Source organism: Elgaria multicarinata, chromosome 1, assembly GCF_023053635.1.
Source record: "Elgaria multicarinata webbii isolate HBS135686 ecotype San Diego chromosome 1, rElgMul1.1.pri, whole genome shotgun sequence".
NCBI classification, from domain to species: Eukaryota; Metazoa; Chordata; class Lepidosauria; order Squamata; family Anguidae; genus Elgaria; species Elgaria multicarinata.
The window spans coordinates 159801573-159873661 of NC_086171.1; the positions used below are offsets into that span (position 1 = coordinate 159801573).

The 72089-nt window shown below is 41.8% G+C and overlaps 2 protein-coding genes across 3 annotated transcripts; both read left to right on the forward strand.

Annotated features, from left to right (window-relative positions):
- Positions 1–514: 514 nt before the first annotated feature.
- On the forward strand, positions 515–32908 carry MAPK14 (mitogen-activated protein kinase 14). Of its 2 annotated transcripts, none has more exons than XM_063141028.1 (12): positions 515–845; positions 7547–7676; positions 11989–12047; positions 15320–15431; positions 17330–17359; positions 17759–17806; positions 18544–18658; positions 18995–19066; positions 23666–23745; positions 28468–28546; positions 29229–29402; positions 30880–32908. In XM_063141028.1, the coding sequence occupies exons 1-12, from the start codon at positions 730–732 to the stop codon at positions 30945–30947; spliced, it is 1083 nt and encodes a 360-aa protein (XP_062997098.1). In that variant the 5' UTR covers positions 515–729; the 3' UTR covers positions 30948–32908. The 2 variants fall into 2 exon arrangements, with proteins under 2 accessions (XP_062997098.1, XP_062997106.1); XM_063141036.1 differs by lacking the exon at positions 23666–23745 and adding an exon at positions 27233–27312 and having other exon boundaries at positions 667–845.
- Positions 32909–38250: 5342 nt separating this feature from the next.
- Positions 38251–70174, forward strand: MAPK13 (mitogen-activated protein kinase 13). Its single transcript, XM_063118889.1, has 12 exons — positions 38251–38542; positions 43581–43710; positions 45250–45308; positions 49841–49949; positions 51526–51555; positions 56903–56950; positions 58509–58623; positions 60178–60249; positions 60941–61020; positions 63981–64059; positions 66181–66357; positions 69873–70174. Exons 1-12 carry the CDS (start codon positions 38418–38420, stop codon positions 69950–69952), a joined length of 1104 nt encoding a protein of 367 aa, XP_062974959.1. The 5' UTR covers positions 38251–38417; the 3' UTR covers positions 69953–70174.
- The last annotated feature ends 1915 nt before the right edge of the window (positions 70175–72089 follow it).

Below are 72089 nucleotides of genomic sequence, written 5' to 3' on the forward strand. Positions count from 1 at the left end.
AAAAAACGGGGAGGTAGATCCACGCTTGAAGGTTGCACTGAACTAAGTAAGCCTTCGGATTTACTTCCGAATAGATGCGTGTGGACTCGCGCTGCAGAGTTGCCACACCAAGGCGGCAACCCTGACCAGCTTCAAACTCCACCTTCCTTCCCCACTTTCTTCTCGCCTCCTTTCCGTTCTCGCGAGACATCCCTATTGCTGGCTAAGCTCCTCATAGGGCGCTAGAGCGAGGTTCCATATTGGGGCATTGCCTCTAGCTTTTCCGTAACCGCTGGTCTCGCGAGACCTCAGCGATCGACTGGTCGGGAATCTAGGAAGAGGTCGGGAGAAGTCAGACGGTGGCGAGTCCTCGTCATTGGCTTGGCTATTAGTACACGTTCCGGCCTCCTCAGAGACCCCCTGCATCCCACCTGTTAGTCCGTCCTGCGAGAGACTGTGCAGGCGGCCGAGTGAGCGCTTGCGGGAAACGCGGCGGCGGCGGCCAGCAGCCCCCCCCCTCCTCCTTTGCCTTGGCTTCCTCTCCTTTCCGGTGAACGGGCAGCGGCACCAGGCGCTTGGGCCAGGCGCGGCCAGTTACTGACTGAGGTGGCCGCTGGGCGCGAACGACCTCTCCATCCTCCGCCCTCTGGGCTGGAAACCCCCTTTCTTTGCAGGGGGGGAGGAGCCAACGGCTTTGCTCGAGGGTCTCCCCCTCCCGGCCGCGCTGGGTGGGGCGGGCTCGGGGTCGAGATGACCCAGGAGCGGCCCACGTTCTATCGGCAAGAGCTGAACAAGACCATCTGGGAGGTACCCGAGCGTTACCAGAACCTCTCGCCGGTGGGCTCCGGAGCTTACGGCTCCGTCTGGTGAGTTGCTGCCGTTCGAGGCCGGCAGGGGGGCAGGCGTGGGGACGAGGGGTGAGAGAGGCTCGGGGAAACTCCGTTGCTCTGCTTTGTCCGCTTTGCATGCAAGCATTTCTCCTTCCCCTCCCCTGGTCCACACTTCTGCAAGCGTCTAGGGAGGGCAAGCTCCGCGTTCCTCCCAAGGCCTGTCACTCTGAATGGTGCTTTATTCCCCGCGGCTGGCGGGCATTCCTAAAACCAGCCTCAGAAGGCGGTGCTTTCCGTCAGCCCCCAAATGAAACCTGTTAGATTTTGGCATACCAAGACATTGCATCCTGATTGTAAGGACTGAAGGGCTTTGCCTATCCAGTTCTCTTGGTACTGGCTTCTTGTATTTAAGCACATAATGCACGACCACAGTGTCAGCTGCAGTGCCCCGACCTCTTCATCTCCTCCTGTTATACGCGTTGTCCTTTATTCGCTTCTGTCTTGTACATGCACAACCCCATATCTTGCTTTCGGGTTCCTAACTGACAGGCCCTGGCAGAAAAGAGTTGCTTGAATCTTGTTCCAGTTTCATTTGGGAACTCCAGGGCAGAGTAAGCTTGGTTGCTTTCTCTTATTGCGTGATCTGACTGATACTGATAAAACAAATATCATCTCTGCCCAATGGAAGGGATTGCAGTTAGCATTATTTGTTAAACTTTTATCCCACCCTAACTCAAAGAAGCTCAGGGGACTGTACATTGTTTCTGTTCCCTCCTTTCCCTTTATCCTCACAACAACTCTGTGAAGTAGGTTATGCTGAGAATGACTGGTGCAAGGTCACTCCATGAGCATCATAAACCTGAATCTTTAAGACCAACATTTTACCTATTACTAGCACAGTGATCTTGCTGGGAATGGGGACAGGACAGCCTTTTCCTTAAAACTGAGTAAGGTGTGTACTGAAGAGCACGAGTGTGCAGTTGCTAAAGAAGGAATAACAGCTAGTGAGGGGTAGCATAGATTAGTAGGAGAGGAACATGTGATGCTCCTCCTAGTGATGTCATGGGGATCATTGATAGGTGTTTGATATTATTACCACCTGCATAGCAAAAGGTATGTTACAGTTGCTCTTTCTGGAGAAAAAAAATAGAAGATTCAAGAACAACAAATTAAATAACCGTTACTGTGGCTACAGACTACTTTCTGCGCAGAAATACTATAAAATACTGTTTATATGATATAGCAATGATGTGATGCTAGATAGAAAGTAAATAAAGCAATGATTATGTAAGGAACGATAGTACCCCAGACAAATCTTCAAACAAGAGCATACTAGTATTACTCAATAGGTGCAGTATGACCGCATGTAAAGTGCTGCTGTCACACACAAGGTGGAGTCAGAAGATATTGTTGTGGGCTATCACTATAATCTTGGGGCCATTTTAGAGGCTGTGGCTCTCCTGTGAAAAACTGCAGCAGCCACCCAGGTGACATCACTTTGGCAAGTGCTTCCATTCTGTGGGGAATCAAACATTCAAACAGTATCCCAAATTGCTGGTAAATTGATTCCATAGTACTTCCCACATTGGTCATGGGGGAGAAGACATCAGAAAACAGCGTATTGCAATTTAAATAGGATTCAGGATAAATGTATGTGCACATTGATAGTGCTGTATAAAATTTGACTAAATCAATTATCTTTTCTGTTCAGTTTACTGTAACACATTGTTCTAAATGTTCAGACAAGTAGCTCTAAAGGTTACTCATTATTTGTAGGTATATTCTCATTACAAGTTCATCGTGGTCAAAATTCTTTGGCAACAAATATGTTCAATATAGGTTTATAAGTTTGTCCTAGCTTTCTGTGGATTCTTAATGTTTTGTCAGAAGCCTGTGTAAAAGTTCTGCAAGACATACATATACTTATTGCCAGTTTTATATTTAAAATAATCAGATTCTGTGCTTCCATATGTTCTTCTGTAGCCCCATAATTCAGTTCTTTGAAATTTCAATATTACCCCAATTTACTATTTTAAACAAGACTGTCAGAGTTCTTGTTCTGCAGTTATTGTCTAGAAAAACATCTAGACTATGTTGTCTCATTTTTACTTTCTGCAATTTATGAGCAAGTATTTTACTTGTTTTATAGCAACGATCCCTGTACTATACAGGTTTCAGAAAGAAAGAAACATCCCTTTGCACTTCAGATATTTCCCTTAAAAATAGTACTAATGTTATTTTTGCAATTAAATAGCTCCTTTGTACAGTTAATGTAACCTATTAAATAGTACATTTATTTCTTACATTTTTACTATTGTAGAAAATGGAATATGATACTCTACTCGTTTAATAGATCTTACATTGCTTTGAGAGAGTAACTGGAAGTTAAACCCACGCACATAATCCCATGGGTAAAACAAATCAATGGGCTGTTGGGCATAAGTGGGAGAGAGCAGCCACTTCTGCTTCTAATCAACAAGCTACGATCGGCTCATTCATAGGTTGTTGAGTGTGATGTGCAAGCCCAGACTGATGAGTGTTAACCAACTAACAGTTAACCCAAAAACAGTTGTTCTGGGTTCAAACTTCAGGTTCAAGAATCTACAAATGAGCTGATTATAGGTTGTTGAGTAAAAGTGGAAGCGTGCGGGAGACAGCTCTCTCTCCCACTTGTGCACGATAACCCAAGAGTTTTTGTTATGTTTGAACCAGGTCAATACAAAACAATGTAGTTAGTTTCTTTTCAAAACATTGGAGTTCTAGTTTTTTTTTTTTCTTTGACCAAGAACACTGAACAAGATCATTACTTGGGGATCAAATAGTCAAACTCTTCTAGAAGAAATAGCTGGTAGTTTACTGAGCAGATGAGTTTGGTGATATGGGGAGTAAATTTGATTGCTAGGAAAACAAATTGACAAGCGAATGAATTGCAGACACAAACAGAGGACATAAAATAGCATGAGATCACCCAGAACGTGGAAAATCTTGTGCAATACAGAATGGTATCTTATTAAGGAGTCAGGTGCTTGATCTCAATTCCTATGATAATTTGCCGGTTCCTGGCACCTAGTTTCAAGCCCTTAATAATAAGTACAATACATTATCTATTGTGCCACATTTATTCTTGACATCAAAAGGCAGATCTCAATTTTAAATAAGAAAATGATGCCTGACTCAAGATATTTGATATGAGATTTGGTATTTGATAGTTGGTTAGGGCTTCAGTGTTTTGACATATGTTAAGCAAAGCTTACCCTTACAGTGCAATCATAGACATGCCTACTGAGACATAAGCCCCATTGAGTTCTGTTAAACACTTACATGCAGTGTTAAATTCAGAATGGAATTTAAATCAGGCTGTTCCTTAAAAAAGGAGTGCTTATTATAGCTGAAATGGAAATTTAAAAATCTTATTCTTGGAAAAAACCAATTTCATCCACCCTGTTTACTAGTACTCATCTCTCTTTTTCTCTCTCCCCAATTTCTGAGATCTCACTAGGTGTTACCTATGTGTTTCTAAGCCTATATGCACAGTGATAATAACTAGAATTTTCTTTTCTTTTTCTAAAGGAGTTTTTAAATTTGCAGGATGCAATTATTGCAGTTACACATCTTATTTATTTATTTACAGCATTTTTACCTTCCTTTTCATCTGAAAAAAGCTGCCAGAGTGGCTTAGTAATAAACCAGTCTCTTCCCTCGGGCTTAAAAATCTGAAAGAGACAACACAAAAGGAAAAGGGAATGGGAGGAAGGAGGGGAAAAGCATCAAGAGTAAGAGCAAACTGAGCTGCCTTGCAGCTGTTCATCCTTTGGTCCATGTATGGGGCTAGGTTAGTCTTCTCCTTGCCATGATTTTCTTCCTAGGAGGCAGGAGTGCAGCCTCCCACTGGTCCTTGGTTCACTGGCCAATGGATGAGGCCAGCGTCTGAAGTCCCAAGCCAACATCATTATAATACACAGATCCCCTAGAATAGTTTTGGAGATGATGATGATGATGATGATGATGATGATGATGATTTGCTTCTAAGGCACTTCCCACTGGACTGAGTCTGAAGTCTTTAGGGAGGGACCTTAGCTCAGTGGTAGAGTACATGCTTTGTCTGCAGAAAATTCCAGGTTGGGCTTGAAAGGAATACTGCCTGAAATCCAGTCATTCAGTGGGCCTGTTCAGACAACACACTAAGCCATGGTTAGGCCACTAACGTTTTTGCAGCAGATGGTTAGTGAGCATGTTTAAACTGAAGTTATGTAGCCAACATGGTTAGGAATGGTTCACACAACATGCTAAGTCATGGTTCACATGACATGCTAAGCCATAATGTTTAGCTCAAAATGCTTAACCACCATGTCTTAGTGTGTCGATTGAACAGGGTAATTGTCAATAATATTGAGCTAGATGGTCAGCGTAGCTTTGTACATTCCTAGATTGAACTGAAATATTAGCTATTTTAGTATGCTGAGCTGCCAGTACTGTGCTTGAACAAATCACATGCATATGTTAGCTTTGACAGTTATGAGGTGTCTGACTTGCATTGTTGTGACTGGTATAAAGCACTAGTGGCTTTACACATGGCTCAACCTGCATCAGGGTTTAAGTCTTTCCAGACTTTGTGTGCTGCATTACAGCCTCTGGGTTTGCTTTTTAAGTTGAGCAGTTAAGAATAATTGAAACTATATATACAGGCGGAAAATGATCCAGGTTACCACGCAGATGATTGATAATAATGTTCTCGAATGGATTGCACTGAAAGGCTTAATTGAAGAAGGAACTAAAGAGTAGATCTATTGCTTTATATCACTATCGATTGATCACTGTAAAGGGCATGCTCTGGTTTTGATCATCAGTCCTTTTAAAGCTTTAAGAGATATTTGGAGCTCTAGTTGCTACTTCTAGTCCATTTTCTGCACCTTTGTTATCCTTTAGCTTTGAAGAAATACGTTAATATCATTTGAGAAACCAGGGCTATGGAATATATATGTAGTGGCTATATTTGTACTTTGCAGAGACAATTTGGATTTTGTACTGGAGAAATCAACAGTGTAGATTCTTCTTTCCATGTTTGGAAGTAGTTAAGAACAACATACATAGCACGCATAAGGGAGGGTGGAGTAAAGTTTAGCTTGGATATTGCAGAATTTGGGGGAAAGTGGAAAGTTTTTTGTTAAAACAGTATATGGTTGGAAAGTTACTGTTGGGTAAAGCCAAATTAGTTGCTATTCTTTGTAAACAGTTCTAAACAGAATTCCTTTTAGTAGCAATCAAATAGAAGCCCTATATGTGCCCATATAGTATAGCTCAGTTCAAATGAAAGTAGTTTTTTTTCTGCATCACAGTTTAATTCAAATGCAAACATTTCCATTCAAACGTAGTTCAAATTATTTTCTAACTGTTAGGGGTATATCAAACGTATCTGTACTCCAGATCTGAGGAATGTTGGTTTGTATTTTTTGTAACTTAGTAATTATAGCCAAAAAAATGGTCTGTGTTGTTAAAAATTGTGTGGTGCTTGTTTTGAAGTATGCAAGAAAAATGAATCTCTCTCTACTGTTTCCATCATGCCTTAGTCTTTTTTCTTACCCATATTCTTATGCTAATTTTTTAAAAAAGAGTTTTCTGGTTACGTTTTTGTCAGGCAGAACCTGATTCAGATGCAAAAAAGAAGGGTTAAAGCAGAAATAGAATTTGGTTTGCAGCTAAACATTTTTCTGATTCTTGCAACACAGAGGACTGGGTGCCATGCAGTGGCATGTTTATTGGCCAAAATAAAAATGGATCACATTCCTTAAAACAATGCTTTCAGGAAAATATATATGTATACAAGCATGTTTGGGTACCTTATACAACCTAAAAAAGCAAAGCAAATCCATAGTCTGCAGATATTCTTCAGCGAAGTGAGTACAACTTCCCCCTTCCTGCTAGTGTGACACTAGCCCTGATCTAAATAAAGTGGGAAATTTAATAACTGTTCTGATGTAACAAGAGAGCTTCACTGAGGGATATGTTGTTTTTATCATTTCTAATTGTAGCTGCTTCCACTAATTTCACACAAGTCAAAACATGTGAACATAAGTAAAATGTGATGTGCTATAAAAACATGCCAAACCAATTAAATTAAGTCAGAGACTATGACAGGGCATAGAAAATGGATATGTGTACCATGGACAATGACAGTTCTACTGTATCACCTCTGTCTCTGAAAAGCAATGATGTAGATATCTTCTTACATGTCACTCTATCCTAGAGATTCTGGGAGAATTTGGGGCCTTATTTTCACAAATGGCTTGCTGTGAGGTATGCTTCATTTGTGAGCACATGCTTTGATCTGGATACAGTGTGAGCTTGCTTCTGAAATGTCGCAATACATGAATGTTGGGATTGAAATATTCAAGGAAGTTACAGGGAGCCATTGTTGTATGTCTTGTGCGTCATGAAGAGTTGCAAAATTTGTCATTCTTCCTTTGTAAATCCAGCCCTAATTCCCAAACTCATCAATATAATTAGAACTGTTCTAATGATTCTGTTTAATCTCATTTCTGAACACTGGCATTAGCTCTGTCAGTCATGTTTTCTAACCCTGTCTGACACAAACCATGTAAATTATTTTTTCTTGGGCACAAATTCAGTGTTATAGTCTCCCAATGGAACAAAATACTTGTTAGGCATTTTCACAGAGAAATCATATTTCAGTCTTGATATGGATTCTTAATATTGGTTTTTTAAAACTATTTTAATAGCTCTGCCGTTGATGTTAAAACTGGGCTGCGAGTGGCTGTGAAGAAATTGTCAAGACCATTTCAGTCTATCATTCATGCCAAAAGGACCTACCGTGAACTACGTCTGCTTAAACATATGAAACATGAAAATGTAAGTTTGAGGAGAAATCTAGAAATATGCATTTTGTTTTCTTTGAAATTCTAGGTTAGGAGTGATCCCTAGTTTGTTAACCATGGTTTATTTGATGCAGACAGATTGCCAAGCCCCGATGAAGGGGTGTTTGTGGTTGTACTGAGGAGAAGATTTACTAGAGAGGGAGTGAATAATTCAGAAATTAATTTCCAATTCTTTAATAATTCTTAAATGTTGGGGAAATGTAACATCTGCACCAGCCCCAACAGTAATATTCTAAACAGTTGCCTATAAACTGTCACAGGATTTTCTGATTATTGTGCTTATTGAGTCCTGTACAATTCAAATTATGTATGCTTTCCTCACCAGTTAAAACTAGAGAATTGGCTTAATGTAGGCTATGAGTATTTCCCCATTGCTGTTTTGGGGGATGTCTTGCATGTGTTCTGATTTCTGGATTTTCTCATAGACTATATTGACTGGAGGCAAATTCAAACCTTGGGGAAATAATGGGTCTCTTAATAGCACAGTTCTCAACTGTAGGAACTGTTGCAAAATACTTCAGAGCCTCAGAGTGCTTCTGTAGCACTACAACAAGGATATTGCAAAAGCATTTCTTCCTGCTATGTTTTAGACTGTTTTCTGTTGCCCTGTTTTTAATCTGTTGTTTTGTAACATTTTAATTTTCTGTTTTATTCTTTTTTGAACTCTTTACTATTATCTGCTTTGGAGGTTCCCATTGGTGGACAGAAAAAGGGGGTGGAATTTTTAAATATTTGGGAAAGTCTTTTAGCAAATGCTAATACTTTTTTAATGCTACCTCACACTCCAATGACGAGAAGCTTTCCTGGTGAAAACCTTTAGATCACTCGCATTTAGGTGCATATTTATGGTGGCATTTACTATTCTTCATCTCTGTTTAAACTGTACTTTGTAATGTTGCATTCTTGCAATCCATACAGGAAGCAAGTCTTGCAGCAGTTTCACAATGTAATGACATGGTCAGGTCTGGATGTACATTACTCACAATCTTTTTGGTCTGTTTGCCCCAGTTGCTTCATTGCACTTTTTGAGCATGGGAAGATCTTGAATTAAGGATAATATTGGTAAGGACTGTGGTAAGAGAGGACAAAGAAAGATAGGAATAGAGGATAGATTTGCTAGTAGCACAACATAGGTTAGGCACTATGCTGTGGAGAATGGCACAAAACCATGCATCAGAGAAGCCTTGCCTGTAGCCATGACCACAAGACACATGCACAAGGTCCCTTTAGTTTTTGAGCCTTCTGTGGATTTTGCCTATACACTTCTCTGCAACCATGAGGATTAGCTTTAGTTGCAGATGATAAATATTTTAATGAAATGAATTTGTATATTTATTTTAAAAAGGAAAGTGAGATTTACAGGAATCCAAATTCTTCAGTAACGTATATGAACAGGAAATGATATGCCTCCTGACAAATTCCAAGACATGATGTAATTCTTGGGATGACTGCATAGAATGGATTTGCAAGAGCTAATATAATGTTTTGGCTCCACTTGTTTTCCATGTTTTGTGCAAAAATGGCTGCTCTGTTGGTACTCACAGAACTCATCTATTGAACTATGCTTTTGGTTATATGTATGTATACAGTAGTGGTAGGGAGAGATTTCTGCAGTTCAATTACACATCACAGGAGCATTTTCACTTGGGCTGCAGGTGTATACATACTTATATAATGGCACTTGTATCAAAATATGAAGATTATCCTGTACCATACCTCTACATATATTAGGCTTTTGAAAGGGGAAATGTGATTAGAACTAACCAAGACATGTGAATCATGAACTGGACTTTACTATATTTGTGTATTTGGGGGAATATTAACCTAATTTGGAACATGGCACATGATATTCTCCAGATCATATTTCTCCTTTCATTAGTTTGTATGTAAGGGAGCAAACCATTCTTATCAGTTAAAATATGCTGGAGAGGTTGAAACTAGCAGCAGTACTAGCACGCGAATGTTAAAAAGAAAAGCAAACTTTGCCTTCTGCTCCAAGTTCTTATTTTAATGTGTCCCATGTAAAGTCCATAAAACAGATGGATGTACTGGATGAAGATCAAAACCAAAGTTCATTGTTTCTGTTGCCAGATAAACACGTATCTTGGCATACTGGCAACCCTTTTTTGACTGGGAAGGCTGTTTTAGGAGGGGGCAACTTGGATCAAAGAAGTGGAAGGGGGATGCTTTAACCATTTCCTGATCCAAACCACTCTTTCCTCTCATCTTCCTTTCTCCTCCTCCCCTGGCAGGATTCAACATGCATTTGCAAGGGCAGAAGGTATTTTATTTATGTTTACTATAGAAATGTTGATACTGCCCTTCAGTAAAAATTCTCAGGACAGTTACATGAATAGAAAATATATATAAAAAAGTAAAATAAAGATAATACAAATTAGAACTATCATGCAAAAAGAGAGAGAGAGAGTAGAAATATAATCAGTGTAGACTGATAATTAGCCAGGTTTTAATGATCAGTGGGAAAAGAAGGCACTTTGGCTTCTTTTCGCTGCATGCCACTCATGTGCCTGCCATTTCCCTGGATACCCTCGGCGCAGGTTGTGATGTCATCCGAACCCCGTGAGTTGCACAGTGGGGTTGCTTCCAAACTACCCTGCAATGCAAGGCTTGTTGTAGGGGTTATGGGTGGTTTGGAAGCCACCCTCATTGTGTACCATAGATGACATGGTAACCCATGCTGTGGTGCGGGTAATTAGGGAAATGGCAGGCATACTAATGGCAAGGGGTAAGGAAAAGAAGCCATGGTAGTTTCTTTTCCTTCACTGATTATCCAAACCCAGCCATTTTATGTAATTCACTATACCAACCTCATCATAATTTGTTTCTAAAATCCATGCTGTGTTATATGATGTCTAGTTACAGAGGCTTTGACATTCTGAATTAAACAAAGGTTTAAATTGTTCTGCTGTTTTTACAGGAGAGTCTGGTATAACTGCAGAATAATGAGCAGTAGTTTGAAGGTGTATATTACTTTTCTTTCCCCAATATTGTATATTTCATGGACACATTAAAATATAGGCATTTCTTGATGTGCTTAGTTTGAATTATACATGTTTGATTCTGAAGCATAACCAAGCCCAAATACACAGGGTCTGAGTCTGGAAGTACTGTTAGGCATAACCATGGAAAGTAATGAAGTCATATATTTTCATCTGTCAGAGCATATGCTATGCTATTTTCTGTACATATGGTTAACCTTTATGACTAGAGTGGTTTAAAGCCACCTTGAGTGCCATTTTGGTGGCTATACATTTATAAATTATTTAAATTATAAAATATATTAATATAAATATAAAGGATATTCATTTAATAAAGAAAGGCTGGGGTGTCTAATTTTTTCTCATCGAATTGAAAATCCTTTCTATTTGGGCTGTTGTAATGGCAAATGTACTCAACCAAATACAATAGCTGTGTTGTATTTTGTGCATTATTAATAATGGTTGTGTTCAAGCATTACACTAAACCTATAGCTTAGTGTGATAAGAATAAGTCACAGCAAGCCTCAGGCTTGCAAACTTCCCTTCTCTGACATGATTGTTAGCAGAAAGTTAGAAACTCTCTGTTCTTTTCTATATTCACTACAGTTTTCTATGTTGTCCAAACCCAACAAACTCTCTCTAATCTGGGTGTTTAGACCTGGCTTTTATTGTGCAATAGCCCTGCTTTATTCATGGAATTTTATGGGGAACATCAGATGAGTTTGCCTTCCATTTGTATCCCTCCCTTGTTTCTCACTGCTTCTTACAGCTTTTTCTTACTACAGAACATCCATTATGTAGGGGAAACAAGGAATAACTGCATAGTTCCTTTTGATTGGTAGCCTAGGAGCCAACCACTAGAAAGCATCCTATGTTTAGTTGCAACAAGCCAACTTTAAACCAAGATTTATGAAATTGGTTTGTTTCCACTAACCACAGTTAAGATTAACTAATTTAGGATTCAGACAAACACTATACTGCAACTAATCTTAAATGGAACTGGAAGCTTCTGATCTCATCATAGCCATGGTGGAGGAGGAGGAGGAAAAAGAGCTAGGAGCATGCAAGCCTGAGGTTTGCACAGGTTTATCATCATGCATATTCAGGGGTGGGGAACCTCTGGCCCTCTGGTGTTGCTGTACCGCAACTTCCATCATCCCTGACTATTGGCCATCCTGGCTGGCACTGGGTTGCCTACATATGGTGTACATGTTTGAGTTGGAAAGGGCAGTTTCATGTATAAAATGTGCATTTCCTTATGCATCTTTCCTTTCTCCCCCTTTACAGGTTATTGGTCTTCTAGATGTGTTCACACCTGCAAAGTCGCTAGAAGAATTCAATGATGTGTAGGTAACACTTTTAAACTGAATTGTAAATACTCCGGCTATTTTCAAAGTAATGCGAAATTCATAGCTCGATATTGGAACATTTGCAGACTCAGTGAAAATCTCTTACCAATAAGGAGAGTAAATGTGACAGTTGCAGTTGTGATAGAACACAAAGCTTCAGTTTAGAGAGGGCTTTAGACTGCCAGTGGCCAGTAGGACTGAGTGCATGGAGGTACAAATAAGTGAAGTCCTATATCTTATTGCACCAACTTTGTTGTAGAAATATGCAAGCATTTGTGTTGCACGTTAGTCATTACAGGAGGGTGACTAAGGACTGTTTCATACACAGTATTTTCTCTATTGGACCAGGCCAAAGTAATACACATAGTCATGTATGAAAATCTGTGACTAGCTATTTTGCTATGCCTACATGTGTTAAGAAGCAGCAGTTGACAGCTGGTTCCTAACTGCTATATCTATGCTTAACAGTAGTCTTTTGAGTCACTTCTACATAACAAATCTATGTGATACAAGAATTTGAATACCCGTGAGGATGTAGGATATTTGTATGTCAATAATACCGCACAAATTCTGTAACTCAACTATCAGCTACTCTGATCTGGAATTGTTAGTAAGGTTCCCCTCCGCATGCTGTCACAACAGTTTCTCAGCCTTTTAAAAATATATATTATTGCATTTATATCCCGCCATTTATTTATTTATTTATTTTAATTTTATTTATTTATTACATTTTTATACTGCCCAACAGCTGAAGCTCTCTGGGCGCTTCACAAAAATTAAAACCATAATAAAACAATCAACAGTCTAAAAACACGAATACAAAATGCAGTATAAAAAGCACAACCAGGATAAAACCACGCAGCAGAAATTGATATAAGATTAAAATACAGAATTAAAACAGTAAAATTTAAATTTAAGTTAAAATTAAGTGTTAAAATACTGAGAGAATAAAAAGGTCTTCAGCTGGCGACGAAAGCAGTATAGTGTAGGCGCCAGGCGGACCTCTCTGGGGAGCTCATTCCACAGCCGGGGTGCCACAGCGGAGAAAGCCGTCCTCCTAGTAGCCACCTGCCTCACTTCCTTTGGCAGGGGCTCTCGGAGAAGAGTCCCTGTGGAGGAGGCATTCCTTCAAATAACCTGGCCCCAAACCGTTTAGGGCTTTGAATCTTAATACCACCACTTTGAATCGGGCCCAGACCTTTTTTCCTCTTAAGGAACCCAAGGTGGTGTACATAATCCTCCTCCACTGCATTTTATCCTCACAACAGCAACCCTGTGAGGTAGCCTGGACTGAGAGTCTGTGACTGGCCTGAAGTCACCCAATGGGTTTCCATGGCTGAATGGGGACTAGAACCCGGATCTCCCAACTCCCAGTCCGACACTTTAGCCACTACACCACATTGGCTCTTTTTGACACTGCTGTGCTTTGTGTCTGGTCGTGCATGGCATATCCCAGGGCACCAGCAGAGCTTAGGTTTTCAATTTTAGACAATCAAAAATGTTGACAAAAACATGTGCTTTCCAAATTTATTAACATAGTTCTTGCTTTTTGATTTCTGCTATTGGAGTGATTAGAAGTGGAATGCATAGGGGTTCCTCTTCAGCTTTAAATCATTACTGCATCCAAGTCTGATGCTTTAAGCCAGACTTCAACCACTGTTGAATGGTACTATGTAGGGTGACCGTTTGAAAAGGAGGACAGGGCTCCTGTATCTCTAACAGTTGCATAGAAAAGGGAATTTCAGCAGTTGCCATTTGTATGCCTGCAGCACCTCTTGAAATTCCCTCTTCATCACAACAGTTAAAGCTACAGAAGCTATACTAGAGTGACCAGATTTAAAAGAGGGCAGGGCACCTGCAGCTTTAACTGTTGTGATGAAGAGGAAATTTCACCAGCTTCTCCATATATACAAATGACACCTGCAGAAATTCCCTTTTCAGTACAACTGTTAAAGATACAGGAGCCCTGTCCTCCTTTTCATATGGTCACCCTAGTACTGTAAGCACAATTGCGGTGCATTTTGAAACATACCAAACTCAAGTATTCCATAATTTAGTGCCTAAGTTACCGATGTAGATTTAGGGGTCTCAAGTACTTCTAGTTGTGGATTTTTTACTTCATGAAAACCTTTTGTATGTGCAGTTACTGTCTAAAGCAGAAATGATAACAATAACAACAAAAGCTTCCTATGTTGTAAAGGGCTCATGAAATCTAACCCTGGAGCAAAGTACTTTAATTGACTGGGAAGGCCTTTGAGTTTTGGAGAGAATTGCTAATGCTACCAAGGAGGGCAGTAATGCTAAATTGAATCACATGAACTTCTTCGGTCACTTGGAATGATTGAGGACTGGTTTCTTTAATCGTTACTTTGTACAAAAGCAGACTCATGGATACTTGTGGTTGTATGATGAGACCATAAATAGCTGTGTTTAAAACTAGTTGGGCTTGTATGTGATCGTTTCAGAGAACATGTTGAGACAGGCTTCCTGTCTTAAGACCATATAGAAGTATTTTGTTAACAAATACTTAAGAGTGCCATACACTTCATACACCCTGTACACACCTTTTTCCATTTTCTTTTGTGGAGAAGTGGAAAGACTGAATCAGTGCAGAGATCAGCCTAATTAATTTCATCATTGTTGAAAGAAGGATGCAGATGCAAGGGAATGACTTTAAACAGTCTGATTCTCTCAGAGCTTCATATCTTAAATGATTTAGGATAACTGTGTTTTTCCTAGGGGCTGGCTCATGCATGGTCCTGGCATATGGGCGGGCTGAGTGGGAAATGTGCGTGAATTCTTATGCCAGTGGGCCCTTCCTATTTAAGTGGACCCCTGTCCAAGTTCCTATACCATAGCAGCCGCCTCCCTGTGAAAATGTGGCACATGACATTAAAGACTTTCTTAAATATAATAGATTGGACCCAGACTAAGTTAGTTGCATTAAAAAAGATGGGACAAGTTACTTGACTTCAGTGGGATTGATTTCAATGACTTCAATGGCATTGATTTCAATGGGAACTAAGTTCAGCTATCAAAGGCTGCAATCTTGCACACATGGGGGTATTTCCTTTTAAATGAACTGAGCCTTACTTTTGAGTAAAAGTATAGGCTTGCACAGTGCATCTGCATCCAACACAATGTAGTATTCATTAGTTGCTAATAGCTTAAGTGGTTCTGATTGTTTCTTTATCAAAGCCCTAGAGTACTTTAATTTGTTTAACTATCTCATGTAGAGGTAATACCTTTGCTTAACTTTTGTTTTCTAGATATCTTGTAACCCATCTCATGGGGGCAGATCTCAACAACATTGTGAAATGTCAGAAGCTCACAGATGACCATGTACAGTTTCTTATCTATCAAATTCTTCGGGGTTTGAAGGTATTGACATCAGTCCTATTGCTATGGTAGCACATCTGTACATAAGTGGGAAATCCAATAGAAAACACTCCCCTCCCCTTTAGAGAGCTTCTATTCAGATGAAAGCACCATCACATGCCTGCTCCCCTGAGTTGAATTAGACTTGCCTCTTCTATTCCCTTATGTTCAGAGAAAGCAAATGTTCTCTGCATGGGATTTTTTTTTATCAGTTTTGTATGCTGCATTTATATTTGATGGGTAAAACATCTCTGATTGGTCATCAGACGGCAAAAATCTTCATAAAGAAGGTGGAAAGGCAACCTACAGGGCTACATCATGCTGTTGATAGTACTGCAGAAGCACTGGCTTTCTCTGCCTCCCTGCACTCTTCCATAATGAAAACGCAGTCAGGGAAACTGCTTCTGCAGTGATAGTCTGCAGCATGCTCTCTCAGCTCTTTTCTCAGTTTCAAGCCTGGCTTCCTTTGCTAGATTAGAATAGAAATATCCTCCTGATTGGCTAGAATCCCCCATGTGACCAGTCTAGGAAGCATTGCCCTCACTCTAACTTAGGTACATTTACCCTCATCCACTATGTGATCCCTGTCAGGCTGGGATCACTCTAGGAAGGAAAGCTCAGAGAGGAAAAATAGCAGACCAGAGAAAAATGGCTGCAAGCAGTGCCAAAAAAGATAAGATCAAAGGTTTTGGGGAAACTGTGATGCTGCCCCCTTTGGTCCTCCCTTATTTCTCCTTTTAAATCAAAGGATCCCAACTATGGGGTGGGGCATCAGAATGCTGCACCCGGACTCTGTGACTCACTGACTCTTTTCGGTCTCACAGCAGCCAGCCCAGCACTCTATATTTTCCCTACTTCTTCACCGCTGCCACCATTGGCCACTGTACCCTACCTCAGGTACCCCAAGAATCCACTCTAGTTTATGAAACAGAAAGAACTTTGAATTAACAATAAGTAAGGTTATGCAGTTACAAAGCTTATGGTTTCATCAAGTTCAGTGCTTGTTTATTTCATACAGTTTCAGTTGCAATCCTGCCTACGCTATCCCCTGTTCTACACTCTCTCCTCCCAATCACTCTTTTCCCAAAATAATGTCTCTCACTAGACCCTTCACAGACAAACCCCAGACCTCAACTAACTTCAGCAGACCCTAACTTCAACTTCACTCTCTCTCACATACAATACTATTGCTTCCCTTGTCCTCCCCCTCACTACTAACCAATCCAGACCTTTGAACCACCAGCCAATCAGCATTCACTTCACATTCTTTCCACTCTCTCCAGATTTAACTACTTATCAACCTTGTAATTGAAGTCCACACAGCAAATACATATTAAAAGGCAATATCATTAAAACACCACAAATACTTACTTTATATAAATTGGCAATAAACAGTAAAACATCACAGGAACCATTTTAACTCCCTGAACAACAAAGAATCAGTAGAAATCAGGTGTAATTTTACTTTTTTTAAGCACAAGTTCCTTCAGAACATCTAGATGTGGTCTTAATTGCCATAATTTAACTTGTGACGAGATTACTATCTGTCAGATTCCCAGGCACTTTGTTGATGCAGATTTGATGGCGTAAACTCAAAATGTAAATGCACTTTTCAATAGAACGAAGAGGGAATAAATCTCAAGAGATTAAAATTTTGAAATCATTTCTCTTGTTTTTCATTAAGGCATGCTTTCCTACTTCTTAGTTGGAAATTTGTTTACCTATAAAGGGGAAAACTCAGAGCAGACTGTGATTTATTTTAATCCACGTTATCTTAAAAGCCATTGTAGAGCCACAGAATACTAGATGATTAAATAGAGTAGGAAAGCTGTACTTCCTTAATAAGGAAATGGGAAATAGTGCCTCAAACCTAATTGTCAAAATATATTTTTATTTTACAGTATATCCATTCTGCTGACATAATACACAGAGTGAGTATCCTTGTTGTCTTATCTTCAATATGCAATGATAGCAGTATCCCTGGAAGAAGATATAGCATTGGATCTTTATATAGTAAAGCAGCTGCAGAATTGGGCTAAAATTTATTGAATCAGATTGCTGTAAAAATGCTGGAGGAGATGAAGTAGAGTTGGATTTATTCTTGTGCACGGCATATTTTTGTGGGATAATGTTAAGTGCTTGTTGATTATACATAGAATTGATATAGGCTGTTGAAAAACTCAGTAAGATTATGATGAGATTGTATATAACAGCTGTGGATTAGATTTAAAAGCTGAGGGATATATCAGATATTGTCCATGCTAAATTTCAGAATGGGGACAACTTTGTTGCTATTGTAATACTGATACTGGTATCTCTTTTTCTTTTAGGATTTAAAACCTAGTAACCTAGCTGTGAATGAGGACTGTGAGCTGAAGGTAATTTGGGATTAGTGCACACACATGGCTTGTTGTTAACCTAGTGATAATTCCTATTCATATAGATCAGGACATTAAATATCTTGCTAGAAAAATACAGGCACTTACCTAACCAAATTTATTTGATGGCCTTGGTCAATATTTTCTGAACGGATGGGTCTTTGTATAATTGTTGGCACAACAGGTATTCAATAAAACTTCCAATTTATTCCTTCCTGGATTGTATAAATGTGATGCTCATTAATTGTGATGTTACTGGGTGGAATCTAATTTGCTCATCCTGCCGATAGAACAACTTCCATCAGCGAAACAGGGAGGAAGGTGATTCCCTCTCCCCCTGCAGTCCCCCCTGCCCAGCACACATACCCTCAGAATCCGCTCCAGAGATTCAGGTGATCTTCTGGAACAAATTCTGGGAGGATATGGGACCCTGCAGAGAAGAATGGAGAAGGCAGTCTCACCAGCACAAGCAGAAGTCTGTGTGTGCATTATTGGTTTTCTCCACTGCTCTTGGTTGTAATTGAGCACAGTACAGTTAGAGAATCACAGATTTATTGTGAATCCTTGGCAACTTTAGTTTTGTGAAACCTAGGTTTTACCAAATCCATTTCTGGAAGTGTTCAACAGACTTTCTTCCTGTCCAGTGTCAGATATTCCCCAGCTGTAGTTGCCCCCCCCTCTCCTTTTTTTTGTTATTTCGTTAATTGTACCAATTGATGGCTGTTCTTGTTCTGCAGATTCTGGATTTTGGGTTGGCGCGCCACACAGATGATGAGATGACGGGGTATGTAGCTACCAGGTGGTACAGAGCTCCTGAGATCATGCTGAACTGGATGCATTACAATCAAACAGGTACTGTGTTTCATTAGTCTAGACCATTAAAAATTATCAAACAGCACTGAACCACAGAATAGAATATGCCACAATGGATTTGTCTAACCCTGCCCGAATACAGAATATCTTTAGTAATATCTATATCTTTTTTAAATGAATCAAGCAGTTCTTCCTCTGAAGATCTCTTGTGTCAAAGTACAGATATGTGCTTTTTCATGTTCCCATACTAAACCTAAGCATTTTAGGATTGGGCTACCCATTGTAACTGGGTAATTTTAACAGATGGAATATAGGAAGAGAGCTCTGTGACTATGGTGAGTCATTGGCTTCTAACTTACTCTGCTTTTTCCTCAGTTGATATTTGGTCAGTTGGATGCATTATGGCTGAACTATTGACTGGAAGAACACTGTTCCCTGGTACAGACCGTATCCTTTGGAGGCATCTACAAAATTGAAACATTCATTTTCTGTCTCGAAGATAAAATGCAATTGCAGTTCTTCGAATCCTCTGACATTTGTTTTATAATTCCATCAATCCAGATGTCCTTTCACTTCTTAAGTTTTGAAGCTGCTTATATGACGAGACAGGCTCCCTCGTAGTTTTTAGAAGTCCCAAAGTAATAGGGATCTCTAGTTGTAAAGGGCAATAATAAATAATATATAGGTATATCTGTTAATCATTTCTAATGTAAGTCCTAAATATGACTTTTCTTTACCTCTGAGGACACTATCCAACAGGCGCCTTCCACACACAGCTAGTGCCTACTGGTCTCGATGCACGCATGGCTGGTTCCACCAGTCCTCATGTAGCACTTCGGGGGCAAGCCCCCAAATGAGTGGGAACCGTTGTTTCTGGAAGGGACACAACATGCCCCCCTGAAATGAGCATTTCTTGTTTCCAGAAGCGCTACATTGTGACCTTTACATGTGTGTCAAGGGTTTGGCAAACCAGCTGCACGTGGAAGAACCCCATTGAATCCTGCCCTGAATGTATATCTACATATATTGAATGACAGCTAGACACATTTTTAGTGAGATAAAAATGTATTTTTGTGTTAAGACTTCAGTTTTCAAAATATTAAATACCCCCTGAAAGAGAACGCTATGTCTCCTGGAGCTGCTTTTCAACCTTACGTACTTGAGGTTAGTTTTTGTGTTTAAAAAAACTCTTTTATTAATTTTGGCATTCTGTCTCCCTTTATTCATATCCTATGATGATAGCTTTGTTTAATTTTGGAAAGAACAAAGAGGGCAGAATCCTTTTATTACTTAATCTGTTTTTATTTTAAGGGCTTGTATCCTGTCCTGGCTATTGGGCGGTATAAAAATGTAATTAATAAATAAATAAATAATAAAACTTTTCCAGGGCAGCTAAGGCAAATGTTGTAAAAACAATAATACGATAAATGTATGGCCTACATCTTGGATCTTGTCTTATTTTAACTTCCTTTCCCTTGCCTTCACTCCATCCTGTTAACTTTATCTTCTCTTTCTTCAATATCCTTGCAGTTGTCTTTCTTCTTTTCAATCTGAGGTATGTGAACAAACACTTCTCCTGCTATACAGAGCAAAATAGGCATGCTACAATGTGAATTGGATTTTGCCACCATTTTAACTATGTAAATACTTTCTTCTTTTTTATTTACATATATCTACTTCTCTTTTGTATGTTCCTGAGTAGGGGTGAGTTTGCTTTCTGCAAATATTCTGGGCTCTATGCATGATATCTTACTTAAGGCAAGAGCAGAGAGTGATACCTACTCTTTATTGAAATCATAGGGATATGCAGTCATACAGTTGTATCCAATGACAATCCTATTTAGAGTAGACTCATTGAAATGAATGTGGCTTAAGTTAGACAAACATTGGATACAACCTAAAGAATGATATAGCACATATTCACGTATACCACCAATACCAATAATTGGTAGAGCAAATCTTATTGATCAGCTCTTGAAATCTGATTTGCAGAGACAGTTGATCCTCTGTAGCTTCTTGGGCACTATTAATGGGACTTGCTAACTTAAACTCTTGAAGATGACGTGATAATCATTCTCTGATGATCAAGTGCCTAAGCCGTAATTCATTAATATTACATTTACTGTAAAAAAAAGGAAAAAAGTTAATTTCTGTAGCTGGATTATGTTTCAAACATTTAAGTATATTTTGCTGTACACAGATCTGAGCACATCAACAAAAGTTTGATCTGGTAGTACTGAATAAGACCTAAGATGATAATTTGCTGGGCAAAGTTCAATTTTTCTTTTTCCACTCTGACCCAAATTAGTGTTATCCCTTTTTTTTAAAAAAAACCTGTCAATTAGTGGGTGTGGGGTGGGGGAAAGTTTTAAGTACAGCAGTGTCTTCAAATACTATGCCTTGATCAATCTGTTTTGATGTGAGCACTTTAATTGTTCTTACAACATGAAATACTACAAGAAACTGGGTTAACTATTTAGAATGTGGAGTAGAATTACTGTCAAGAACTTATTCTAAGATAGGAAGAATTCTCAAAAGGTAATCAATTCAGAACAATACGTTTTCTTGGTACTCTTTGTCTTGAATACCCACTTTAACCTTGCATCTGAATTTTGCTGTTGGTTGTGGTGGCAAACTTGACTTTTTTCTGCATGTTACTATTGGGACAACCCAGCCCTTGAATGTGATTCTCTTCTGGGATCGGCATGCTTTGCTTTGCTTTGCACACACTTTCACTCGAATTTTCTTTCGATTTGGTTTTGCGAAAAACTTGTTTAATTTTGTAGCTGTTCATAGTTAGAGTTCTTTTTCCATTAATAGACCTAAATAGGGGCGGGGGTGGGGTGTGTGTGCAGCAACTTTGTTATAGCTTATAGATAGATTTAGTTCATTAATTGTGTTGGTCAGCTTCTGATTTATATGAAGGGTTCCAACATCTAGTGTCTTCTACTTTTTCCCTTAGAAAATGGCTTGTAGAGCTAGTAGAGTAAAGTGAATAGTGTTCCCACATGTGCGCAGCAGACAATCTGGAAAAGAAATCTGAATTTCAACAGTGGATGTATTTGCATTCAGATATAGCTCATCATTCAAATAGTGTCAGCCAGAAAATGGCTATTATAACATTAGCCCTAGACAAAGCAAGATGGAATTCTGAATAAATTATTTTATGAGATGAGAATTTATGGTTTTGGTTGTTTTACTGCCATGACATTTTAACTGAATACAAATGTATATACATTTGCTCTGGCTACGGCTGAAATAAATAAATTGAAACTGACATCTTCATTTTAAAGATGACCCTGCATGGTTCACAGATTTTTGTGGTAGATCTCAAATCGAGTCTGGGATTCACTTATGTGGTTTACATCAATTTGCTAATAGAAGTGAAGAGTTAGAATAATTTTATGTATAAAATTTATATCCCACTTTTCATCAAGGCAGCTTTAAATTCAAGGGATTAGATTTTATTCTGCAAGAGCTGGAGTAATCACACTTTCAAATAACTGTGGGGTTTCCTATTCACTCATGAACTTTCCACTCTCCATACCATGGTGAGGGTAGTTCATGAGCCCAAAGCCTGCTCCTAATCTCTCCGCAGAGGACATTCCCAGCTGGGGGAAAACTTCTTGAAAGGTTCCTCATGAATGTGTGGCTCAGCTGAGATTTGGAGTTCCTGGATCACACTTGCCCACTATGCTATGCCAACTCTGGTGTATAAACTACATGGTAGGGCACTAGACACAGATTCCAATGTACTTACAAATGTATTGTAAGTACAAAGCAAGCTGATAAAACTCTTTAAATTCTGTGTAATTGCCCTCTAAATATTATGATAAATGCCCAGATGAATTTGACATAAGGTGTCTAATGTAATTTTAACATAAGTCACTGACTTTAAAAAAGAAAGAAAAAACGAGGATTGAGAATAAATATTCTGTTAAACTTTGTTGCTTGCCCAAAGTAGAACAGCTAGCAGCATCTAGCTGTAACCTAGGCCTTAGCTAGACCTAAGGTTTATCCCGGGATCATCCCGGGGTCATCCCTGTTCATGTAAATGACACACAGGGGATCCTGGGAACAGGCAGGGACGACCCCGGGATGATCCCGGGATAAACCTTAGGTCTAGCTAAGGCCCTAGAAAGCTTATACTGTATTAAAATTTGTTTCAAAGGTGCTACATGACTTAGACTTTAATTGTTATGCAACAGTAATTCTTATTGTCCATAGCACCTGTGCATGCCAGTCTTCACCACATTGCTTCTGTTACTAAATGTTGACCTTACTAATGACTGGGAGAATGTAGATCTAACATAAAACCACCACAGAGCCCTAATTATGCAGATCAACTACTATTGTATTCTGATTGCAAAATGTGCATGTTTGCCCAAATTGGGATGGTCCTTTGGAATGGACCATTCCAATTGTGGTTGGGAGAGAGAACTAAATTAACAAAGTGGGCATTACTTGTGCAAATAGAATAGAGGTCATAGAGCTGAGTAGAGCAGAAACAAAAAACAATGTCAAGCCTGTTGACTGTAGAAAGGAGCTAAGGTCTCCTTAATTTTGAATCCTTTGGGCAGAAGCTTTACTATATTTTTCTCACTTGAGGATATTGATGACAAAGCCAAGAACAGATGAGAACGCCATGATATACTGAAAAAGCAACTAGATTCTATAGTGTAGTCATTCTACTCAGAAGTCTTATTTGCCTCTTCCCTTTCATAATCAGGAAAATTGTAACTAGAGGAAGAGGAGTCACAATTTTGGGTGAATTTGCCTTTATGATGTTCCATTGTCCATGTGAGCAACTATCTCCAGAGGTTAGCACCCGTAATATCTATACTGACTCAGTATTCCATATTTTGTGGACAAATTTAGGTGTAGGATTTTCAGCAGGTGGGTATGTATGGATATACATGAGAGAGATGCTAATCTTGCTTATAATTCTTTGGTTGACCTTTTCCCCTTTAATTTTATTGGGCTGCTGCTATGTTTTGTTTTTTCATTTTATTTGTCCCAGCATTTTCCTTTATGGTCCATCGTTAGATATTGATCAGTTGAAGCTCATTTTGAGACTCGTTGGAACCCCAGGGGCTGAGCTTTTGACGAAAATCTCTTCAGAGTCTGTGAGTTTAAAACTTGATTGTAATGCCTGCCCTCTTTGGATTTTATGTTTTACCTTAGTTGCTTTGCTGCCTTATAGATTGCCTCTATCTCTTTCCTGGCTAGTATTTTCCCCTCTTTCTTTGACTTGCTTTCCTTAGGCATATTGAAGTCTCCTCTCTATTCCCCTGAACTGTTCTCCATGTAAATGGTTCTTCCTGTCTTGCCCATTTCTTGTTTTTTTCTTGTCTGTAGGCTATACTAAGCTTAGCTAAACATTAAGCATTCTTTATTATATTCTGTTACTATACACTGTAACACACATGCTACTAAGAATATCCCATGCGTCCTGGTGGATAGTGCATTCCTTGAAGTTGGGGCTTTAGAATTTGCACTGCATGTTCTCCTAGATCTGGCAATCCAGGTCTAGGAGAAAAATATTCTGTTTAGGAACTAGTATGACTGTGAATTATGTTCAAAGCCACACAGTGAATTCCAGTCGTTACTAGTGGCAACATTTTGTCTTTGTCTTCAGAGCATAAAATCCACCTAGTGGATTAAAAGTGCTGAATCATAAAGGTGATGACCATGGAAGCAATGATACAGCTATTCTTTCTTCCATAAACAGGATGGCACATTGCATTCAGAGGGTGAGAGCTTAACTACATTATTGGATGGATATTTTGTATAATTAGGAACTCATAAAGTAGATCCACAACAAGATGTCTGATCCTCATTAGACACACCGTAGAGATTGAAACATGTTCAGAAGTAAGAGGTTAAGTGAGCTTAAATACATTGACAGACTTGGCATACATGCATTTCGGACCAAACTTGGATCTACTTTTATCACTGATGGAATGCTGGGAGTGAAAACTGCACTCCTTGCACCCCACTGTTTGAAGCTGGAGAAAATAGTGATTAAGGCAGTGGCATGTGGGTAGGTACGTTGGAGAAAAGATAAGTTCCACTCACATTCCTTTCTCACGATGCTCCATTTAGTGATAAAAACAGACCACGCACCCCCTACTTCATAGCCAAACCAGCTAGTGCATATTTAACAAACATGCACATCTGATTTGGTCCTTAATGTTTTTCTGAAATTAGGCTGATAGAAGTTGAAAAATACATAGATGAATCTTGGATGATCAGGTGAGAAAGGGGAGTGACATCAGCATGAACATGACTTGGGCTACTGTGGAATGCTGAACACAGATGAAGGGAGTAGATGAGAAAGACAATAGAGCTCAGACTTATAGATGTACCAGAGATAAAAACATGACAGCCTCAGGATCTTTGCTTCAGGACAACTATTTAATCAGCAATCAGTCATATTGGAGGGATTGAGTAGAACCAGCTTATTGAAGGTGAGGGGGAAACTTGACCCCTGAGAATGAGCATGCATTCGCAGTTGGGTGGTATTTTTTTATTTACTTCTATAGTGCCATCTACATATGTGGTGATTTACAAGGAACAGGCTGGATAGGTTCCTGCCCCAAAAGGCATGTTATTAGAAGACCAATTTTCCCTGGTGTCCATTGCAGAGAAAACCTAAACCGCTAGCCTATCCATGATTGCCCTTTAAATAAGGGTCCACTTCTCAAGTTACAGGACTTTCTATGGCTCCATTAGATCACAACTTTCTGCTCTGCAGTATCAATTCCTACATGTGGGTTGAGCCTTGTTCTGGTAGAAACCAACTTGACCCATATCTCAACCAGAAACAGAATGCTGAGTGGTGAAAATGTGAAATTAAATGGCAATGCACACTGAGATACAGCAGCTTATCACTTTAAGCATCTTCATATGAAGATCAAAATGGTGGCAGATAAAGATTCTGCTTAGCCTCAAGTGGTTGTTTTGAATACCTCTGATGTGAAATATGGATCAGATGCAGCCTTGACAGGATGCACATTAAGTAGCAAAAAGTATAATCAGTTTTGATGAAATGTATGGATGATTGAAGGTAAGTTAATGTATAAAATAATAGCACTGAAGAAGAATGAAGTTAGACAATTATTTAAAATTGTTTCCCCTGAACTTGGGTTGTGTATCTTTCAGATACAGGGAAGATTAGGTTTTATCTTTACATGCCTGCTATCCCATCCTAAACCCTTGTGGGGAAGTGAACCATGCTGCTCTTGCCCGTTTTAGGGTACAGCAAGGGGTATTCCCAGCCCTGGCTGAGCGAACAATAAATTGATCTTTTCCCCACTCACCTTTTTGCCAGGTAGTGATTTTAGACATGAGATGCTAGATATGAGTGGAGTGTATCGACATTTGTCTTGGCTGACCCATGGCTCTTGCCTTATTCTGCTGGTGTGCTACAGGATAATATTTAGGCTAATGCCTTGCCTTATCCTTTGTTTGTATGTTTTCCTAGAATCATTTTATTAGCTGTCTATTGAAAGAGAGAGCAGAAACACTAATTATCCAGTCTAGAGTGATCTCCTTATCTCCATACCCTTTTCACTGGTTTGAGCATATAAAGCCCTGGAAGCCCACCTCCAATTGTCTGCCAATTTGGGCATTTTTTCACACTATGTGGGAAGGAACAATACTTAGGAACCTAGTTTGCTCATCTCTTCCCGTGTGATCTGTGGATTGATACAAGAATTCTGTAGTTTGGAGGACCAACTATAGAGGGCAAGCTATGAATCTCTCTCACGCACACCACAGCATGGTTTTTAAATCAATATGGAGTGAGTTTCAGCTTAGAAAAAACAAGTATTCGTTTCAAGTGTGCCAAAATAGCAATATTCTTTAAATAGGGGAATGAAAAGGCTAGATTGTTTCTAAGGAGTGATAACCTTTTGTGGTTGAAAGGTTTATTTAATTAAAAGGACTAGATTTGGTTCCATATATAGTTGTCCTCTTTCTTTCCCATTTAAGAAAAATAACAAAATTTAAGTGCTGTATAAAGAAATATGCAAAAATAGAGCCAAACTGACTACTGTGCACTGAATTTGTTTGCTAGCCCCTTGTGCATATACTTATTTTGCTTTAATTACCATTAAATCTACTTTGTTTTGTTCACTGATAAACTAATGTTTTTGTGCAGTGCCAATAGATAGCTAACATTGCATGTCACTCTTTCTACCATTCACAGCTACTAAGGGAAGAGTATTTCAGTTGGTGCAGTCTCAATGCATTATTTTGGGCAGCAAAAGTGAGATAGGATAAAATAACATCTCTATAGCAGTTATCAGTTGGCTACCTGCTTAAGGGAACTCTGGATTTTAGTTTAAAAGGAGCCAACACCCAGTGTAAGGCTGCTCTTGATTATGATCAGTGAACTAGCATCTGGCTTTACTGAAAGATTCCTAACTGTGATTTATAATTTTAAGATGCTTTGCTTTTTAGTCCACGTTCCTGTGCTTAAAGATGTTATGACGCACGGACTGGTTACTGGCTGTTGTGAGCAGACTAGATGCCTTGTATGCAATTGTCTTGATTGTATGTTCACAGTGTTCTTGAAATATTAACAAAGCCCTTGACTAGGCACCTAAGATATTAACCAGCTTCAGCAGATCATGCGTCTGACGGGAACACCCCCTGCATATCTTATTAACAGGATGCCCAGCCATGAGGTGAGATCTGACAGGGTGTGCATAGTGGACTACAGTTCAACACATTCCTTTATTTTATTTATTATGGGTTTTTACCCTGCCTTTCAGGGCACAGCCCTCTTAAAGCAGCTTACAAAATTTAAACCACACAAAACAAATGGATTGTGACAACGCCACCCCCATCTAAAAACAGTAGTGGTTTGAAACCCCACTTCAAGCCTCACTTCAGCAGAAGGCAGGCTGAAACAAAATGTCTTCAGAGTACAGGTGTTGGCCATGCGTACCTCTCTAAGGTGAGAATTCAACAGGTGCGGGGCCACCACCAAAAAAGCCCTTTTCTGGTACCCACCAGCCTTTACCTCCGAGGCTGATCTTAAGGCTCAGAGAGGCTCATATTTATGCAAGTGGTCTTTTAGATAATCTGGTCCCAAGTGGTTTAGGCGTTAAAGGTTAAAACCAGCACTTTAAATTGAGCTCATAAATGAATAAGCAACCAGTACATCTTGGTACAGCATCAGTGTAATGAGCTCTGAACACCTCCCACAAGCATTCTAGCAGCTGTATTTTATACCAGTCAAAGTTTCCAGTTAGTCTTCAAAGGCAAGCCCACATAGAGGGCATTAAATAGTCTAGCCTGGATATAACCAAAACATGTGTAACCCAGGCAAGGTCTGCTTTCTTCAAATAGTGCAACAGTTGGTAAGCTAGCCTGAGCTGCTAAGAGGCACGCCTTTATGAAGAGACACTACATTCTCAGTGCAATTACATAGCTTTAGGCTATGTAAATAGTTAGCTCTACTTTCATGGTATTTCATTGCTTGCTGCAAAAAGATTGAAAATAACCAAATCTGAATGGGCGCAACCCTTTTATTAGCATGTTGCATTGGTAACATTTCTATTGGCTTAGTGTTCAACTACATAAAGACCGCTGGGTGCCACTGCTATCCTACAGGATCTTGCTCTTGCTTGCAACACACTTCACTATATAATGGACAATGCTCTTCCAGATTTTTACAACTCAGAAGGCCCCAATTCTAGCACGTTATTATATCCACAGTGATCCCTATGTAAGTGAGAAGTGCCAAGACTTATTAGGGAACTAAGAGAAAGAAAAGTAAAGAGTGCTCTTGGTGATTAGGAGGTACAAGTTAATAGCATGTTTTATTTTTCTTTCAGGCAAGAAACTACATACAGTCCTTGTCTTACATGCCGAAGATGAATTTCGAAAATGTATTTATTGGTGCCAATCCACTGGGTAAGACTTGTATCAGTTTCATTGCAGTGGGAGATATAACCTGTATACACCAAAAATGATGGGTGTCTTTTGGTATGGTGCAGCAAGTTGATGTTTTAAAGTAGAGCTCTTTGCAAAGAAGATGCTATTATGTCAGTCCCTCTGAAATACTCAAAATTTTATCAGAACTACTGAATATGTTTATACCTCTCAGGTTAGTTTAAGAAAGCTTTTCTAGATTGAATCCCCTTCTAAAATAGAACTCTGAAATTCTGATAACTTGTTTTAAAATTTTGTTTTCTTGAAGTAGCTTTTCAATGTCATTGGCTCTTTACTTTTAATCTTTTAAGAGCAGCTTCAGCAGCTTCCTACAAACCTTGCTTCATGGGGAGAATTTGGTTGAAAGGAGCAAAGCAAATTGTTTGTTCAATACTACTTGTAGTTTCCTATTAGAAGAGGAATTCAAAGTTACATATATTTGTTTTAGACACTTTTCTTAAAAGGTAGAATGATGTCTTATGGGCACATTTTAAAATAATGCTGTTCCTTCCCAATTACGGCTTGAATGCTAAAATATTCTCATTGAGAAGCTATAATATTTCTTAAACCTTTCGGACTGGATTCTGGTCTCCCACGCCTTTAGGTAGGGCTTTTAAGAAATGCTGTATATTAATCTCCACTTTTGCTTTTGGGCCCCCTATAGCTGTAGACTTGCTGGAGAAGATGCTGGTGCTGGATACAGACAAACGAATCACTGCTGCAGAAGCTTTGGCCCATGCCTATTTTGCTCAGTATCATGACCCAGACGATGAGCCAGTGGCAGATCCGTATGATCAGTCTTTTGAAAGCAGAGAACTTGATATCGAGGAATGGAAAAGTAAGCTTTCTAGGAGACAGTTTGGGTGCCATTCTACAGCATTCTTATGGTTCATGAGAGCACAAAAATAGACAATTGATAACATTTAATACAATTCAGTAGCAGTATTCGGAACAGTGGGGTTGGGGGTGGAATAGCACTGTTCCAATGGTGCATTATCAAAATCCCTCCTGCATATTTTCATGTGCTCAATTGAGAAAGCTCTGTGAATGGACAACAAACTTCACATACTTTACTTTTAAAAAGGCAGGCGGTGGGGCTCGGTTCAGGAATTAATGTAGGTCAGCACAATGTCATAATGCAGTCCATCTCACTTGGCTACATGATATCTCAATGAAATTGGAGTGAGGGCAGCCATTGCTTTTGTACACTTTCACTCCTTTTTTCAACCCTCAACAGTTGGCATGATGGGGAAGTGCAGTTCATGATGGGTAAAGTACTTATTGACCCTAATCCCAGCCCATTACAGACCCCAGATATCTAATCAGGGATTCTATTGCCTCAGTAGATTTGAGGGGAAAGTGTTATTAGCATACTAAGGTCAATACACTCCCAATTATCACATGACCCCTCTCAAGTAGAGGTGAATTCAAGTAGAGGTTAGAAGTATAGCCTTCAAGATGCTGCTAGACAGCCATCTGTCAGGAAAGCTTTAATGTGGATTCCTGCATTAAGCAGGGGGTTGGACTCAATGGCCTTATAGGCCCCTTCCAATTCTAATATTCTAGACAACCTGGAGAAAAAAGAATAATTTTGTAGCACCCCACAAGTTAACAAATGGGGTGGAGCAGGAGTCCCCCCTCCCCTCACCCCGTGGACATGAGCACACATATATATGCACAGACAACCTTCTGATGCTTACCTGTCAGGTGGCACTGTTGGTTTGAAACTCAGTCTTGCCAGGTAGTTCAGAAGGATACCGTGCTTTGATAGTATTGAAGGCTGTGGAGAGGTCCAAGAGTGTCCCACAGTTTATGTCATTGAAAATGACCAGGGCACTGTTCCTAAATCAGGCCTGAAGCAAGACTGAAATGAGCCCAGGCATTTAGCCTGGTCATGTGAGAGCAACAACTGTGTAAGGGCGTGGGTGTTCTGGACCTGCCCCCAACATGCTTAGAATTGACCTTCAGTTGGGAGAGGATGGATCAGAGCTAATACCTTGGGGACAGACTAGCATGCGCCACATGGCCCCCTACACACTTTTTGCCCTCATGTGTTCAGGGTGACTTCCTGAATAGGACTTTTGGAGATCCAAAAGGACCTGGAGCTTACCGGTTACCATGTGTTCTGTCATCTCGTCCAGTCTGGCCTGTAATTACATGGATCCAAAGTGTAAATTTGGAAGTACCAGCACCTTATTTAGTTAACAGCTGTAGATAACTGAGGACTGAAAAAACTTCAAATGATTCCTTGTTTGGTGGGGGACGGTTATCCGCCAGCTTCACTAAAAGTCTTTTTCTTTTTCTTTCTCCGTTAGGCCTGACCTATGATGAAGTAGTTAGCTTTGTGCCACCACCGCTTGACCCAGAGGAGATGGACTCCTGAGAACGTTTCTCTTTGTCCCATATCACTGTGAGGGGAAGGCCTTTTCGTAGGAATTCTCCACATATCATTCAAGTGCCTCTTGCCGTGAAGATTCTCCTTGGTGGAAGGGTTTTGTGTGTGTTTTTGTGTGTATTGAATGGGGGAGGGGGGATTTGGAAGAAAGTATTTATACAGTAACTGTATAAATAATGTTGCATGTTCTCTTGTATTTTTGTATACAGCCTGGAACATGTTTCTGAAGACCCGTTTGATTGCTTTTTAGCCTTTACAGTTGGTAACCAGCTTTCACTGCTCTGGGTCAAGGCAGACATTATGCAGGGAAGCTGAGATGTCAAATTCTCAGTAGCAATTCTTGCCATTAAATGGCTCTCCTACCAAGAAAATACTTAATGGAAGCTGAACTATTACTTGAACTGTGCCCTCTGCTTTCTAGGATGAGAGAAGAGAGAGTAAGGGATGTCTTTCCATTCCATACCATGCTGCTTTACACCCAAAGCCTCTTCCCAGTGTTCTGTACAGCAGGAAGTTTGGGCCCATGAATGGCTGGTTTATTTGTTGGGAGGTGGGGGTTTTTTTGTCTGAAACACTATAACAAAATTTAAAGTGTGTGCCTTAAATGACTGGGGAAAATACGACTTTGGGTTTAGTGTTCTCAGCAGGGGACTTCTGAGCTTGCTGCTTTCCAGGTTGAGGGCTAGAGGGGTACCCATGTGTGACTGCCTGCTATGGACATTATATTCCAAAAATAGGGTGTATCCCTCATGAACTGAATTTGGTCATTTCTCTCTCAACCGTGAGATGTTTCAGCAGTAACTCTCTCACACTGCCTGTTCAGTTTGTGAGTCTACTTAAGATGGAGTGTGGGTTTTTGCATGTTGTAATTGTGTGCGCATGTAGGCTTACTTGGAGGCGGCACTGGGGTGGTAAATCAGCCAATAAATTACTGTATTCAGCACCATAGTCAGAGCCATAAAGAATTGCAACATCCATCTATTTTTGTTCAACATTGTTGACATTCTGGGCACTTTGTACATGAAAAGGGGCTGATGAACATGCACCTTTCTTTGATCTTCCTTTTGTGGCTTAAAACATGAATTCGTGTATCAGTTTGTGTGTGCCTAAACACAAGATTCAGTTATTGTATTCATATATTATAGAAATCAAGTAACAATAAAATTGCCCTCTTTAGGGAAGGAATGGGGGGGCATCAGTTCAAGTATTTTGTGTTCATCAGGTATTCTGAGTATTCGAGATCCTATTTTTAAAGTATTTTCTGAAATTTATATAATGCAGGTATCATGCATGGATTGTATGCCTGTCTCTGAAAGAGTGAAGCGTTCAGTATTTTTGTTTTTCCGACGGATCTGGGATTTTTGTGTATTTATCCCTTTTGTACAGAGAAGCCGTAAAGAAAAAAAAATGGCATGTGGATAATGAAGCCATCAGATCCTTCCTTCAGGTCAGACCCTCTGTAGAGAAGCTTGGGCTTTGGGCCCAGAGAGCAGTGCTCTTTCGTGCTTCTTGTTCAGAGGCCTTCTTACGACCAAACACATTCAACTCCCTCTACTGGACCTGCAGTCTGGGTCTGAGTCTTCAGATGGAAATGTAGATATATTCTGTAAAACACACAGGAAGATTATTTTTATCTGTCATTTTATGTGTAGATGCTACCATGTGACTTTCATGCAGAAATACTACAAGAAGAACTTTAAAACATGTAGTTATATTTGTGAGTGGGAATATCTCAAAGCTGAGATTCTATGTGGGAGCCCCTGTGGAGTGCACTCCTTGTCGCTAATGTGGTGCTGTTCTACTGCCTGAACTCTGGACAGAAAGTACACACTTTAAAGAGAGATTCTGCAATTTTGTTTATATCCAGGAACTTTGCTCTAACTGGTTATGCCATATAGGATATCACACAATGCCACTGGTTTTAAAATAAACCTATTTTTCAGACGTAATGGACTGTTGGTGGTTTTAAATTAATGTCTCCTTGTAATTAAATTGACTCCTTCATTTTGATGATACAGTACAGTTCATTCATAGCATTACATGTACTAAACAAAACACATTTTCATAACTGGCCACTGTGTGTTGGTGAGCTGTATTGCCATTCAATTATTGCTCTCCCTTCGCCCTTTCTTTCCGCCACCCACCAAACTAATCTCTTGAATAAAAATTCCAACTGAGCATGTTCAAAGTAGTAACTTGATAATAAAAAAATATTAATAGTAACACCACCAGGATGCTACTACAGACCTTGAAATCCCAAACCGTCAGCTGGAGCTGGAGAAGGAGAACATTTTCAGATACTGCTGCATCCACCTGAGCTGTATTGTGAAAATGGGCTTCATAAACATGCCTTAAGCAACTTGAATGAGTGTGAACATGCTCTACAGGTATACTACAAGACGCTGTATTGCAACACTATAATCCTTAATATTTTACTAGCATGCATTATTTGTGCATGCACACATACAGTTCAAACGAAATCCTGTGTTTCTCTTCCATTCATGATTTTTGATTTAAGTCAAGTTTTCTTGAGACTACAAACAAATGGGTTTATGCATTTTGTAAGCAAATCTAGAATTAGAGATTTGCTATGTAGAAATTTAAAGAACCTAATCTGAAAGCTTCCCACTTAGAATTCATTTGTTATAAAAAGACTGTCTACATGCTCAGTGTCACTGTCAGTGACTCTGTGAACTGAAATTCTATTAAAAAGAAAGTGGGAGAGCACCTCACTGGGGAAAGGGAACATAATAAGTAAATAGCATCTGACCGGCTTTTCTTGCAAATCTACACAAACTCTATGATTTAGAGTGCACGTGGGGTGGGGGGGTCACCCCTTGGATGTCAGTGGATCGGAGAAGACTCAGACTTCTGAAGTTGGGAAAAATCCTTGGGGTTCTGCAGGAACTGTTGTTTTCTACAGTGATATTGGTCATGCCTACTGTTCTGAGGAGACTACAGCTTTTAGTGTGGATCAGCACCAGGGAGGGGTGAGAAATTTCACTTCGTTCAGGTTGAATTTGTATGCATATAGAAGTTTGCAAATCATCTGGAAGACTTCTACAAGAAGTCATTTCTGATATTGATGGATCCTGCTTCTGCCTAGGGTTTTATTGGTATGGTGCAAGAATAAGAAACCTTAAGATATATCTTTATTGGATGCAGTAGGCTTGCTTTACTTATATACTGCCTTCATTGGGGAACATAAAGCAATTAATCAATGGTTTCCTGCTGGTCTCACATCTAAATACCAACCAAACCCACACTTACAGTGAATCATGTGCCTTCAAACTGTACCTGGTCCCCAGTGCTTATATGAGTGTTTTAAAGGTATTGTATATCACATTGCGTACATTCCCTTCAAATGATCTCTTGGCCTAACTTGTTGGAATGAAGACTTGATACAAGAAGCTATTGGTTTGGTTGAAATCTATCATAAGACTAGCAAAAACAAATTTGACAGCCTACCAGTAGTAATTGTACATGTTTTGAATATAGACAACCAGTTTGCTGAGAACTGACCTATCTATAATTTAAGAACTACCAGTAATGTTCAGTTCTGAATAGGATGTCCAGATGCAAAAGGGAACAGGACTCCTGCACCTTTGATAAGTAGTGTAGAAGAGGAAATTTCAGCAAGTTTTGCTTGTTGCCTGCTGATACTCTTCTATATCACTATTAGAAATATGCAAGAGGTATTTCCCCCCCCCCAAAAAAAAACATTCCCTACCAAGAAAAACACTGGGCCAGGGGGGAACAGGCAACATTAACGCTTTTCTTACAGTAGCATGTTATGTAAAGCATGGAAAACACAAAAAATACAGAACCACGATATTAGTGCATGTGTGAATATTTAATGAAAACAGTATAACCTCAAAAAATTAAATTGTTTTCCTTAAAAGTTTTGCAGCCATTATTCAATGCTGAATTTAAATTTGCTCTCCTTAATATTTTCTTTTCCATGCTGGATTCATAGAATAATAGAGTTGGAAGGGGCCTACAAGGCCAACCCCCTGCTCATTGCAGGAACCTGACAGGTGGCTATCCAGCTGCCTCTTGAATGCCTCTGGGGAATCCCAAAAACTTAAGTGAAATGTGGCTATTGAATATATAAAACATTTGTGGTTGATTCCAAACTTCCATGATACATTGAAGGGCAATAATATGCTAGAATGTAGTTGCAATCACACCTACTTTAAAACAATCCCAGGGATCAAACAGACCACACACACAAATAAATGCTGAAAATATTTCGTCATACATTATATAGCTAGATTTTTAAAGAACCTCCTAACACTCAATTGCCTGGTGGAAGCAGGATACTCAGCACAGAGCCTAATATTCAAAGGCAGAATGAGTTTTTTTTGTTGACTGAGCCATAACAGCACTCTCCACTCCAACAGTCTTCTAAAATATACGACCTGCACGTGCTAAGTTTATCACAAGGTGTGCCTTCTGTAAAGCACCAGGTGTCCTCTTAAGCAGAGGGATGAAAACACACAGTCCATGAGCATGACAAACTTGTTCATAACCATCATTCTCTCCAGTAGCCTATTAGCTGCAGGCACACGTTTTTTCATTGTGACCAAACCTCTGACCTCTCATGATGAGAGAATGCATTAATTAATCCATCTAATTGCAAACTCCTTCAATCAGCATGTGATGATGTGATCAAGGGAATGGGAATGGCCTGTGGCAATTCAAGCAATTACCCAGCAATGGAAGACAACCTGGGAGGCAGCAAGTCAATCAGCTGGTTAGCTATTGCCCATCAGACTGTGGCTATTGGTTGGAATGTGTGAAGTTTCTCCCAGCCCTTGTTCTGCAGGCAAATTCCTTCTATTAAAACTAGAGCTGTAATCTACAATCCACTGAGTAGTAGACTATAAGGTAGTGCTATGGAATTGCTTCAGGATAAATGAAGCAAATGCTTGTAATATTGTGTCAGATTCATCTAGAGAGTTCAATAGACTAGGAGTGGACAGAAGGGAGATCTCCAGATGTTTTGGACTTCAACTCCCACCATTCCTGACCCATTGGCCATGCTGTCAGGGGCTTCTGGGAGTTGAAACATCTGAAGATCTACTTTCTGCCCACCCCACAATAGACTGATAGATCCATCTAGTTATTAACTGTCAATAAGTATTTGTACTACAGGCCATTTGGAGCCTAAAAATAGTTATATTGCTTTATTATCTTTTTTCTGCTTATACCAACACTTTCCCATTCTGTCTAAAGATGAGTTCTATAATTTGAAAGGTGCACACTTATCAATGTATCTTTAAGAACATAAGAAGAGCCCAGCTGGATCAAAACAAGGGTTCCAGCATCCCATGTTGCACAGCAGTATTTCTAGGAAGCCCACACAAGGAGGGCATGAATGCAATAGCTCTATCCCATTGTTGCTTTCCAGCAGTGGTGTAATTCTGCTGGTGTAAAGCTCTATTGCTTTTTCATCCTTGTGCAAGTGCCAAATACAATACTTTGATTCTGCTTGCACACACCCATTCACATTTCACAAGCTGTCACATAGGCTATTGCAATAGCTGTTGCATAAGCCATTCCAGAAGCCATTTCACTAGTTCCAGGAGTGGTTTTTCAAGCTGTTGCACAAGAGATTGTACAAGCCATTCTGCAAACCCTTGCACTAGCCCTGTTCAGAAGACACCTTAAAACCATGGCTTCAACCACGGTGAATAAAGCTTTTTGCGTTTTTCACCATAGTTAAGTTGTGGTTTAAGGTGTCTTCTGAACAGGGCCACTTTTTTACAAGGCCTTACAGAACTCTTCATGACTTCATTGGGCTAGTTCTTTTCCCTTGCACATTTTCGGCTAGCAGAACACTGGATATAACCCAGTTACAACCAACTCTGTAGTTTTGGAAAACCTTCCAGATGTGCCTGTAATGCCTGTGTTTTACTGTCATAAGGAGGACCCTAAGATAAAATATTTGGAAGGTTTTAAACATTTAAAAAAACTACATAAATGCTAAGTATTTTTCATTAAACAGAATATCAACTGAAATAATTAGTGTAGGTCTAACAAAACATATGGGAAAATTACTTATGCCCAATGGATTTCTGAGTGTCCCCTTCTTATTTATTGTTTTTAAATTACACTTATATCGTACCCTTCTTTCAAGACAGTTAGGGCAGCACACATGGGATTCTTCTCTCAGGCAGTTGGCAGCATATAATGAGCCTTTTAGATCAGGTCCTGGATTGTCTCTGGCTGATGGTCTTAAATTGTTTTAGTTATATGTTAATGCATGTGCTGTTTCATGTTCTTACATGAGTGGTTTTATACTTTATATAATGTATTTTAATAATTTTTAATTTTTGTGAATTGCCAAGAGAGCTTTGGTTATAGGGCCGTGTAAAAATATAATATAATAGATGAAATCTCTCCCTTCCCCTTTTATCATGACAGAAAATCACCTTTTGTCTCTGAACATTTCTGACATTTTTTCTATTTGAGATGACTGACATTTTCAGCATTGGTTTGTGAAGTAAAGTTGCCCTAAGCCTCCCTCACATTTTCTTACTTATTGAAGGGAGACATTCTGTTCTAAGGCAGAGATAAGCAATCCTGGGCACATTTGGAAGTTTGAGAAACTGTCCAGTACACAACCATAAAATGACTGTGATGGATGAACAATGCTAGTCACAATGAACAAGTATCATGTCCAGAAGCGTTAAGAGAAAACCAAGATGGCAGCACCTAGAGACTCCCATTTCAATTTGAAGCAAACTCAGCTGCTAGTAAGAAAATACTTTAAAAAAATAAAAATTGGGAGGAGTAGGGTGTCTTGGTGAGCAGCAAGGAAAATGTCTGGGGACACATTGGTGCCTGCAGGTGCTATGTTGCCTACCCTTTGTAAGGACTGGTCTGTTGTTAAAATTTATGCATCACTTCCCTCTAACAAAAGCACTCTTGAAGTGAATTACATACACAAATGCAGACATCCATAATTAATATAAAGGGGGGAAACCAAAATTAACCAGTTAGCTCAATAATAAAATAAAAATAAACTTTTAGTTGCATTAAGAATTGTCCAAGGAGGAAATGGAACCTCATTTTGTGCTACCTCCCTACCTTTTGCTGCAACCTTGGAACTGAGGCTTCTGGCTATAGTAGGAAATGTGACTCAGCCTGGCTGTGGGGCTGCTACTTCAAAAGGTGGCTACCTTCACACAGAAAAGGTGAGGCCTTTGAAACTGTACCTGCAAGAGGAGTGTCTAACATGAAACCTGATGCCTCCTTCCTGAGCTGATGTGTGGGCAGAGGGAGGAGGGACATGTGTCTTAATGAGCACGACGCAGCCGAGAAGGAAACCTGCCACTATTGACTTTCCTAAAGGAGATTAGAGGGGGGGAAATATATCTATATAGCAGGCTTTGGCCCTGAATCTCTCTGCAGCCCTGTGGCCTGGAGAGTTCAACTCCAGACACGCAGGAGATGAGCTTCACCGAGATGAGGAGAAGGGGCTTCTACAGGCAGGAAGTAAACAAAATTTTCTGGGAGCTTCCTAGACGATATACTTCCATCAACCCCATAGGATCTGGGGCTTATGGCTCTGTCTGGTGAGTGGCTTTCTAGATCATAGTTCTCTTGGCAAATTGGAGGGGCGGTGGTGGGGGCTGGGAGCAGGATACTGGCACTTGGGAGGAGTTACAGGGAGGCATTTCACTCGCCTCCATTATCGAAGGAGGTTTGCACTTTGGACGAATGTTGTTTTGTTTTCTTCCGGCCATGGTCTGCGACGTCATTCGGAGCGTCAACTGATCAGCTGTCATGAGCTCTCTCCATGTGGGGAGGCCTCCCACAGTTCTCAGGGCTCCATTTTCTGCAAGACCCTTTGTGTCAGATTTCAGCTCTTTGGCGCCTTGATTTATAAACAATAGAGTGTCTTGTGGCACCTTAGAGACTAACATATGTAGTCTCTGTTTTAATTTTTTTACTGTTTTTAAATTATATACTGGTTTTAACTTGATTCATGGTTTAATTTGTTTTTAGCTGTGTATATTTATTGCTTTATATTGTATGATTTTATCTGTACGCCGCCCTGAGAGTCTAGTGATATAAGGCAGGATACAAATGCTTTAAATAAATAAAAAATAAACAGATGTACACAGGCATTGGCTTTCGTGGACACTGCCCACTTCATCAGAGTGGCCACAAAAGCATATGTCAGAATAAACACATTCGTGTTTAAGGTGCCTGCAAGGTTCTTTGTTGTTTGTGCTGCAACGGACTAACATGGCCACCCCTCTGCAAACTGATTTATAAACAGCCTGAGCAAACCACAAAAACTCCTCTACTTGTTTGTTGTCAGATAGGAAGTTAATTCAGAGATTGCTGGTAAGGACAGATATTTAGATAGGCAGCATCTTCTCCAAGAGGGTTGAGCAGTTTTGCTCCCAAAGGCCTGCTTTAAGAATTACCCCTCACAAAGGAGGATAGGGGGCCCTGCACCTTTAATAGCTGTGTACAAGAAGATGGAATTTCAGCAAGTTTTGCTTGTCATGCAAACGACACCTACTGCTATTCCCTCTTCTGCACAACTAGGCACAGGGGCGCTTTAGTTCCCTTTGGGCCAGCAAGTAATGTTGCACTAGCAACTGTGGCTGTTGCTGAACTCCCTCTGTCTTGTCAAATTCTGAAGCACCATCCCAGCCAGGGGCCAGTGGTGATAAAGAAAGTGTGGTTACTCCTGAAGGACACAAATTCCTGTAGCTTAGCTACTGCTGAATTTCTGCAGAACCCAATGAAGTCTGTAACAGCCAGAGCATTTCAGGCGATGCTCTCTCACGTGGAAATACAAACGTTAGGCAGAGTGAGTTTGTTTGTGCTGTGTTGCACTGGCTTCTGAGTGAACTAGAATTAAAGATGGATTCACACATTCACACATATTTTGCATGCTGATAGCAGTTGCCACATGACAGCCTAGTTATTTAAGATGTTAATCATGTATTGACTTGCTCTGAGCAATGTGGAGTGTAAATATTTTTCAGCACAGGAAGATCCTGTGGAGCTTTCTTGAGCTGTGTACTCATGAAAGCATCTAATGTACCAACACAACAGCGATTAAGGGCAATCCTTTGTGTTGATAGCCATTAATAGTAAAATGAAAAGTGGTTACTATTAGATCCTGTGAGTTCAAAGTCTTAAACATTTCCTGAGAATGAAATGGATGAGTTCCAAATAAAACTGCCAGGGCTCAACTCCCCAGTGGAAGGAAATTTTAGACAATTGCTTTGTGTGAAGTGCAGATTGCTTTTCCTCAGCACTGGGTAAGCATCCTTGCCTAACCCAGTAAGAGCCATTAGGCTGAGGGGGCTGGGAAGGGGAGTAGGAGGGTTAACTGCTGCCCCTTACGCCTGGAACGCTCTTCCAGAACATTTGAGAACTACAAGTTCAACCGCAGCTTTTAAAGCTCAACTAAAAACTTTTCTTTTTCCTAAAGCTTTTAAAACTTGATGTTGTGCGGACTTTATACTGTTAGTTTTACCCTACCCTGTGCCTGCTTACCCTACCCTGTGCCTGTTGGCATTCTCTTCCCCTCCTTATTGTTTTACTATGATTTTATTAGATTGTAAGCCTATGCGGCAGGGCCTTGCTATTTACTGTTTTACTCTGTACAGCACCATGTACATTGATGGTGCTATATAAATAAATAAATAATAATAATAATAATAAGTGGGGTTGCCTCAAAACTCCCAGCTACCTGCCATATGGGCAGTGGGCAAACACATTACCCAGTAGACTGCCACCAACGCTTAACATCCAAATCCATCCTGAGCCAGGGGATACTCAGACATTTCAGGATACACTTGGGGCACAGAAATCAGGGTTCAGGTTGACACCCTCTATTTCACGCCCTAGGGCCAAAATTCTAAACAGTAGCAAGACCAAAGCAAACAGCTCTGAATTCAGTACTGAGGCTTAAGTGGAAGGAAGCACACACAAACATTGAAATAGATGTGAAGTTTATTTACAATGAGGCAGGGGGAAATGGGGGTGGGGAAAGATGTACTAATATTAGAGAAAATCAGAAAGAACCCAAGGCAATTGAAGACACCCTTTAAAACAATAGAAAAACCTTTTGAAACAATGCTGAGGCAAAAACAATAAAGCAGTACCTATCCTATCATATACTTTACTGAAGTAAGGGTCTTCCTGTAGGATAGGATCCAATTCAGGATCCAAAATCTCACAGGCCCGAAAACCAATTAATTAGCAGATGAAGACTAAAGATCAAAACAAAGACCAGACCAAAGATTGGATTGAAGAACAAATTGCAACAGTAGTCCCCCTAGCTTTGTACTCCCACCCTGCAGGCCCTTGAGATGTGTGCAGTGAGCCTCCATAGCCAAGGTGAGCCTCCATAGCCAATCACTGTTAGGCTGGGTAACTGCCTCAGCTTCCTGGAGGTAAGGAGGGAGTAAACTCTCACTGCAACCTAGCTCAAATCAGTCAGTCTAATTTTGATAGAAATTCAGCTCTAACCTTGAAGGCATGAAAACTAGAAAACTGTATGATAACACACACAGGTGGTTTTAACGAATGTATGCCAGCCCTTCCTCAGAAAATGCACCTTGTTACCAGCAACTAAATGTAGAAAAGAAAATGGGTTTCTTGACAGGGACTAGGCGTAGGGCTTTCTCAGTGGTGGCCCTGCAACTTTGGAACTCCCTTCCCATGAAGATCTGTGTGGACTCCTCAATGCTGGCTTTAAAAAGAAAAGGAAACCTTGAAGATTCATGTATTCCAGTATGCATTTGGTCCTTTAAAATCATTAGCTGCTCCTGCTCTCTCTGTGTGTGCATATATAATTGTAATTTGTTTTATAACATTGTAAGTCACCTAGTGAAGGCAGTGCATCCTGAAAGACGGGTTCAAAATCTTTTAAACAAATCCATCCATCCATCCATTTAGACCAGACACAGTTTCCAATAGATTCATTGCTTCTTCTTAGAGCACTGTGCACAAAATGCTTCCCTGGGAGTAAGCCATTAGATATAAAAATATAAGATGAGCCCTGTTAGATCAGTTTAAAGGCCTATCTAGCTTAGCATCCTGTTTCTTGCAGGGGCCAATTAGATGCCTCTGGGGAGCCCTCAAGAAGGGCATGAAGGCAATAGCATCCTCCCGCTCATGTTCCACAGTACAGCGACTGATATTGAGCAGAATGAGCTTGGCACAAGAATGGAGCGCAACTAGCTCACCACATTTCTGGGACACGAATGAGTTGACATGCACTGGGAACAGCTTGTATATTTCTTTTTACAGCTCATTTTATTTATTTGGTTAGTTAAATGTCTCTCCTGCCTTTCCATCAATTGAGACCAAAGATGGCTAACCACAATAGCAATTAAAAGATAGAAAATAACAAAATAAACGTAACATCCAGAGCAGAGGAAACATGTCAAACAAGTCAGTAAAACCAGCAAAAGTCCACATAAGAGTGATGGCTGTGTTAGTCTGTTGTAGTATAAAAGAAAAGAAAAGAGTCCCATGGCACCTTACAGGCTAGCAGATTTATTGTAGCATAAGCTTTTTGGGACTAGAGGGCACTTCATCTGATGCATGAAGTGTTATCCTCTGATGGAATTCAGGGCCGAAGTAATAGATGATATATAACACTCTCCTTTCCTTTGCTGTGCTAAGTTAACACCTGTAGTAGAAGGGAGCCTTTGTCTATTAAAATCTAACCAAATACAATCAAATGTGCTGATAGATTCTAGATCAACAATTTTACATTGGAGTCTCCCTTTGAAGTTATTTTGTGGGTGAATGATGACTTTCAGGTTGCCTACAGAGTGTCCTGGGAGACTGAAATGATCTCCGACTGGTTTCTGAATGTTGCTATTTCCAATACCAGATTTGTCCTCTTAATTCTTTTGCATAGAGAAGCCTTCCCCAATCAGGTGCCCTCCAGATGTGTTGGATTACATCTACTAGCATCGCCCAGTCAACAAGGGAGTGCTGGGAGTTGTAGTCCAGCAACACATCTGGAGGACACCAGGTTTGGGAAGGCTGGCATAGAGTCTGACCTGTGTGTCCTATGCTGAAATAAAATGTAATATGTATAAAAGCCTGTACTTATACAGAAAATATGTACCAGGGATTTGGTATATATGATCAGGGCTAGTGATCAGGGCTTCCCACCAAGTGTATATGCAGTGACAAACATGTTTTCCACCATGTAACTTGTGAAGAGTACCTACATGTATAAATATAGCTACTGATCTATGCAGAAATTCAGTGGAACTGCATCCAAATGTTGCAGCAATCAAACTAAACACACTATTCCAAGTCCTAAACACACTATTCTGAGTGCTGGGATGGGCAACTTGTGACCCTCCAGATGTTTTGGTCCAAACTTATGAATCTGCCAAACTACCAACAACCTTCACCATTGGCTATGTTGGCTAGGGCTGATGGGTTTTTTAGGCCAAAACGTCTGGAGGGCCACAAGTTGCCCTCCTCTGTCCTGGGGAACACATTTAATTGAACACAGTCAGTCTTACTTCCAAGTAAAACATGTTCAGGGTTTCACAGCCTATCAAAGTCCTCCAACTTTATTTGCATCTTCGTGTTCCCCTGTAATTTGCACAGCTCAGCGATAGATAAGAAAACAGGAGAGAAAGTGGCTATCAAGAAGCTCTGCCGCCCATTCCAATCCGAGATCTTTGCCAAGCGAGCGTATCGAGAACTCACACTGCTGAAGCACATGCAGCATGAGAATGTGAGTAACAATTTCCCTATGTTCACTGCACACAGTTGTCTGTTTCTTTCACACATTGCCCTAGCTGGAAGATGGAGATGAAGTTTGATCTCAGAATTTGCATCTCCATCTGAATTTGATAGTCAAAGCAAAATCTGTCCGAGTACGTAAGGTCTGAATTTGCATGTCCAACATATTTTCTCTCCGGCAGTAGCAATTTCTATCAAATGACTGAATTATCCCAGCAGGTATTCATAGATCGCATTAAATCATCAAGGATTGTTAATCAAGAAGTAATTATGAGTTAACCCAGAATTTATTATGAATTGCCATACTGAGTTCAATCAGTGGTCCATCTCATAAGCCACTAGTACTTGCAAAGATGGAACATGACCAGCTAGGCAGATACTGTCTAGCAAAGATCTTTCCCAACCCTTCTTCCCAACATTCTTTTCGCTGGAGATATCCATCCCCTCTTGCATTTCACACATGAAGATAGGGACAAGTTTGCAATCTCACAATTTTAATATCAAGTATTACTGTCCATGCCTTTTCCACACCCTGTTAATACCACACATTGCTGAAGGTCTTCTTTGCCTACTATGTGCCAGATTGTGTACTCTGAAACAGCCTGTCTCTCACTGGTTTTAAAATCAAAAGATGGTGCTCTTTGGGATAAAGATATCCTTGAAAAATATAATTGTCCACAGTATGTTATCAACAGTTGGAAGTGTACCTCATCACCAGCTCTGCTTTCATCAGCGTGAAAGCAGAGCTGGTGGCATGTTTCAGGGGCCTTGACCAAAGTGTCCTCATGGGGCCCTGGTGGTCCTTCTCCCTCCCATGGGTAACTGGTTTATCTGGTGGCAGTCAGTCAGCATAACTGACACCACAGGCATTGCATTATGGGAAAATATAAATGGTTCAGATACCGGCCATTTTGGACACGCAAGCCCAGCATTCCAAGGGCAGTTCTTCTCCCAAGACGTCTCCTCTTGGGTTAGCCATGCCTACTTCTCATGCTGTTTCTGGAATAGGCCTGCTTTAGGCATGAAAATATTTCTACCCTTGGGCTCCATCAGCCTAAATTCGGATTAAGGCGGAACTCTGTCTTTTTGCTATTGTGTATTCGTGAGGCTTTTCAGTTTTTCTAACCTCTGTCCCAGCAAGCAAAGTCTCATGGACAGCTTCATGAGTAGATATCCCCTGGTCCTTATAGAGGACATTATCAAGAGCTGATAATGAACAATGATTAAGGAATGTCCACCCCTAAAGGCTGCTTCTCTCCCACCTATCTGATGCACATAAGACCTTATGACAGGGATGGGGAATCTCCAGCCCATGGCCCGAAATTGGCCCTTCAGCGCTCCTCAAGGCCCGGGCTCAGTCCACTTTGCTCCTCCCTCACCTTTCCTGATTGGAGAAGACATGGGAGGAGTGAAGCCAGCTTGGGACTTAGCCACCACATGAACCCTTACAAGAAGGCCTCATGATGGTGGGGGATGGGACAGCTCTTCTACCCTGTGTTCTTCATACATTTTAAATCCTTCTCTTTTCTAGGTCATTGGATTACTTGATGTCTTCACTTCAGCTACTGCCTTTGATGGATTCCAGGACTTGTAAGTTTGGATTTTCTTCCTTCAAGTGTTCTGCAGGCTTCGTTTCTAAAGAAGGTACCATGAGCCAGTCACAACAGCTTGATCCATCTCTGCTTAAATAGGCTGAATTCATCTGGCTTGAGTCCTCCTGAACTCAGTGGGTGCCCATCATTGCAGTATATATTCTGTGAGTTTGCAATTGTGCATTGCAAAACAAAATTTGGTTTGCAATGCAGAATTTAGCCCCATGAGAGTCTCAACTAACTTTTGCTTTAGAGACAGGGCTGTCTCAGTGGTGGCCCCTACCCTATGAAATTCTTCCTGAGAGAAATATAGCTGTGGCTGCTTTTAAGAGGATTTTAAAAACTAATCTGTTCTCCTTGGCTTTTAATTGAAAACTTTTATGTTATATGTGGCAGATGGATATTTTGAAATAGTCTTTTATTGAAACTCATTTCATTTAAAATTGTTCACATTTTATATATTGCTTTTTATATTGCAAGTTGCCTTGGGAAGTCTGTGGTCTTGAATGGCAGCTTAGGATGCAATCGCATGCATGTTTAGACAGAAAAAAACATCCCAGAGTTCCAAGCATTTCCCCAGCCAGCATGCGGGGAGTCTTAGGGCTTTTTCAGTTTTTCGGTCTTGTTGCATAGCAGCCATGCTTTTTGGGTTATTTTATTTATTTATTTATTTTATTTATTTAAAATAGGATTAGGACCATGATGCTGGAAGGGTTAACCCATTCCCCCTACCATGCTGCTTTCCAGATATAAATATGTTGTTGTTTTTCCTAGCAGGACAAATAGCACTTAGGGCAGGGCGGTGGTGGTTAACATCTGGGAAATGATGCAGGGGACAGGAAAGGGTTAATCGTCCTTCTAGCACTTTGGCCCTAAGCCAAATCAGCTGCCCCCTGATGTTTCTGAAAGAAATGTAATGAGTTTGGACACCTAGTCTTATTTTGGCCCTAGTTTTATAGCTGCAGGCGCAATCTTCAAAGAGTGTGGCAATGCATGGAGAAATCTCAGAAGCCAGGATAAAGGGCAGGGGGCTACGCAGGATGACCATTGGTCAGGTGGGGCATTGCTTCCCAGCTATAATAATATTTATCTTCAATTCATCATAGAATCATACAATTCTATAGAATTGAAAGGGACTTCGGAGCTCTGTTCAATGCAAGGTCTACAATGCAGGATACAACTAAAGCATCCCCAACAGGTGGGAGATCCAGGACAGATAAAAGGAAGAACTTCTTCACACAGCGCACAGTTAAACTAAGGAATTCACTTCCACAAGGTGTAGGGATGGCCAGCAATTTGGATGGTTCTAAAAGGGGATTAGACAAATTCATGGTGGATGAGGCTATCAATGGCTACTAACGCATACCAGTTGCTGGGGAACATGGGTGGGAGAGTGCTGTTGCAACTGTGTCCTGCTTGTGGGTTTCTGGCCGACAGCTGGTTGGCCTCTGTGCGAACAGAGTGCTGGACTAGAGGGACCCCAGGTCTGTTCCAGCATGGCTCTTCTCATGTTCTTCTGACTGGTGGCAGTCCAGCTTTGCTTATATACCAGTGAAGGAGATCCCACCACTACTCAACTGTCTACTGTCAAACAACTCTTACCATTATGAAGTTTCTCCTAATGTATAGCCAGAATCTGCTTCCCTGCAATTTCTACTCCTTGGTTCTAGTCCTGCCCTCTAGAGCAACAAACAGCATTAATTAATTATACAGGCTTATGCCCCACTTTATAGTCCAAGGACTTTCTAAGCAGCTCACATCAATTAAAACATAAAAGTTAAATCAAAATCAAAGAACACACCAGCACCATTAAAATGGCCTCAGAGTAAACCAGAATCAAAAGAACAAGATCTAAAATCTAGAGATCTAAGACACCTGGGCAATTAAAACATATATGTTTTCAAGTGGTGCTGGAAAGACATTTTGCAAAAGAAGCAAATATGTACTGATTTGCTTCATTTGCAAAATTGCAGAGTTCAACTATTGGATGCAGCATTTTAGTTATGATTCTTATTTTTACTGCACACACACACAGGGTGCATTCGGATGACACTTTAGTCTACATAATGTGAAGTCCACTCCATGGATGACTATTTGCATGTTGCACTTAGGGTTCATGGAAGTAGTGCTCTGTGAAGTAGAGTATGCACACTCTGTGGAGTAGTCATCTCTCCCCACCACCACTCTGCCCTCCCCACCGAATGGTGGCACTGTTTCCTGCTTACCTTATCGGGCTGCCACCATTCTGTGGGGAGGGGCATAGGGGAGAGGAGAGACGCAGCACGCAGAGACACGCTGTGGCCATTGCTGGAGCGATGGCGGGCACATCGTGTTCCCTGTCATTGGAGGTGATGTGGACACCGGTTCTCACGGCGGCATTTGTGCAGGGAAACGTGACGGGGACATTGCTCGGCGCTGACACATCCTTCACCAGAGGCTGGATCTTGCTTCTGTGGCGGCAGCACGCAGAGAAACATGCACGGCCCCCTCTGCAGAAGCAAGAGGCTGAGGAATGGCCTCCTCGTGTATCAGGGCACGAGATCCAACCTCTGGCGAAGTACAAGTCAGTACTGAATGATGTCATCCCTGTCAGGGGATCACATGGCTTGGTGCCAACACGTCCTTCCCTGTCTGGGCCATGGCAACAGGGAAATGGGTGGCTACAGCAACACTGACCACTTCCCTGTTGCCATGGCTGCAAAGGAGATGGAGGGGCACCGCACCAAACAATCTCTCCTGAAACTGTGACGAGGAGGACAGATTCCTGCGCCTCCCATCCCCATTCAATAGAACAGAAGGGGAATCCTTTGCATTGGCAGGAGAGATATTTCTGTGTCCCGTGCCCTTCTGTTGTGGCGAATGGGGGCAGAAGGTGTAAGAATCTCTCCTCCTTGTCACAGCTGCAGGAGAGATTGTTGTGCCCTCCCCCCGATATTGGTGGATGGATTTCTCCTGTGGTTGGCCATTGACATCCTTTGCCACCCTCCCCATGATCCATTTCGGGATCGGCTCAAGGGGATGGAAGGGGTTCCTTCCATTCCCTTAAGCCAATCTCCAGGTGGATTGTGGGGCGGGAGGGGCAAGGGACATGCATGTCTCTGGGAGCACATGGGGCACCATGATTGGCAGTGCCCCAATCAAGGACTGCATGTGCCCGTCCCAGGAAGCACGTGGGGAGCCCCTGATAACTCTGCCCCACCAAGGGATGGCACGATTGGCGGTTCCCCAAGCGCTACCCGGGATGGGATTGTTTCCTGTGCTGATAGAGGTGCATTGGGCAAGAGCAGCAGGAGTTTTTGCTGCTCTTGCTTCGCGACTCTGTAAACACAGGTAATAATCCACGGAGCCCAAGACATGATAATCAACAGTTGTGCAGAGAATCAACTCTGCAAACCGTTGGTTATCTCTGTTGGTTATTTCTGCAACATAACTAACCATGGCATGATTTTTGCCTGATAGATGACATGTTAGTCAATGGGGGACTATTTAAGCAACAGTTGCTTAAATAGTCCACCATTGACTAATGTGTTCTCCGAACTGTGCCACCATGTAGACAGCCCTGGTACAAATCAATTATGTCTCAGTTTCCAGTTGACAGCTGCCCTATTTGGTAGTTATCTTGGGCAGTACAGTAAACATCATGACTAGCCGTTGAAACACAGAGATCATATATAGATTAAATGGGCCATAAAAGCCAACAGCCATATTCCCAAGCCAATTAAACTGAAGAATGCATTTATTAAATTAGTTCTAGATCTGTTTAAGACAATGGGACATAATCATTTTAAATCTGAAGCTGAAACAACGCATTAAAAAACCACCCAGCAACCATAAAGTGTTCAATACACAAACACTTTAATCACATGCTGGCCAGCCAAAGTTAATCACTTACAAGTTAAATTGATTTCAATGGGTGCATTAAGCATACGTTTAATTCCATTGAAATCAGTGGGATGCAGAAACGCTTGAGTTTGTCAAGATTGTTCTTAAAAGAAGAACACTGGCTCTACTTGCATATAAGCACAATTTTAAAAGAGGCCCTAAAAAACCCTGAAAATGCCTTGCTTGCTTGGTGTCTTACAAAGAATACCAAGCAAGGGCATTTTTAAGTTAGATGATAGTCTTTTGTAGAACTCTTGGCAGTCCTATCTTCCTCATCTAATATCTACGTTTCTGATCCCAAATTAGACAACTATGCATTGTTGTTCTCAGTGATAGTCTTAGGTTTGCTTACTCAGCTTTCCCCAACCTGGTGCCCTCAAGATGAATTGGGTGGGAGATATAGTCCAACATCTGGTGGGCACCAGGTTGGGAAAGACTGGGTCTTTGGAGGCTTGTGGCTCTGATATCAGTGGCCTTGGACAGCTCCTTTAGAGTTCTGACTGAAACCTAGAGTGGATTCACCACCCCACTGACATTGGAGCCACCAGCCTCCACTGGGCTGATCTATTATGTCTCTGGTGAGAACAAGGCTCTGTAGCTCCCTACATGTTTCTCTGAGACTCAGGAAACTGTCTTACTGCCTTTCAGCTATCTTGTGATGCCATACATGCGAACAGATTTACAAAAGATCATGGGACACCAGTTCAGTGAGGAAAAGATCCAGTACCTGATCTACCAGGTATTGAAAGGATTGAAGGTAAGCAGTGCTGGCTCCAGGTTTGGAGCGCCCACGGGCAAGACAGCCTCCCTGGGCCTCCTCTGTCATCAGTGAGCTTCCCTCCTCACAATATCCTAGGTGATATTGCTCCTTCTCCTCTTTCTCATCATTGTTACCACTTGCTTGCTTAATCAGTAGAGAGACAGTGAACAAATAGGCAATGGCATCTGCTGCTGTTCCTTCTCCCCACCAAATGTTGTCTGGGCCAGAGCAAGAGATAGGGGAACAAGCAGGTTGCAATGGGGAGGAGGAGGAGGAGGAAGACCAGAGGGCTCTGAATGGACCCTGTTGGGCTGTGGGCCCTCAGCAGGTGCCTGACCATGGCTTCTCCCACAACACTTGCCTTGTTGTCATGTTCAAAGCAAATGTCCCTATCCTTGATGCTGAGGATAAGTGGCTTTGGAAAAACTCATAGCAGAAATTTGATCCTGCCAGGTGGGTTGAATGAATGGCTGAATTTTCCTTAGTTTCTCTGTAGTGGTAGAATGTTTCAGTAGATTCTGAACGAATGAAGAAAAGCTGTTGCAAATTTCCACCTTTATAAAACAACAGCAACACGACAACAATGCCTTTATTTGCCCATTATCTTTTCAGACTTCCATGTTCCTTTAGCTCAGCTTTCCCCAACCTGGTGCCTTCTGATGTTTTGGATTACAACTCCAGGCCTGCCTGACTATTGGCCATGCTGAGAGTTGAAGTCTAAAACGTCTGGAGGGCACACACTGTGGAAGGCTGTTTTTGTCGATAGCTTAGCAACTGAAATAAGGTGTGTGGATGTGTTCGTGTGTTTAGGACAGAGATAATTTGTTTTCATTCTGTAACTCTCCTGAATACAAGATGCTTCGGGCTTGTCTTGATGAAGGGTTTGTCTTGACGAAGGTCATCTACATGACGCAGCCGCCATTGCGAAGCCATCCAGGGGCAAACCCCGGAAACTCCACTGAAAAAAAGTTGGGCACTTACCCCAACTTTTTTGGCTGCTGAGGCATGTCACAGCTGCTGGTGCCTCTGATTGGTTGCCATTGGCTGGACGGGGAAGGGGGCAGACCTCCGGGAGCTCAGGAGAGCCCTGCAGGTCCCTGTAAGTAAGTAAATAAATAAATATGGGTGGTGGTGGAGGAGAGGAACTGGCTCCAGAGGGAGGTCAGAGGGAGGAGAGGTGGTTTGGGTGGTGCTCAGCATGGCTGCAGTGGTGGTGACAACTCCGCACTTGCATTCCTTCCCATGCAGATGCCAGGAAGGAGCTCAAATGCGGGAGCCAGAGGCCTTGCGGCGCCAATGCAGCACCGTCAAGGTTGGGGCCTCATCAATGCTATGTCTGTCCACAAGAGGCTTTCAGCATCTCTCTGCTCAGTTTCTTAGCTCACTTTTTCTGTTCAGTAGAAGCTACACAAAGTACTTGAGTTTTCTCAGAGCCACGGTGGGCCAGTTAAGCCCCATACTAATTGTAAGGAAATGGTGAGGTACCCTATAGAAACATCCTGACTGATTCTTGACTGTTGAAGTTGAACATAATCAGAATGAAGTCTTTCTTTCTTTTCTTTTTTTCTTGCAGTATATTCATTCTGCTGGAATCATTCACAGGGTAAGCGCTGCTCTATTCTGTTTGGGGTGAAATCCTATGTATGTTTAGACAGAAAAAGCCCTATAAGTCCCAGCATGAGCCCTTAAAGTTGTTTCTCATCTAAATATACAGAACTCACTAAAGCATCCTTCCCCAACCTGGTGCCTTCCAAATGTGTTGGACTAAGACCCCTCCAGCAAACATGTTGAATGGGGATTATGGGCGTTGTATTCTCTCGTGTCTGGAGGGTGCCAGGTTGGGGAAAGCTTCACGAGTGCATCCTCCTGAACCTTGTCCAGTTCCCTTTTAGTAAATTTTCTTCTTAAAAATCCCAGGATCCAGGATCTCTTCTCAGTCCTCCGAGAGTTCAGGACACGGAATAATGGGCTCAAGTTACAGGAAGCCAGATTCTGGCTGGACATCAGGAAAAACTTCCTGACTGTTAGAGCAGTACGACAATGGAACCAATTACCTAGGCAGGTCGTGGGCTCTCCCACACTAGAAGCATTCAAGAGGCAGCTGTCAGGGATGCTTTAAGGTGGATTCCTGCATTGAGCAGGGGGTTGGACTCGATGGCCATATAGGCCTCTTCCGACTCTATGATTCTATGATTGCTCACTCACAGTAGTTTGCAGGTCATTTACATGTCATCCTCCTCCAGGGCCTCTCCCGCTCTTTGCAACCATTTCCCCAGCTTTTGTTAGACTGAAGTTTAATTTGTGTGACCTGCTCAGAGAGCTTTGGCTATGGAGCAGATAGAAAAGAAATGAAATGAGGGAAGTGTGGCATTAGTCAGAAATGGCAGAGGGGGAATCCGCACGTCATACCGAGATCGCTTCTAAGTGACCCCAGTGCGGCGTGAAAGCGATCGTGTAACTTGCCTTTGGAAGAGCCGACGAAGAGACGTCTTTGCCACCGCTGCCGCCACCCACAGACCTCCTCACCGACCGGCGAGGAGAGCTCGGCTGAAGAAGGCGGGGTTGAGAGCGGAAGAAGCTCTCCACTCCGCCTTCTTCCCCCGAGCTCTCCGTCCCAGCCGGCGAGGAGGTCTGTGGGTGGCGGCGGCGGTGGCGGCTCTTCCAAAGGCAAGTTACACGATCGCTTTCACGCCGCACTGGGGTTGCTTAGAAGCGATCTCGGTACGACGTGCGGATTTCCCCAGAGACTCTCATGTAGGAAATGGTGAGGTCAGGGAGTACTCGCCCTGCCTGCTGCCTCAGTCCGCCTCCACGAGCTGAGCCCTAAGAGCCCCTGCTGAGTGCTCGCGAGGTTCGTGAGGGCATGGCAGTCGCCTGCCCTGGCTTCAGCCCTTTCTCTCGCTGGGTTAATGGCAGCTGCCATTAAGGCAGTGGGGGAAATTCTGCACTTTTGGAGGCTCCTGAAAGTGCACTTAAAGGCCCCATTAATGCAAGGGTTTCCATTAACTCAAGCTGCCATTAGCACGAAGGGGGGAAATGTGTGATTTCCTCAGCTTTGGGGAAACCATGCGTTTCTTCCCCTACTGCCCCTTGGGGCCTTAAAGGCCCTATTAACGCAAGTGTTAATAGGGCTTTTAGGGGCCTCATCGGTGGTGGAGGGGGTGGGGAGAGATGTGCAATTTCCTCAAGGCTGGGGAAATCATGCATTTTCTCCGTCCATGTTAATGATGCATATTTCTCTTCCATCCTTCTGCCAATGGGGTGGGGGGCCTTAAGGCCCTATTAACACTTGGGTTAATGGGCCTTTAAGGTCCCCATTGGAGAGAGGGAAGAAATGTGCAATTTCCCCAAGGCTGAGAAAATTGTGTATTTACCCCCGCTGCATTAATGGTGGCCACCATTAACACATGAGGGGGCAAAGGGCACAGTCCCAGGAGCCAGAGCAGACCCGGGGCCAAGCACTCTCGGGGTGCTGGTCCGTCCTCACACTGGGCGCATCTGCTTGGCACGGACCCAAGCAGACCTTTGCAACATCTCTACTCTCATGTAATTACACAGTTCTGCTCTACCACATGCCATCTAGTGGTTGTGTTATGAAGTACAGAGAAAAGTAAAGAAAGAAAAACTCAGAAAAAAAATGTGTAAAGGAGCCGAACTTAATCCCGCAAAGAATCTGAAAGCAGAAGCCTTGGAAAAGGAGCAGGTTAAAAGCCTCATGTAGAAGAGCCCTAGAAGCCTCTTCGCTATTTGGAAAGGGCAGTTGTTGCTGCTGCTGCTCCTCACTTTTGACTCCAGCAACATGTCGCAACCATCCATACTCATTGCCATGATTCAGCCTGGCAGCCATTGGACAGTCACCATTCTTCCTGCACTCATCAGTAGAAATGGTAGCATTGTGATCCAAGAAGGGATGGCACTGGACTGCCCTGTTGTTGCAAAGATTCAAACAGTGCTTTGTTTCCATAAATAGGGATGCTGGGATTCAAGGCTCTCTGGAATCGCCACCTTCTACAGGAAGCCTTTTTCGCTAACTCCTTGATGTTTGGGGACATGCTTAAGTGGGGGGGGGGAGGCAACCTGGAGCCCTCCAGATGGTTTTGACTGTAACTCCCATAATCTCCAAGCATTCACCATGCTGGCTGAGACTGATGGGAGTTATAGTCCAACAACATCTGGAGGGCACCGAGTTGCCTAACCCTGCTCTTCAGTTACCAAGACTTAGCAACGAAAGAGCGTCCCCAAACATCAGGGGTTAGGGAAACTAACCCCTGTAGCAACTAAGCGAAGAACTACACATAACAAGGGAAATCCTGTGGTTCCCTTGCCACATTTATGCAGAGACTGGGGGAAAGAATTTGCAACAAGAATTGGCAGGGTCGGATTGCTTAATCCTTTCCTTGCCCAACAATTGGTAGGCACAGGATGTGTTAAGTTGCTTCCTTTCCATGTGTTTGCCAAGATAATGTGCAGTTCTGCTCTCGGAGAGGAGAGAAATGCTAGTGCCACTCCAAGGCGTTTTGCTGCTTGGAGTGGGACCTGAATGGAACCCCACCCCCTTCTAGGGCCTTCACTTTTAAGAATCAAGCTGCACTATTCAGCTATTAATTCCTGCTGTCATCTCTCTGCCCTGCTCCACTCTGTCTGTGGTGCCACCTGAAGCAGATTGCCTCCGCTTGCAGTACAGCAGGGCTGGCCCTGAGAAAAACACTCTGCCCCCACTCAAACGCACTTTGTAGGGTTCGTGTCTCATCTGTTCCAGAGTTAAGCCCAGAATTCAAAGCTGGGAGGCTGCCTGGCTTGTCTCCGAGGCAGTTGAAAAATCATTTTGAAACTGCCCGAGGAAGACATATCACATGTCACCTCTGGGAAGGCACCGCTGCAGAGAGCCGCTTGCACACCCTGAGGCCAACTTTCAACCCTGAAATATGCTATAAAGGGAACATTCCACAATTGAGAGGAAATGCTTAAAAAAAAGCAGATCTAGAGAGAGAGAGAAGAGAAGAGAGACCATTCTGTCACTTTCAGTAGGGTAAAATACCTGTCTAACTGTAACTGCAGAATAGAAATCTTCCAAACTTCCAAAATATACACCTGTACGCTAAATTTGGGCAGCCTTATCTGCAGTGCCTGAGAACACAAGTGGAGGGAAAGTCTTTTGGCCCCTGATAAAGGGTGACAGGTGATTTGGGGTATTAACTGAGCAATCCTATTTTACAAGAGAACAAGGGAGAGTTATTGCCACATCCTATGTGCTACCATTTTGCAGTAGCCAGGGTGGGAGGTGTGGGCGGTGTGTGTTTGTTTCTTTCCCTTCTCATTAACTGCAATGAGAGGGCATTACAGTGGGGGCCTTTTGGGGAGTGTTTTGGGGGAATGAGAGGCTTTGGATCTGGCGGATCCATGCCGACCCCCAACATACCCTCAGCATGCTTGTATTTCCCCCATACTGCCGGCAAAGCTCCACCAGCAGCACATTTATGCCAGGGGTGTTCAACCTCTTTCATTCATTCATTCTATTTATTACAGTCACAGACCAGCAAAGTTAATATAAAGCATGTAAAAAATAATTAAAAAGTAACATGATAACAAAATATAGTTTTGTCGAATTCCTTCTCTCAGCAAGATCACAGCACTTCGCCCCTAATTTGCATTGAGGTCATAAAAGACTTAGCAACCCTTTTGATAATGATGATGGTAATAATAATAATAAATTTCTTTCCCGACACATCCCTTAAAAAAAATTATACCAAAGTTGTGGAGGTACTTGCAGAGAAGGCTGTTAATACCGTATTTCTTCTATTGTAAGATACCATTGATCGTTAGACGCACACTAATTTCAGTACCACCAACAGAAAAAAAGCTTTGATTCTAAGAATAATAATCGCACTCATGATTCTAAGACGCACCCCGTTTTTAGAGATATTTATATGGGGGGAAAAGTGTGTCTTAGAATCGAAGAAATATGGTAATAATGGAAAAAATTGTTTCCTGCTGCATTCTTTATAGCTAAATCTCTTTCAGCCTGCTGAATTTTATTTCAGAGAACGGGCTGCATTCCAGTGGTGGTGGGTACAATGGCAAAAGTGGGTGGGTTCAACAGCAAAAGGGGCGGAGCCAACACCCCTCCCCCAATCCTAGCATATTTTGGCTTGAATCACTTACTGCCAGTAATCAGCCCTTCGGAGAGGCATTTCAGCCTTGTAGAATTGGGGGGAAAGGCTGTGCCGAAGCCAGGAAGTCACCAAACCATGAGTGGCTGGGGAAATGGGGGTGGGGGTACGGGAACGGCCATCTGGGGGACCCCAGAGGGCAGGTTTATAACCATAGGAAGGCTGCACCTGAGGGTTCATGCCAATGGAGCTCTGGGTATTTATGTATTTATTTCATTTATATCCTGCCTTTCTTTCAAGGCGCTCAAGGCAGTGTACATGATTCTGCTCCTCTCCATTTTATCCTCACAGCATCCCTGTATGGTAGGTTACGTTACGTTAAGAGTCACTGACTGGCGCAAAGTCACCCAGTGAGCCTCTATGGCCGAGTGGGGACTAGAACCCAGATGTCCCTACTCCTAGTCCATCACTCTAACCACTACCCTACACTGGCTCATCATATTCTAGGAGCATGAACGTTGCCCCAGTGGTGGGCCTCCTCCAGCGGTGAAGCCACATTGTAGGGCCCTTAAGCCAGCCTACTAACACCAAAAGGATTGCGCCCCTAAACAGTTAATATTACAGTTTAAATTAAACATTTATTTACACTACGAATCTTCATCTATCTCTACCTCCTGAAGTATGTCCCATTGATTTAATGAAGCTTGCTCCCAGGTAAGTGGGCATAGGATTCCGGCCTAATTTTAGACTGTAGATAGCCAAATTGAGATGAAATTATGATGGCAGTGGTTGAGTGTAGACTTATTTATTTCCTTTTCTTTCTAATTTTATGTATTGCAGGATCTGAAGCCTGGCAATTTAGCAGTGAATGAAGATTGTGAACTGAAGGTAGAAATGTTTTTATGAGTAAGAAACATGTAATATTGCATACTGCATTGCTAGTCTAACTGAGCCCTTTTGAATCAGCAATATTGCAACTGAATCCTATCTGTTTAATTAGAAATAATTAAATTTCAGTGGGTTGGATCCAGACTTGGTCAGACTTTGGATAGACCCACTGAAATCAATTAGACTGAATTTAGTCATAACTAACTAAAGTCCCATGGATTTCAGTGGATCTACTCTAAGTATGATTCAGTCTGGTTCCAACCCAATGGAATTCACTGCAAAGGATGCCTAGAATTACTGCCTATTCTTATGCCCAGCCGTAAACATTTGTTTATGTATGTTACTGAATTTTAAGCAGATTTTTAGAGTGCAAATACAGAGAACCACCAGTGCAGTTTTTACCCCATTCTCAGTCCCAGAGTCATGATATGGTGTCTTAAATTATTCTCTAACATTACATTGGGCCTGTTTGGACATGCTAAGCCATGATTAGGCTGTTCTAACCCCTTTATAGCAAATAAGTGAGCATGTTTAAACCATGGTTATGTAGACACCATGGTTAGGAGTGGATCACACAACATGCCAAGTCATGATTCACATGATAGGCTAAGTCATGATTCACATGATAGGATAAGTCATGATTCACATGATAGGCTAAGCCATAATGTTTCCCTCAAAATATGTTGTCTTTGTTTTCATTGGGAGAAAGCCATGAAGGACCACCTTATCCCATATTCACCTGCCTGTAATTTATGATCATCATCAGAGGCCCTGTTATATGTCCCACCACCTGGAAAGGTTAGATTGGTTGGTATTTGGGCAGGGCCTTTTTGGTAGCAGCATTCCAATTGTGGAACTCCATTCGAGGGAGGTGGTAGCTTCTCCTTCATCATTATGTTTTTGATAGGCAATAAAGACTGTTTTGTTCTGTCGAGCTTTTAAAGCCGCTTGATGTTGTTTTATCTCACTCTCTAACTTAAATTTGTAATTGTAGTTCTTGGATTGCATTTTATTGATGGTTGTGCTCCTTCATTGATTGTTTTATAATTTATTTTTGTAAATGGTATTTTTATTGTATATCACCCCTGGTGCCTTTTAGGTAGAAGGTGTGATTCATAAAGTCTTAAAACAAATGGTTGGTAACAGGGAGTGGCCATGGTTTCTACCCTTGATCCTTATCACTTATGTTTGAAAACCAATTTGAATACCACTATTGCAGAACTAAACCTTGAGTCTCGACTAAACAAGACTACTATTGCACTGGTAGAATGAAAGGGGATTGATACCATTTCTGTAAACGTTTCTTAGGTGTGGTTGCACTGCGTCAGCTTTAAAAGCCAGTTCAAAACACGTTTAGTCATCTATGTGTTATTAACAGAGAATTCATTTGTTATCAACATTTCATTGTGTCTAGTGTTGGCTGTGTTTAGGTGATATTATAGGGAGTTCTGGTGATGCAGAATACTCCTGTGAAAAGAACAGTTCTTCCCTTTTTGCAGGGTTCTGAGCCAGTTCTGGGGATGCCTCTTTATTTCTCATCACCTCTTTCATGCTGTAGATCTTGGACTTTGGCTTGGCAAGGCATGCAGACACTGAGATGACAGGCTATGTGGTGACGCGTTGGTACAGAGCACCAGAAGTGATACTGAACTGGATGCATTACAACCAGACAGGTGTGTGAAATAATTTCCTGGTATGGCTGTTTGGGAAACTCTTCCCACTAGGACATGGACTATTGGCCACAAATCAGTTTTTCTATATGACTTATCTTATTGTAGTCATAATACTCTCTGTAAAATAAGTACAATACAATTGTCTTACACTGCCTCTGGTTCAAACAAACACCTCTTTAAATTGGGGAAGAATCTGAATTTCCAGAATCAGGGGTCCTTCAGACATGCTGTGGGGATACTGAGAGCTATAGTCTAATTTATATGGAGGGCACCAGGTTGGGGAAGGCTGTGATAGACCATCCCTCTACACATTTACTTTGAAGTAAGTCCTGCTCTGTTCAGTGGTGCTTAATACTGTTGGATTGCAGCCTGAAACAATTTCCTCTGTTTGTATAGCCCTTAGGCAACTGCTCTAGATTATATTATTATTATTATTATTATTATTATTATTATTATTATTATTATTATTATTAGTATCCCGCCTTTTGCCCAATACTGGGCCTCAAGGCGATCTTACAGTTTAAAACATACTTTGTAAAACCTTGGAAAAGAAATGTAAAAAAAAAACACTTTTAAAATACACAACAAAATTATAAGTCATTAACATAGATGGAAGACCAAATTACTCTCCAAAGGCCTTCTGGAACAAACAAGTTTTAGCCTGCTTCCGAAAGCCCATCAAGGAGGGAGCCAGCCTAGCTTCCCCAGGAAGAGAGTTCCAGAGCACTGGAGCAGCCACCGAGAAGGCCCTCTCCCATGTTCCCACCAAGCGTGCCTGTGAAGATGGTGGGACTGAAAGAAGGGCTTCTCCATTCTGGCCACTATTTATTTATTTATTACATTTATATACTGCCCAATAGCTGGGGCTCTCTGGGCGGTTCACAAAAATTAAAACCATTCAAAGTATAACTACAACCTGCCACCACCAATTCTTATGCATGCTTCTGCTCTACCATCCCTCTCAAACAGCCTGCATGGAGCCACAAGTCCCTAGCATGACTCATGTATTGTAGCATGGGGAAGCAGATGCATCTGATGCAACTGCTGCTATCACTGTTGTAAGAAGGATGCACTGCATTTATTTATTTTTTAAAAAAGCATTAGTCATTATGAGACATTTATACCATACTATCATCTCCTTTAAAAGAGAAGTAGTCAAAATATTCAGTAAGCTGATGTATGGAAGCCAACTTTCCCCAAGCAATTGTCTTCCAAATATTGCTGGACTGTAACCCCTATCAGCCCCAGCCAACATAGCCGGTGGTTTGGGATGATGGGAGTTGTAGTCCAAAACATCTGGAGGGCACCAAGTTGGGGAAGGCTGGTGTAAGCAAATGAGGGTATAGAAAACCTTAGTGCAAAGATTTATTTTAAACCTTGTTAGTCTACTACCTCTCTGCCCATTCAAGGTGACTTGCAAAATAATAATTCTAACATAATTCTAAAGATAACAAAATAACTCTTTAACATGGAAGTTTGTTACAGGTGTGCAAAATAAGCTGGATGTTTCCTATTTATTTATTAAGTTTCTTCTCATTTTTTTCTCCCAATCAGTGGACATCTGGTCTGTTGGCTGTATCATGGCAGAAATGTTGACTGGGAAGACTCTGTTTAAAGGTAAAGACTGTATCCTTCTCAAAGGGCTCTAGGGCAAAAAGTTAATGGCCTTAGTTATGGGAGTGTTTGTGGTTGATGCTCTTGGTGTTTAGAATAAACATATAAATAATGTGGAGAGTGGAAATACTTGTGGGAGAAGTATAAGTTACTCTTCCATGTACCCCAAATCCCTTAGGAACTGCCTTAAATATGTCAGTACTTTAATCTCTCTCTCTCTCTTTCTTTTTTACTTCTTGTCTTGTGTGTCCCATTTCAACTAAAGCTAAACTGCTCTTTGGTCACAGCTTTGCTACTTCCAGGTTGGATTCCTCTGCCCCGCCAGCAGAGGGGCACTCCTGCCCCATGCTAATCCACTCCAGCCAGCGGATTTGGGAATAGGATTGGAATATTAGACATCCAGATATAAATCAATACTCTGAAACTGAGTTTTATATTACTGTAAAGGAAAGGCTTGTTGATTGCAGCCATTGTTATCACTAAGAAGCAATAAACAGGAAAGACTCACTATCTCCCAGTCTAACAAGAGGGACGGGGAAGTGAACTGCCCTTCTCAGAGGAAGGGCAGGATAAAAAGATAAGGAAATGGATGAGTAAATAAATAAACAAATATAAGTTGTGTAGTCTTTAGTGCCCTAGGCTGTCTAATTCACTGGTTCGAAAGATTGGGCCCATGTTGATAACCTTTAACTCAGCTTATCAGATCTAGATCAGCTGACTCAGATCATGAAAGTGACAGGAAGCCCTGGAGAAGAGTTTGTGCAGAAGCTGGAAGACAAAGCGGTAAGAAAAATGCAATGCAAGATAAATAGATGTGGGGTGTTGTTGTTGTTTAAAAAAAATGCATTCTTTTCCAAATATTTAACATTTCTTTCAATTTCTAATAAATTGCATCAATCTTTTTTTGGCTTGGGGGGGGAGCAGGAAGGACATTTATAACTCACTGTTTCTCTAAGGCACTAGCAGGCAGAAGGTAGATCTCCAGATGTTTTGGACTTCAGTTTCCACAAGCTCCTGCTAGCATGGACGATTGTCAGGAAAGTCCAAAACATCTTGACCTTAGTACCAACTATGTCATTCTGTTAGTGAAAATGGCATTAAGGACATAAGAAGAGCCCTGCTGGATCAGAACTAGGGTCCATCTAGTCCAGCACTCTGTTCACACAGTGGCCAATGAGCTGTCGACCAGGGACCAACAAAGCAGGACATGGAATTGAATGTAAATGTATGACTTATTATTTGACTTATGTAACCAGAACTAAAGAACAATAAAAATAATATAAATGGGGGGGGGAACTGCACCAAAAAACCCAAAAAACAAGCAGGATGCAATAGCACCTACCTACCCATGTTCCCCAGCAACTAGTGTACATAGGCTTATTGCCTCTGATACTGGAAGTAGCACATAGCTATCAGGATTAGTAGCTATTGCTAGCTTTCTCCTCTAGGGATTTATCCAACCCCCTTTTAAAGCCATCCAAATTGGTGGCCATGACTACATCTTGTGGTAATGAATTCCATAGTTTAGCTATGCAGTGTGTGAAGAAGTCCTTCCTTTTATCTGTCCTGAATCTCCCACCAATCAGCTTCATGGCATGACCACTAGTAGAAACTAGATTCTGCACTATGTGCAAAAGAAGAATCCACCTTAAGTTATGTTTGCACAACTCTTGTGCAACCTGTTGTGCAACTGGGTGGTCATTTTCACCACAATCCCAAAATCTCTTTCTTGTTCGGTCACTGCCAGCTCAGATCCCATTAGGTTATACTTGAAATTGTTTTTTTTTACCCCAACGTGTATCACCATACACTCGCTTAAATTGAACCGCATCTGCCATTTGGATGCCCACTCTCCCAGCTTGGAGAGATCCCTTTGGAGCTCTTCACAATCCCTTTGTGTTTTAACCTTAAATAATTTGGTGTTGTCAGGTTCTCCCCTCCCCCCTGTGGACAGACTTGAGAAAGGACTTTACAGAAGTATGGTGCAAAGGTTAGAACACAGTTGGTCATGTAAAGATGGCACCAGAAGGGGCAACTAGCGCTACCAGCCCAAAGAGATCGTGCAGTTTCCCTCCTTTACATGTTTTCTTTTTTGGGATGCGGGGGGGTAAGGAAAATATGGAAGAGCTGGTGGGAAAACACATGAGGGTTACAAATGGAAGGGAAGGTCATTTCGACCCCTCATAAAACTCTGAGCTCCATCACACCGGGCTGATAGTGTGCTTTCACGGCGAATTCCATGCAAAAGACTCCCATGACGCCCACCTTTTAGTCTGCTATCATGGCGAAGGACTCGGATGACATCGACTATGTCCTGCTGTGATTGAGGTTCTCCCCCGCCCTCTTGGCGACGTATTTTGCCCCTCAGAAAGTGTGATTCTTCTTGAACTCCAAGCGGCTGCTGGGGGCGCAGAAGGATGATGAGCAGAGCCGCCTCCCTCAGCAGCCCCCAAGCGAGTGCCGCCGAGCCTGGAGCAGGCCCAGCCCTCCCGGGGCGCAGGCCAGAGCAGGAGGACGAGCAGGGTCTTCCTCAGCAGCCCCCAAGCAAGCACCACGGCGCCTGGCCCAGCCCTCCTGGAGTGCAGGGAAGGCTGGTGTGATGGAGCTCAACAACAACAACAGCTTTCATATGCTATGGGATAATTTGAGGGAAAACCACCAGGACAAATGGGTAGTTGTGATGGAGCTTAACATGAGTGAGGCAGAGTGATTGCACAATAAAAGCTTCATCTGAAAGCCCCTGTACTATGTTGCATTGCACATATCACACTTACTTAAATTTAACTAACAGCACAATCCTGTATGTGTTTATTCAGAAGTAAGTCCACTGTTTCTTAAATAAGCCATGGTGGTTTGTGGCTCATACTGGCAACATGTTTTTTTGTGTTGTCCGAAACCTGGCAGCAGTTGTTTGAGGGTTAAAGAACCCTCAAATAACCCATGGTCTGTTTTGGGGTTATTTGAGGGTTGTTTAACCCTCAAACAATCCCTGCTGCCAAGGTTGGGATGACACGACAAACCATGGCAACTCTCTTGCCAGGGACTGAATATTCAAAATAGCCACTAGCATGCACCTTGACTCACTGTGGTTTACATAAGCCACAGTGGGCTGCCATGATCATGCAGCTGGCCCATTATGTCCCTAGTATTGCTTGGGGAAGGGAGGCATAAACAGGTATTAATTCCACAAGGAAATTATCATATAAAGCAGAGATGGGGAATTCTCCTTTCTGTATGGGCTGTGTTATCTCAAGGGGAACATGTCAGGGGGAACATGTCAGGGGCTGCATGCGGTCAGTGGGTGGGGCTGAAGTGGTGCATGGGGCCAGAGCTGAAAGTAAGTAGTGCCACCCCTTTTCTCTCTCTCTCCCCCTCCCTCCTTCCCCAGCAGTCTGCTGGGAAAGGAAGAGATTATTCTTGTCAAAGGCCTGAACTCTGCTTTTTGCTCTCCTTCTCCCCCTCTGAGCTCCCCTTACCTGTATAAAATTAGGCTGATATAAAATGAGCAGCAGGAATAAGCAGCAAGGCAGAGGTGAACTAGTGGAGTTATTACTTACTATGTCCTATTTGTGGACATACTTCAGAGGAGGCTAATCTGGCAATATACCACTGGGGAAGTAAAATGTTGGTTTCACGTGTGAGACTTTGGTTGCTCAGCAATGTATATCCTGTTTAATATTGCTCCTTACGTTTTCCAGCTGCAGAATATCTGTATTCCTGTATGAAAGTCTTGTCTCTTTTAGGCTAAAAGCTACATAGAGATGCTCCCCAAGATTCCAAAAATGGACTTGTCTCTACTTTGTCCCAAAGCCAGTCCTCTGGGTAAGTTGTCTTGTTTGCTTCGCTTATTTATAAAATACATTCCCCCACTCTATCACAGGAGTCATACAACCTGAATGTAATACTTCACCTTTCAATAAGGCTGGCTTAAACATTTCAAAAGTAAGAGTGCCTTCCACGGAGCTGGAATATCTCTCATTTTCTATATGGCTTTCTTTTAAATGCTGAAATACTGTCATATATGATAGCTGCCAACTGAAATGTCTGAGGACTGGGAGCTGTATGTGACTCGTTGTTGTCAAATTGCCTGGCCCCAGTGTAGGCTGCAGAAGAAAATTGCCACATTTGCAGAATCTGAAAAAGGACAATGGACTGAGAAGCAAAACTGAGAAGGAAACTGTCATGACAGATTTGTTAATTTCTAGGTTTCCTGCCTTCCTGTTTTTTTTTAAGTCTAGTGTAGTTTAGTTGCCTTTATCTGCTTTGTAGCTTATCTCTTTTGAATACATTTTGAGAGCACCATATCTGGGCAGGATTTTAAAATGTGAAATAACTCCTTGCCATTACATTTTGCATATTTAACTTAATTCTCTCTTAAGGAAATGAACTAGGGGCTGCTTAAAAAGAAGAGAATTATGCAACTATTCCTGACACTCCCCATTTTTGTATGTGATCGCACGGACAAACATAGCATATAAATGAGCAGATCACAGATTTGGGGTGGTTCTACATGAGGCTTTTATTGTGCAATAACCATGGTTTGTCATCTGTGTTGTCCACACAATTTGTAAACCACCCAATTTTTTCCCTGGTGTTTATCCCGTCTTTTTCCATAACAGGAAAAGTCTAGTTTTTAAAAAAGACATCCCACAACAAGTACCACTATGTTCCATAAGTGTAGAAGTTCCATAGCGATACTGATCCTTCTTGGAAGGTGGTGCTACTTTCACATGATTTCCTACTTTTTTGGAGGTGTGTCCTAAATCTATACCTTCCTCTTGCTCCGCACCTGAGCACAGCCAGCACCCCTTTGTCATTGCATTTCTGAGATCAGTGGAGGCAGGCTCAATTTTACTTTCATCCTGACAATATCTGATGGAGGAGTCATGTACAATGGGTGTAATGGCAGAGGTGTTTCCTGGAGGCAGCAGGAAACATTGGATTTTCTTGCTGTTTGGTGAGAATAAAGGACCAGTTCAGGAAGATACCCTGTCATTTACTCCTTTGAATATTATGCTAAGGAGATGGCTGTGTGTGGCTATAACCATGCTGTGCTTGTGCTGCTCCATTGGTGATGTTTTGGGCTGTAGTAGCAAGAAGCAGCTGCCATCCACGGGCAATCATTGCTTTGCTTTTTGGGAGGAAGTGTAGACTTTTGAACTTATGCAGGACCTCCTCACCCACCCTAATTCAAGGCATATATAACAGGGAAAGTTAACTTCCAGGCTCATCCTTGCCATTAGCATTCTTGCCTTGTTTAAGTAGTGATGTTATAAATATTTATTACATTTCTATACTGCCCCTCTCTGGGTGGTTTACAGAGATTAAAACTAGAGCTGTGCCAAAAATTTTTGATTATTTCATTTTTGACATTTGGTGGGGGGTGAGGGAAAACTGAAAAAGTCTGAGAGGAGTGAGAATTTCAGAGAATTGTTTCCTTGGAGAGGTGGACAGGATTTCTTCATATCTTTTTAAGTGTAGGAAGTTTTGAGGGGGTCTTCTTTCTATTTTTTTAAAAAACAACCCTGGCACTTGCAGGAGCACAGGAGTTCTTCCTGAATGCCTGAGAGGGAGAGGTCACATGGTCTCCAATAGGCATTCATGAAGAACTGCCAGGCTCCTCCAAGTGCTGGGAGGGCTTTTTGTTTAAATAAAAAATAGAAAGAAGACCCCTAAACAACCAGCTACACTTTTAAAAGGAATGTGGAAATGCTGTGCCCCTCCCCAAGAAGAAAATTCTCTCCCTCCCTTTGAAAGAGGCAGAAAAAGCAATGCCTCTTTCGCAGGGAGGGAGCAAAAAATACTGGAAATAGGGGGAAGAATTCAGCACAGCACTAATTAAAACATTAAAAACAATACGCAAAATTTAAAAACAAACAACAGACTGTACGCGCAAAGAGAACATACATCTAAAAAGAACTTTGAACACTTTCTTTCTTTTAGCCGTGGACTTGCTTGACCAAATGTTGCAGCTGGATGTGGGAAAGCGTCTTACAGCCACCCAAGCTCTGGCCCATGCATACTTCAACCCGTTTAGAGATGTTGAGGAGGAGACAGAGGCGCAGCACTCCTATGACGATTCCATTGAGGGTGAAAAGCTTTCAATCAATGAATGGAGAAGTAAGTTTAGCTTGATAGCTTTGCGTAAAGACGTGCGCCCTTCACCCCTCAGAAAGTGAAGTGCCAATGGTGCAGAAAGTGCCTCGAGGATATATTGGTACCTTTCCATCCAGATACACTCTGTGGAGACACCTGGCTGACTTCCTAGTTTCTTTCACTGCCAGTTTTCACAGAATCATAGAATAGTAGAGTTGGAAGGGGGTTATAAGGCCATCAAGTCCACCCCCTGCTCAATGCAGGAATCCACCTTTCAATTAATAGTGAGCCTGCATAGCAAAACAACTGCGCACTTTTTGATAGTAGCATCACATTCGGCAGAGATAGACTGATATATGAGGACATCACAAATTTGGCAGCCATCTTACAAAAAGGCCACATACAGCAAAGGTTTTAGTTGACTAAATATCAATTATTTTATAAAATTGTACAAATTTATAATGAAAAATACAGCAGCACAAGTTAAATACATGTAACCTAAACTAACATAGCCTAGGATTGTTATATCTAACCAAAATATAACTGAATACTTCTGCAGGCTCTCAGTGTTTCTGAAACTGAAGTAAATGCAAATAAGCAAATATTTAAATAGAATTGTGCCATGCTGGTGTTGGCCAGTTAACAATTACTACGTCTGAGAGGGCATCTCTGTTCCACCCTCTTCAGTTGGCATCGTAACCTGGGTGACACCCCTGAGCCCACCTCTCTTGCAGAGTCTTCCTCCTACACAGTTCTCACTGTAAAGGGAGCCCAAAGAGATCTGGCAGCCTGCCCCTTCGTCTTCACTGCTACCACCTTCCCAGAGGTTCTCTGGCACCTGAACCTCTAGGGAAGGACACCAGAATCCTGGCCCAGTATCCCTGGATTTAGCACTGACCCAAGCAGCAAAAACATAGCAGCATGCATAAATGAGGTAGGAGGACTTTATTCATCAGTTAAGGGTAAGGGCAAATGGGAAGAACAACAAGTAAAACACCCATATAGGCATGTGTAGCATAAAAACTCAGTAACCTTAAAAATAATAAAACCCAGCTAGACTATTTACTTCAAAGTAGGGCTTTTCCGTCTCCACCGCCGCCACGAACACTTGCACACGCACCATGAACAGGGGCAAGACCCAGACTGGGGGGAGGAAGTCCCTTAACTTTATACCCTCAAGCTCCCCATTCCATCCCAGGCTCCCCGCTCCCCCTTGGCGCAGCCCGGAGGCCTGGTTTCACACCTCTCCAGCTGCACGTCCTCCTTCCTCCCTGCCTTGGTAGTTTATGGCCTTGGGATTGATAAGGGTGCTTTCCCCGGCGCCAAGGTCTTTCTCTTATGTCCACTCCCATCTCCAGGTGTCCAGCTGTAAATCTACAGGCCGTCGCCCTTAAAAGTGTTATGCTAAAAACACTTCAAACCACTTAACCCCTAACACACTCTTACGCAGTGCAGTCTATCTGACCTTCTCCTTCACACTCACATTCCCAGGTTGTACATCAGAGGCCTCCTTCAAGGCCTGCTTTTGCAGCTGTGGCTGATGTGGAGTATAATTGTCCTTTGGTCTGTAACCAGCTGGGAATCTAGACAGAGCTGGGCTCCCAGGCCCTGAGGTTCCCACGACTGGACTGGGTTCCCAATGATCACCCTCTAAGTCTAAATCAGATACTGGTTCTAAAGTCATAGGGCTCACCAACAAAAAGGGCATCACCAGTTACATGCACAGAGAAGACAATTTTCCATAGCACTTCATTGGACTTAAGAATCGTGTGTGAGGTGTGTGTGTGTATGGGCTACGTGGGCCTGGACACACCAATTTGACACCTGTGGCATGCTATATATGGGCATATATAGGCCTATAGGAAACCTGTGCTCCTGGGGTGCTCTGCCCACTTTTCCCAATGTGCAGCTGATCAGCTGTCATCTGGGTGTTGGGAACCAGATTGCTGTTGGTCTGTTGCTATTAGCAGTGGAAAAGCAGCAATCTTGACTAGGATCGCTAATGGTGGGGAGAGAGGCTTTAACTTCACCCCCACTATGCCTCCCAGTGATCCTGATGCAGAGATCACCATTTCCTCACTGCTAATAGCAGCAGGGAAATAGCAATTTTCATCCTGTTTGCTACTTGGGGCGAGAAGTTCAAGCCTCTCCACATCCAGGGATTCTGATTGCTAGGGTGGGAAGTGTGTGTGTGTGAGAGGAGAGGGAGCATTTGTGTGTGTCTTGGACCCACTCCCCACCTGCCCCATCCAATCATGTGGCTCCCAAACCCTAAAAGGTTCCTCACCCTTGCTGAAGACAGATGAGTACCTGTGAATTGGTTGGGTGGCTTCTTCCTAGGATCAAATGGTGGGTGAGGGGCAAGGAAGAGGAACTGAGATTGGGAGGATGCTCCATTCTCTTTTCAATAAGAGCAATTACGTGGAATTTCCTGGAGGAGACACATGTGGGATGCTCTGTATGTTAGAGATGGCACAATTTAGCCAGTCTGACAGGTAAGTTTTAGAGACAGTTGCTGAGTCTCAGGCTTTTTTTCCCTCTACACTCATCTAATAAAGGCAGCCAGGCAGCCATGAACTGCTCAACCTGCATTCGTCCCTTGCCCATGATTGTCAGCTGTGCGACCAGCGGGCGAACCACTCCCACATGTCTGGACTGCAAAGTGTAGGCATACTGAAACAAGGCTCTACAACCCTGAAATAAGAGCTGTCTGGATATAACCAAGCCCTGAGTTACTGTTGCATGATGGTAGATCAAATAGCTCTTCCCCAAGCCCTTCTGCTACCACTGCCTCCCAAGTATCAGAATATTTTCTCTGCTTCTGCTAATTTTCAAAATTTTGTCTTCTCCAAAGCACTCATCATCCTTTCTAATTTTCGTCATCTCAATGTGTCTAGAATGAAGCTTTTGTTGCGTAATTGCCCTGACTTATTCATGGAGTTTTATATGAGGTCCAGATGACATCATTTGTAACTCTTCTGTGTTTTCCAGCCATTTTTGCCCCCTTTTTCTTACTAGAAAAAAACCCATTAAGGAGGGGAGCTGCACAGTAATGTCTTTGGATTGATAACATTAGGAGCCCTCCATCTGGATGCACCCTATATTCTTGGGACCAATAGCATTTTCTTCCCTTTTTCAATCTGTTAATAAACTTATTTCAGACTTCTTAGAAAATTGGAAGACATCTTGTTGGATTGCAGCCTCAATGAGTTCAGTATGCCAAATATGCCTGACACCTTTAGTGTATGTTTTTGTATCTTTCATCATTTTTGAAGCACTTCTCTGAATTCTTTTTTAGTAACAGTATAATGACTTAATTTCCTCAAATATTTTCAATCCCAAATGAAGTTTTCCTGTTCTTAAGGAAGCAGAATGTTGAATTTCTTAATACCGAAGTTTTGATATGCCTCAGGATATTTAAAACTGTCCCACAATAAGGACTTGCATAAATTTGAGCTTCAATGAGTAATTTTTCCCCTTTCAAATGATCCACATTGTTCGAACACAAATGAACTGATATCTTTTGCTTCTTTTTCAAGGGCATATTTACAACGAAATACTGTCATTCAGCCCAATTGCACGGAAAGACTCCAAGAGAAGAAGTGGAATGACGTTGTGAGCGCTGGCATGCCCAACTCTGGACTGTCTTTCCCATGATACATCAGTATTTTGACCCCAACCAAGAGTAAATATTCATCAGCGTGAAAAAAGTCTGTGTAGGACACAAGGACACTGAGTGTATAAGGAGAGTTCAGCCTTAGTCTGAAGGCCAGAACTGCACAAGCAACATCTTTCAGTGCCAAAAATGAAGATGCTTCTTATTAAAGCACTTTGTGATAAATTGTGACCTCCACGTTTCTTCCTTTTCATACATGTTTTGTAACTGGTTCTTCACTTGGTTGAAAAACCTACAGTGTTTCCAGAATTCTTTTTTTATTATAGCTTCTGGAGTCCTGTCCTTCCCCTAAATTATGAACTTTGCATCTTCAAATGAACAAAGCAGAACATGTTTAAAACATAAAATAAACAAAGATGCAAGAAGGCAACAATTTTGTCTACCAATTAGGAAACCACAAGGAACGTTGGCAAAGTCTTTCTGACTTGAAAGTGATTCAGCACCTCTCAATTCTCATTTGGCCACACACTGAAAGGGAAACGTCTAAAGCACTGATATTTATATATGGATTGTTTTTTCAGAAACACTGAAAGATAATAATTTAAAACACCTTTGGAAGTGTTAACCACATTATGGCCATTCTAAACTGAGGCATGTGCACACATTGACTGGGTTTGGCTGACACGTTACATGATGGTTTATTTTTCTAAATTAACTATGATGGTTTAACATGTCATCTGCATGCTGTTTTCCCCTAACCATAGTGGTTTATTAACCAAAATAACCCAACCTGGTAAGCCATGGTCTGCAGAGAGGTTATTTAACCCATCATGGCTTATCGTGTCATTTGGCGCTCCAGAGTACTTTAAGCTCACTGCCTACAGAGTCGCCTGGTGAGAGCGCTCAAAACTGCTGCTCCCACTCCAATCTTTTCGGGCAATTTCTGTTTCTGAGATCTGTCTAGGAACAGATTGCGCTCACCCATCCCTCAGCAGTGTGCTCTGCAAACTTCCAAAGTGTCAAACGCCCACATCTCCCTGGTAGAGGTATAGCCACGCAGGGTTTTAATTCTGAATCTGCTGCCCCCCCATGATAGGAACTTGTGTGTGAAATTTTGTCCCAGGCCTGCAAACTTTCAAGAGTTTAGAGCCTCCCCTTGCCCTTTGGGTGTAGAGGCATAGGAATGCAGGATCTTGAGTACTGCAAACTTTCAAGGGTTTAGAGCTGCCATCCCCTTTTGGGTGCAAAGTGCCTTAGTACATTCAAAGCAGAGTTAAGGAAGCCCAGTTTAAAGCAAATAAGCCACTTTGTATGCCAATAAACAGCTTCCTTTTATTACTATGTCGTTTGCTGCTGGCAAAGGCGGAAAGGCTTGGACATTGGGGCTGCAGAGTAGGAATAAGAAGTGGGGAGGGGGGAAGCAAGCTGTTTCAGCTCACTTTTCCATGAAAAAGCATTGTTGGAGATCAGCAGTGATAAGGCGGAGACAGAGGACACAAGAAACCCGCAGCTAAGGGCACAGCCTACCTATCGGAGAAACGTGATGTGGCTTCAGTGTGAGGGTTGGTGGGATATGGCATCCAGCGCAAAGGAAGCAGAGCGGGAGGACTCTAGTGGGAGGGAGGGGCAAGAGGGGAACCATACTGCATTTGATTGTGTGAGAGATCACAGTTGCTTATTTTCAAAATAAGCTACTGTGAGTAGTTTATAAACCGCCATGACTTAAAGTGATGTGCAAGCCCGCCCATTCATTCACTGGACTGGTTGACACATGACACTAAACCATGGTGGGTTAATTAATGCCCAGGGCTTAGCAGAACATACAGGCAGCCATTTTGCAGTCGCAGCTTGAATATGCAAAAGTCTTCTCACACACACCACAACCCCACTGTGGTGATTGTACGAACCCGGTCACTAATAAACTTATGGTTCAAGCAGGGCCGGCCTTAAAATTTTGCTGCCTGAGGTAGAGCAACAAATGGCACCCCACATCCTTTAGTCAAACTGCATAGTATCCAAGGCCAATCAAGTTCATTTGGCACATGGGGCACAAAATTCCACAAGCACCTTTTCCCATCCCTGGCAGTAAAAATATAATGGATTAAATTTATTTATTTATTTATTTATAATATTTATATTC

Coding starts and splice junctions, on each gene's coding strand:
- MAPK13 (XM_063118889.1), top strand. CDS start 38,418: ATGAGCTTCACCGAGATGAGGAGAAGGGGCTTCTACAGGCAGGAAGTA. Junction 38,543..43,580: donor GGGGCTTATGGCTCTGTCTG/GTGAGTGGCTTT, acceptor TAATTTGCACAG/CTCAGCGATAGATAAGAAAA. Junction 64,060..66,180: donor TCCCAAAGCCAGTCCTCTGG/GTAAGTTGTCTT, acceptor TCTTTCTTTTAG/CCGTGGACTTGCTTGACCAA.
- MAPK14 (XM_063141028.1), top strand. CDS start 730: ATGACCCAGGAGCGGCCCACGTTCTATCGGCAAGAGCTGAACAAGACC. Junction 17,360..17,758: donor CTGCTGACATAATACACAGA/GTGAGTATCCTT, acceptor TTTTTCTTTTAG/GATTTAAAACCTAGTAACCT. Junction 29,403..30,879: donor TGATATCGAGGAATGGAAAA/GTAAGCTTTCTA, acceptor TTTCTCCGTTAG/GCCTGACCTATGATGAAGTA.